Raw genomic sequence first — 72,089 nt, forward strand, 5'->3', positions numbered from 1 at the left:
TGACACTGGCTAAGGTAGCCTGATATCCATGTAAATGCAACACAAATAGATGAGCCAACTAATCATGAAATTGAACACTAGCCGCCTTTTGACAGAACTCATAGCATGACTGATGCTGGAAATAAAACATGGAAAGAGAGCAGGCCTGTAATTCAGTGAGGGTGACTGGTTCTTCTCTGATATGTCTACCTCCTCTATGAGGCCTCTGGGGTGCATGTTCCTCCATGGGTGAGTCACTTTGGGTTTCCATTTCATAATTCGATGAATGTCCCGGAAAAGTTTGGTTTTAGACCATATGTTAGGTTGGGCGGACCCACCTATGGTTTTGTGCATGATTTTCGCACATGTTTTTTGGATGCGATGGTTTTCGGTCCATGGTATTGGACGCAATGGTTTTCGGTCCATGGTATTGGATGCTTTGGCATGTATAGATATGTATTGTAACATTGAAAGGAACATAATGAAAAATCAAGTTGGTAGTCCCGGTTTGGGGATCCAGGGAAAAATTTTTGTGCATATGTGTTTGATGGGTTATGCTCTCGCATTCTTTATTTTATTTGTTTAAGAATTCGTATGCAGGTAATTTCTATACAGGGTTAAAACCTACAGTCGGAAACGAGGCCCCTTCCACATCGGGTGGAGACAACACTCGCTTTGCTGTTGCAAACAAATGTCTAGTGCCCCTCTGATATGTGATGAATACCAGCACACTAGCGGTCTCATGGTGCTCATACTGATGAGAAGGTCCACCTGTCTCATGATTAACCTCTGATAATCCCTATGAAGCTCTAAAGAAGTCACGAGAGATGAAATCATCCCAAGTGATGCCCTGCAATCCAAGCTAATGAAACACCAAAATCTTGATGAGAGCAAAATGGTAAACACTATTAAGTTGCTCCTGAGGGGTTTTGTGCTGCACAAGGGTGGTCATCCTCTCTATGTTCTGGCAAATGAAATATGGAATTTTCATCATCCGTACCCTGGTGAAATGCATGAGCAACCTGATGTGATAAGCATATAAACGAGAGAACTGTACCTCACAGCTGCAATATTTCATGATCAATTTCATTAGTGGGCATATTCATCTTTCAGATATCGGAATGGAAACACTCTCTTGAGCTGCCTCAAGAAACCGTTTTTAATGTATGTCTCATAATGTCGTTGGTCAATCTTCTTCCTCTTGGTCCATGGTTCCCCAATGCTTGGTATGCCGGTTGCTAGCGGGACAGATTCTGGTGTAAGTGTGAAGGTGACACTGGCTAAGGTAGCTTGAAATCCATGTAAATGCAACACAAATAGATGAGCCAACTCATCATGAAATTGAACACTAGCCACCTTTTGACAGAACTCATAGCATGACTGATGCTGGAAATAAAACATGGTAAGAGAGCAGGCCTGTAATTCAGTGAGGGTGACTGGTTCTTCTCTGATATGTCTACCTCCTCTATGAGGCCTCCAGGGTGCATGTTCCTCCATGGGTGAGTCACTTTGGGTTTCCATTTCATAATCAAATGAATGCTCAGATGCCATGACTGTTGTACAAAATACCTTGAAGAAAAAGATGTTGATGTATATAAACTGTGCTGGACTGCTCTTTTGTGATGAGTTTAATTTCTGCCACCAAGGGGAAAATAAATGAAAAAGGGACTGTTAGGAAGGGGAGATAATATTAAGGGATTAGGGACTATCAGGACAGATTTGTTAGGGAACGATGGGAGAGGGTTTAGGATTTATGTGTGGGAATAGATTTTAGGGTTTCACATTTAAAAGTTTGGGAAAGGGAGTTTGGGATAGGGGTTTAGTAATTTTAGGTGAAAGGGAACAATGAAGTCAAGGAACAAATGGAATCATGGAGAAAAGAAATGATGGAAAAAGAAAAAGCTTGGTGGCCAACAATTTTTGAAACCCTAGGCAGCAGCTTATATTTGAGGAATTCAAAATAATAGAGTTTGATCATTTGTTTGGAAGCTCAACACATAAACCATCATAGCATAACTACCAAACTTTAATGCACAAGAGAAATGGAGCTCCACCTACTTGAAACAAAGGAAATTAGCACGATTTTGGCATTTGGAGGCCGGTATGGCATTTTTCGGGCTAGACAGTTGAGTGCACCACACAGCTTGCCCAACGCACCGTGTCGTCCCAGTGCGATGCGCCCATGTTAATTTATACTGGCTGATCGCGCCCAATGCACCGCGCCTCCCCAGTGCGTCGCGCCACCTGCTCTATGCATTGCACCGGCTTTGAACGCAACTTTGGCTTGGAACTTTGCAAGTTTGCCTTCTCAACACTAAACTTCAACCCTCTTTGACCTCTTAGATACAAATGAATGTTTTAAAACCATGAGAACATCTTATAGTAATGGATTTGATTTTTGCTTCTCACAAACCCACTTTGTAATGTTTTGACTTGGCGCTTTTTCCACAATTAATAAAACTCTGCCTTTTTGTTTCCCTTTTGATTTTTTGGCTTGAGTGATGAGTCTTTTGCCAATTTTTGCAGGGATAGTGGCATGTCTTGACAAAGGAAGACCAGGGCTGCGACTGGAGATTTCAACAACTGAAAAAACTTTTTGAAAATTACGTGACAATTTATTACAAAGCGAAATGACGAATTTTCTTCAAAACAAAGTTTTGAAGAAAACTCATAGTCAAGAATATAATGATGAAAATATTGGAAATTAAAACCTATTAAGGACCTCCCTCATTAATCTGCAGACATTATTAGACATTGTTGAAGTCCAAATTGACTAACCCTAGACCTAATGACTGAAATGACCTTTGCTGATCAATAGACTAAAATAGGACTGTAAGTGATTTTAAGACTTGATTTTGACGGACATACCTGAGCCAGCATGGATAACGCATGAGGGGTAATGTATGACCCTTCCGTCAGATTATGGAATTCCCCTAGCGGAATGCAGATGATCGAGCTGAATGAGACACCTAAGAATGAAATGCAATAAGAGAAATGATCTCTGATAGAGGGATGACCAGACCGACTCTAACATTGGCTCCAATGGGGATGGCAGCTCCTTGGAGGTGCCAAGAACGACAAATCTCTGGGAGAGATAGACAGTGCCTTCATCCATTGGGCTATGGAGTCATTATTTTGACAAACAACACAAGATTCTGACTCAATTTATTTGACTGAAACATGACTCAAAACGACTCGACGAAGAAACTAAAATGAATGAAAAACTGTCTCAACAAACTGACTTCAAAACTGAAACCTTTCTTCAGAATTATAGCCTTCACTTTGGGCCCTAGACTGAAGAAAAGATCACAACACACACTTGCAATGAAACTGAAATAAAATTGTATTTACAATGACAATGTAAACAACAGAAATAACTCATAAAAGGTACCTCTTGAGCATCCAACCATTGACCGGCCCTCCGGGACAATCTTCCTCGTTCATCTCCATCAGAAGAAAGGCATTTTGACCTCGATATGTTGCAATATTAAAAGGACCTTTCGAGAGATTTTCAAACTTACCATGCTTGGCCTTTTCCTCATTCTTTGCATCCCATTTTAGCACCACATCATCCAACTGAAATTTGTCCGCCTTTGCTTTTCTGTCATAAATATCTTTAATTCTCTCCTGCAACTTGAACGTGTTTTGAAAAACATCTTCCCGTGTCTAGTGCAAATGGATCATTTCATTTAGTCTTCTCTGCAGTGGATCATCTTCACTACCAGCCTCCTGAAGAAGTTTGACTACCGGAGCTGCAAGAGAGGTAGGAAACACTGTATCGACTCCATAAACTAGCTCAAAGGGGGACATACCAATGGATTTCTTTGACTCACTCGATCAGCCCAAAGTGCATGGACCAATTTCTTATGCCAACTCTTCTTGTTTATTTCCAGCATCTTCTTAATGATATTAACCAAATATTTGTTGGAAGACTCCGCCAATCCATTGCCTTGTGGATGATAGACAGTTGAGTGCCCCAAAGTAATGTGATATTTATTACAAAACTCAACCATCCTTTTTGACTTGAAAGCTGCTGCGTTATCAGTGATTAGTTTATTCAGGCAACCAAAACGAGACAAAATATTATTCTCAAGGAATGAAATTATTACCACATCCGTAGCTTGCCTAGTGGGAATTGCTTTGATCCACTTCGTGAAATAATCTGTCGCCGTGAGGATCCATCTATGCTGACTTGAAGAAGCAGGATGAATTTCACCAATCAAATCCAACCCCCACCGCTAAAAAGGGGCACTCACCTCAATGGGCTTAAGTGGCAAGGGTTGTAATTTCTGCCTTCCTTCAAAAATATGACAGTTATGGTAGCTCTTGACAGTTCTGAACACATCAGCAAACAATGTCGGCCAATAGTATCCAGCTCTCAGAATTTTATTTGCCATTATTTCCAAAAAAGGTGACCACCATAATCTCCTTTATGGAAATCCTCCATGACCTGCTTCGCTTCTTCTTCCACCAAACAATATAACAAAACACCACCAGGATCTTTCTAATCAAGTGTAGAATTCAAAATACAAAACTTAGCAACCTTTAACTTAAGAGTTCTAGCTTTGTTTCTAGCCATACAAGGTGGCGCGGACAAATTCTGAAGCACATATATAATATCTTAATACCATGGAGAAAGAACAAATATTTCAGGTACTTGAATTGACGGACCTTGCTCATTTTCATCGGACATAGCAGCAATCAGATTTATGTCCAAGACGTGTAGATTTGATTCAGCTATTAACTTTGCCAATCCCTGTCCTTTGACAAGCTTTGTGGGCTTTATCTCCACATCATACTCTAGCAAAGCTGCAATCCACTTGCCACGTCTTCCTTCTGGATTTGTTTGTACCAAAATATCTTTGACAGTAGCATTAGGAACATAAGCTAAAATATGGGAATGCAGAATATATACGCGAAAGTCTTTTAATTCTTTTACAAGTGCAAGGGCTTGCTTCTCAATAATTTTGTATTTCAAAGTAGTATCTCTTATATTCCAGCTAAAGAAAGCAATGGGTCTCTCATGCTCATATTTGTTTTGGATTAATACAGCTACCATAGTATGCTCCGAAGAAAATTAAAACAATATAAAATCTTGAGTATAATCCGAGCTGATTAGAACTGGGGCTGAAGAAAGGGCCAATTTTACTAGATTGAAATATTTTATAGCCTCTTCGCTCCAATTCACTTGGTCATTCTTCTTAACCATGTTTGTAATTTCTCTTAGACGTTTAGCAAGGTTAGGTACAAAGCGGCGTAAAAAATTCATCTTACCATTAAAAGACTAAATCTCCTTCTTGTTCTGGGGAAGATCAATTTGCTAAATCGCCTCTACACGTTCTTGATCAATACGAATGCAATCTTTTGATATGATGTGTCCAAGAAGTTTTCCCTCATCCATGGCGAACAAGCTCTTCTTCGGATTCAACGACACACCATATTTTCTGCACTTTTGAAAAATAGTTTTCAAATGATATATGTGTTCTTCCTTTGAATTAGAAAACACCATCAGATCATCAAGGTACACAACCAAGAAGACATCCTTCTCATTTGCGAAAGCCATATCTATTTCCCGCTGAAATGTGGCACCTGCATTCTTCAAACCGAAAGGCATTTTAGGGTAATGAAAAGTCCCCCACGGAGTGGTGAACGTTGTTTTGTCTTGGTCATCTTCATTGACTAATTTGGTTATATCCGAAATAACCATCGAGTAGTGACATACGAGATGCTCCAACTACTCGCTGAAGCATGTGATCCATTTTTGGTAGTGGATAATTATCCTTCAATGAAACTTTGTTAAAATTCCGAAAATCAATACACAAATGAATCTCACGTGTCTTCTTTCGTATAGGCACCAAATTAGATATCCAATCAGAAAATTGGATGGGAACAATGATTCCTGATTTGTACAACCTTTTTACCTCCTTCTCAATTGATGGCAGCAATTTTGGATTAAGCCTTCTTAACTTATATCTGAAAGGTTTCTGATTTGCCTTAATAGGAATTGTGTGCTGAATTATATTGGTATCATATGTCTTCAAGTCAGAATAGTCCCACGCAAACACATTGGCAAAAGATGACATCAAACTGATATATTTGGCTTTTATCTTTTGTGGCAATGTTTTGGATAGCTTTACCATCTTCGGATGTTCGGCTGTTCCAATATTCACCTCTTCGACTCCCTTCTTTGTTGGCTGTAATATTGGTTTGTGGGCTACGTCATCACGATCAAAGAGTTCTTCTAAAGGTATCAAACCTTTAGGAATCACATTATCCTTGAGCTGCAACACTTCGATTTGATTGATCTGCACATCATCTTTAACATCATCATGTTCTAAATCAATTGAGGTATCTTTTAACTTACCTTTGTTTTGCAGAAAATCATCAATCTCCTCATCATCTTGAAAAACTTGCCAATATCTCTGATTGTCCGGGATATTCGAATGACGTTTCACATGGATTTCAAATTTATTACTTGAATTCATAGGAATCTTCAAATTACTTTCTTCCTTAGCAAGTGCATCAGCAATACTATTTTGAATACGAGGCGCACATGTCAAGGTATAATTAGAAAACAGCTTCAAGATGTCTAGAATAGCATTCTGGTATGCTCGCATCCGAGGAGGCTTAGCTTGATATTTGCCTTTAACTTGCTTAATCACCAATTTGGAGTCGCCATATATAGCAATCGTTTTAGAATTCAGTTTTCTTAGGATTTTTAGGCCAGCAATCAAAGCCTCATACTCAGTCTCATTGTTTGAGAAATCAAAAGCGAGTTTGTAAGAACATACCCACACATTACTAGGCACTTTGTTTGGAGCAGAAAAAGGACTGCGTACCCAAATCCCAATTCTAGCACCATCATTTCCCACTGCTCCATCAAAATCCATGGTCCACAGGCCATCTTCCTCTTCTTCTAAGTGCTGAAACTTTGTTTGCTGTATTTTTTCTCGTTGCTATCCATTATCCTTTTCTGATGGCTGAATGGTATTGTCATGTTCTTGACTTTCTTTCTTCAAAACTTCTCTGAAATTCTCTTCTATTTCTGCAATGTCATCTGCTGCAACTAACTGACTATCAATCTTATTCAAACTATCTGAATACAAAAAAAAGACTCTAAATTTGTATGTACATAATTAATCAGATGATTAATTGGTTTTTCCTTGCTTGTAATCATTTATTTCATTTTCTGCTCCTGATAAAGTTTTCTCATTTGGCCAAACACAGGAATCATTACATAGGAGAAATCAAGCTACATAGTTCCTTTAATCTTTTCTCCCCAAGATCTGGAAAGAAGCATTCCAAATCTAGGAGGTATCTCACCACCACCACATCCATCAAAACATTTTTGGACGGAATCTGATCCAAACTGACCACCAAGTCTTTAATGAGCCCAATACATCTCACCCTGCTAGAATCAAATGAATAAGATCATGGTATTTCCTGGTAATGTCCAAACCCAACTTCTCCGTGATAGCCTTCGGCATAAGATTGTGGGAGGCACCAGAATCAAACATAGCATTATGCAACACAAACTCATGCACTCTCAAACTGATATAAAAAGGAGGCACATCATTTTCTGGAGACTCACCATTCAATGCTGGTCCGAAAATGAGCTCAGGTTGGTCATCTTCCACACTCACCATATCAAAAATTGGATCAAAGTTTAAAATTTTGGAAACCTGACCTCTATAACTGCTGGTCCTCATCAGTTCAATCAAGGGAATGGATACCTTTAATTTAGAAATTTCATTTTCTAAACTAAAAGCAAAAGTCTTCTCTACCTCTTTGGCTAGAACCTCTTTCTTCTTAGCTTTATCTTTTGATACAATTGGTTGACTGACCCATTCATTTGCCAATGGATATTTGCTAGGTATAGGATCAACAACTTCTTTTCCTCTATTTGGTACAATAGGTGGCTCATTCTTAGATGTTGGAACTTCCTTTCTCTTCTGGATTGGATTGATGGGGACATTTATGTTTCTTAGTGAATACTGACACTGCTGGGCAGACAAGGCATGCATATAACCTCTCCGATACTCGTCTGACTCCTCTTCAAGAGCTGTGTCATTCGCCAAGATAAAATCGGCATCCTGTTGTACAACTGAACTTTCTGCATACTCATCATCTTCAGTGATAAAGGTGGGCATATCATCAGAAGTAAAGAAGTGATTTTCTTCCCCTATTACATGGTATTCATCATCAGATTAGGGAACAACAAAATTCTGCTAAAGAGGTGCCTTCAGTTGCTGCTTTTGTGATGCCAGTTCTTGTGCTCGCTGCTCACACTGTTTGATCCTGAATTGAGGTTGTTTCTGCCCACAGAAATTAGGATTCCAGATCTGCGGTTTAGGCTTATCAAATTCTAACCTTTCAATCATCTTTTCTACCTTTCGGAGCACCTGATCTGAGGTAGAAGCTTCTTCTTTTATTGAGACTCTCTTCTCAGTTTTCAATCTAGCTCTCTTGTCATTCAAATTTGCCCCAACACTAACGACGATTTTCTGCATTTCTTCTACGGTAGCTGGATCTCTCTCTCTGTTATGAAACCAGCTCAAGAAAAGATAGAAAAGTTAAATCAACGCCTTAGAATTCAGCCTCTTCGAGGGGGCAACCTCCTTTACCTTACATAAATGAAAAATTCTTGGATGATACAAATGAAAAGACCTCCATTCTATATATAGGAGTCTAAGGGGTCATAACATAATCAGAGCCGACATAACAATAATAATTTAAGGGCACAATGATAATAATAGTGGGCTTCTATGGGGCACAATAGTAACAATATAGGCACTACATGGGTACATCAATATAATAAGTGGGTTATACTAATAACAATAAAGGGTTACACTAGTAGTATAGGGACCTAACATGCCCCTCTCCTTCAAAGAGCGTTGTCATTAATGCTTGAGTAGTTCTTGATGCTTCTGTATAAAATTCTTGTCCTCCCATGTGGAATATTCAGCAGGTAAGCTCTTCCACTTGATGAGATACTCTGAAATTGATCGATTTCGTAGCTGTTGGGTTATTGTTTCTGTGACTGCTCCAGGTTCCAATATGATTTTTCCTTCCTCTTCAATTTCTGGCAATATTGTTTGAATTGGGATCTTTTGCAACTTTTGAATAAGTGGCCATACTTCTTCATCCTTCTTCCATTCATCCCTTGCTTTGTTTATCCAATCTATTTGAATAATATAAACATCACAAAACAATGCTTCCACATCCTCATCCTTGAAGAGTCTTCCCGTTTGGTAAGGTCGCCATTTTTTATGTGCATGTAGTATTGCCAACATTTCCTTCTCATAAATAGCTTGCTTGAGATGTAGCAGTAAAAATACCCAATCACCTACATCAAAATTTTTTTCAATACGATGTTGATCTCCCTGTTGTTTCGTTTGATTTTGCACCGAAGTGGCGTTATCCTTTAAAAGTTGGAGAACTTATTGTTGATGCTCGATGTGATCTTTCACTGCTTGAACCTTTTTCTTCTTTATATGTCCTTCTATCTCTAGAGTTTGAGGAGTGGTAATTTCTTCCAATCCTTTACAAGACATGGTCGGATTCATTTCTTGATGCTTGATGTGATCTTTCACTTCTTGAGCATTTTTCTTCTTTATATGTCCTTCTATCTTGATAGTTTGAGGAGTGGTAATTCTTGCCAATGCTTTACAAGATATGGTCTGATTCATTTCTTTCTCTGGGGTGGGGTCATGGTGTATATCTTCTTCTTTTGATGTTTCTTGATTCTTTTCTTCCTCCTCTTCATATTCTATGTAAAATAACTTCTTCTCAGAACACTTATGACCTTTAGTGCATTTGCTATCACAATTGTAACAAAGCCCTTTTTCTCTTTTTCCTTCCAATTGTTGTGGTGTAACCCTTGTAGGTTGTGGAAGGCTAGGAGAAACAACACTTCCATATTTATAGTTGTGAGGGGTATGCTTCCTAGTTTCCATAATTTTTCTTTCCACTATGTCACAAAGCCCTTTTACTCTTTCCAATTGTTGTGGTGTTGCTCTAAAGAAGGTGTTGCTCTTTGTATCCTCATAATGTGCTATCATTTCCTCCGTGAAAATTGACTACGTAACAAGTTGTTTACGAGAACAAAGCCCTTTGTACCATCAAATTGATCTGGTTCTAAATATGAAGATGCAATACATACCTTTTGTAATAGTTGTACACCATGTAGATCAAAATATTGCTCCATCTGAAGTATCCAATTTACCGGATCCTTGCCATCAAACTTCCTCATCTTGCTTTTTCTTGATTTTAGGAGCTTGACCTTGAAAGGACTGTAACTCTGTACTTTAGAATCTTTAAGTTCTGTAATTTTTGACCTGTAGTAGCCCTCTTTGTCCTCTTTCCAATGCCACAATTCTGACCCAAATTGGATTCTCCAAGGAAGAGTTATGTGAAATCTCCCACAGTGACTTGCTTATAGACTAGTTCAGTAGAGCGAACTTGTACGATGTACCACGAGTCGCTATTTTGACCTCTAGATCTGAAACATGCACACAAGAAACTACAGTCCGTTCTCTTTCTGCACCTTCTTACGAAATTTCAATCCGATCCCCAGAGAGAAAGTTACGACGATTTTCCCCAGGTCACCTGTTTTGAATGTAATTCAGGAGTCTGCAAAAAGACCAACTTCCTCAGATCATATCTCCGCAAATGTCACGCAAAAAGATCTGAACTTGGGACCCAAGGTTCAGCTCGATTTCTTCTCAAATGGGTTTTTTTTGCGACTTCTGAAACATCACAGAAAAAATTTTATAGTGAAAATTCCACGATGACCTGTTTGGAGCAGAGAAACCCTAGAATCCAAAGCTCTGATACCAAATGTTATGAAACCAACTCAAGAAAAGATAGAAAAGATAGATCAACGCCTTAGAATTCAGCCTCTTCGAGGGGGCAACCTCCTTTACATTACATAAATGAACAAATCTTGGATGATACAAATGAAAAGACCTCCTTTCTATATATAGGAGTCTAAGGGGTCATAACATAATCAGAGCCGACATAACAATAATAATGTAAGGGCACAATGATAATAATAGTGGGCTTCTATGGGGCACAATAGTAACAATATAGGCACTACATGGGTACATCAATATAATAAGTGGGTTATACTAATAACAATAAAGGGTTACACTAGTAGTATAGGGGCCTAACACTCTCTTAATTGATAAGCCATGTCGAATCAAAACCATCCGGCAACTTTAGCAAAGCTGACTTTCTAGTTGGCCTTAAATCATCAGGAATTGCATTATAAACCCCATTAAATCTAATATAATAGTCTTGCACAGACCCACCAACATTCCGCTTGATCTTGGTATATTCAGAAGTGATCTAAAGAGGATGTTTCTTGACTTCCCAGTGATCCAAGAACTAACTTTGAAGCTCTTCTAATGTGGGAATACTTCTAGCTGTCAAAGCTCTGAACCATTTTCTCACCTCACCCACGAAAGTCTGCACGAATAATCTCATAGTCACGTTTTCTGCATTAATCTCATGAAGATCAAAGAAATTCTTCATCTTGTCCACATGTTGCTGAGCCATGGTACTTTGAGGAGTTCCATTAAATAAAGTAATTTTACTCTGATAATCTGCGGGCATGTCACCCAAAACTTGAGGCAGCGTGAGAGGTGCAAACCGAGTAGCCATTGCTCTTGGTGGATTTGCAATCGGCCTTGGAGATGTTAGGAGAGAAGGTGCAGCTGATGTGTGAGGTGTATGGGGAGGTGTATGTGAAGGTGAAGCAATTTTGGATGTAGAAGGAGTAGATGGAGGTGAATTTACAATAGACTTTTGATCAGAAATAATAGGCTACGGGGGAAGGGTGGGAATGAAGGGAGGTTCGGTAGGAAGTTTGGCGGTGGATGCCATTACGGAAGATCCAAGGGATGCAGATGCAGATTCTAGGAAATTAGTGATATTTGAAGTGTGAATTTCACTTTGGTGGTACTTCAAGATAAAATTCTCAATTGATTTATTGTTTCTTTCAACTTCAAGAGGTGCAACAAAGTCAAGATTTGGAACTGTAGAACCAAGAGCACTTTCCGATTTGGTTTCAAACAATGAAAATTCAAACTTTTCATCAAAATCAAGCTTTTCAAGATACTTAAAAATTGCATGACATGAACGAGATTTAAACACGGGAGTCACAAAACTCTCTTGAAGAACAATTCTTGAAATCAAATTGGGATTTTTGTAAACAAGGGGAAGATTTGGATCTGGATTAGCTCTAGTATATCTCTGTTCAACCTTTCAAATTCTAAAATTATCATCCAAAAGCTTAGAATTCTCAAATATACTGGGGCAATTCATAGGTCAAGTGTCACGATTACAAGCTAGACCGGAGATTGATTGAGGCAGCGTTTATCTACTTGCGCTAATGCAAAGCAAAAGCGTTTCGAAGGCTACCTGGCATATCTTCAGGCTCCGTCTGTAGCTTATAACACAAATGACATAAACAAGCAAACCATTTTTCTTCCCCAGTATGGTCGCCACTATGTTAGAGCCTAGATTTGCCTCAGGCTGAAAAGGCAAGGTTCTAAGTCCACATCAAACCACGCTCAGCCTCGTAGCTAGCCCTACGAGGGCAGGAGAGGGCTCTCTCTCGGTCAATCTCAGCGAAAGATAGTCGATGGGGCTTGAGATGAGTAATTTAACAACCGACCTTAGGCTAGGTGTTAAGTACAAGGATTTGTTTTGAGTTTTTGGGGTTTTTTTGGAAAAAAGGAACAGGTAAACTTTGGGTCTGGGGATGAGGCCAAATTTTTGTAGAGTTTTGATTGGGGCAAGGAAGGTAATCGTTTTGATGCTTTGAATTGAATGAATGGGTGGATCAGACCGATGAGGAGGTAATGAGGGCAAGAGGATCTCAAGAGTCCTCCTCAAACAGATGAAAATATGAAGAATTAAACAAAATATCCAGGTAGAGCATAGCAGTCCATGAATTCTACCTTAATCACTCATTTGTTTAATTGTAGAAGACAAGAGAAGGTAAAATGATACAAAATAACATCAATTAACTTATGAATACATAGAGAAAAACACCATCAAAACATAGAGCCACATGGATCCGAACAAGTGCTACAACTCTGGTCTTTCCTTTGCCAAAATTGCAGAAATGAAATGTACAATAGAGTGCTAAGCAATCCAAAGTATCCAACCCTGCAAATGACTTAGAAATTACATAATATAGACAAGCCAAACCTATTCCCTTGCCTCTAAGGGTCGAGCTCATCATTCTAGGAGTTGTTTGAACCAATTCTAAACAAGGAACTGAAAACTAGGTAGTCAAACAACTTACCGCTATATGCTAGGAAACTGATTCATTCACTCACATTTCACCTTTTGGTGAATGAATATTCTAGAACGAGTAAAAATGTGACAATATTACATAATGGTTATCAAATTACATCATCAAAAGTCAAGAATAACATCAAGAATCAAAACTGGTCAAAACTGGGCGAATTTCTGAGCTGAATAGTGAAAAATGGGCAAAAATCCTCTATGTTGCGCGCCTGATTCTCTATGTGTCGCACCACATTGGAGCTGATTTTGAGGCACTTCCTGAAGTCCAAATTGTGCACAAGTGTGCTTTTTGGAAATCCCTATCTGTCTACTTTCCAAGCCAAGTCGAATTTCTAAATTTGGATGTCATTTGCCCCTCCAAAACTTCAATCTCCCAATACTGCTTCCTGTGTGTCAAAATAAGGGCAGTGAGGTCATTTTTTGAGTGTTTTTGACCTCCTGGGGACTCAAAACTAGCCCAAATTTCTTGGCCATGCACCAAAAACCATGATTTTTATGAAAAATCTAGAAATGGAAACTTTTTACGATTTTGATCTCCCTAGCAAAAGCACATGTCACATGGCACGACGCATAGGGAGAAAAACTTTGTTTTTTAGTGCCAAAATTTGTGAAAATGCCAAAAATGCCCCAAATTTTTTGAAATTTGGGCTGGAGCTTCTTCATTAAGTTTCATGCTAGGCTAAAGAGGCTTTTTCCAATATCTAAAGACGATCAAGCTCCCTTTGCCTCTTTTGTTTCCTTATTGCCTTCTTTAATTTTGCCTTTAAATTCCTAATTGGTGCCTTACAGACCTTGTTCTGTGCCATGTAGTTGAAAGCCATGTGTCTCAGCAATGCATGGTCCTTATCGGCTTTATCCAATAGTCTCTCTAAGTGGATGTTAACTCTCTCGAGATTAGACTCCCGATCATCATTATTCTCTTGCTCTAATGAAGTGAGCTCAATCCTTCTCCTTTGTGCGGCCTAGTGGTTCTTGCAGACATTTTCTAACTCCATGATTGCTTGCTGATCTTCAAGATATTTGTTCCTCTACTCCAAATATTTCATGGTCCACTTAGCTCTCTCCAAGTCAAGGGATAAGGCTTGGATATCTGTTTGTTTCTCCTGAATGATCTCTCTAAGATGTGCACTTTGTGGGCCCGTATCTGTATCATCATCATGAATGACAATGAAGTCAGTCTCTTGTTCACCTCGAGGCCCCTCATCCTACATTGGCCTCTTGCCTTTGTCCTGTACCTGTGGTGCTGATGTCGGAGGTGAGGCCCCTTCCACACCGGGTGGAGATAACACTCGCTTTGCTGTTGCAAACAAATGTCTAGTGCCCCTCTTATATGTGATGAATACCGGTACACTAGTGGTCTCATGGCGCTCATACTGATGAGAAGGTCCACCTATCTCATGCTTAACTAGCTGATAATACCTGTGAAGCTCTGAAGAAGTCACCAGAGATGAAATCATCCCAAGTGATGCCTTGCAATCCAAGCTTATGAACCACAAAAATCTTGATGAGAGAAAAATGGTAAACACTGTTAAGTTGCTGCTGAGGGGTTTTGTGCTGCACAAGGGTGGTCATCCTCTCTATGTTCTGATAGATGAAATATGGAATGTTTATCATCTGTACCCTGGTGAAATGCATGAGCAACCTGATATGATAAGCATATAAATGAGAGAACCGTCCCTCACAGCTGAAATACTTCATGACCAATTTCATTAGTGGGCATATTCATCTTTCAGATATCGGAATGGAAACACTCCCTTGAGCTGCCTCAAGAAACCATTTTTAATGTATGGCTCATAATGCTATTGGTCAATCTTCTTCATCTTGGTCCATGGTTCCCTAATGTTTGGTATGCCGATTGCTAGTGGGACAGATTCTGGTGTAAGTGTGAAGGTGACACCGGCTAATGTAGCGTGATATCCATGTAAATGTAGCACAAATAGATGAGCCAACTCATGATGAAATTGAACACTGGCCACCTTTTGACAAAACTCATAGCATGATTGATGTTGGAAATAAAACATGGCAAGAGGGCAAGCCTGTAATTCAGTGAGGGTGACTGGTTCTTCTCTAAAATGTCTACCTCCTCTATGAGGCCTACGGGGTGCATGTTCCTCCATGGGTGAGTCACTTTGGGTTCCCATTTCATAATCAGATGAATGCTCAAATGCCATGACTGTTGTACAAAATACCTTGAAGAAAAAGATGCTGATGTATATAAATTGTGCTGGACTGCTCTTTTGTGATGAGTTTAATTTCTGCCACCAAGGGGAAAATAAATGAAACAAGGACTGTTAGGAAGGGGAAATAATATTAAGGGATTAGGGACTATCGGGACAGATTTGTTAGGGAAATATGGGAGAGGGTTTAGGATTTATGTGTGAGAATAGAGTTTAGTGTTTCACATTTAAAAGTTTGGGAAAGGGAATTTGGGATAGGAGTTTAGTAATTTTAGGTGAAAGGGAATAATGAAGTCAAGGAACAAATGGAATCAGGGAGAAAAGAAATGATTGAAAAAGAAAAAGCTTGGTGGCCAATCATTTTTGAAACCCTAGGAAGCATCTTATATTTGAGGAATTCAAAATAATAGAGTTTGATCGTTTGTTTGGAAGCTCAAAACATCAACCATCATAGCATAACTACCAAACTTTAATGCACAAGAGAAATAGAGCTCCACCTACATGAAACAAAGGAAATTGGCACTATTTTGGCGTTTGGAGGCCGTTATAGCATTTTTCGGGCCACACAAATGAGTGCGCCGCGCAAATTTACCAATGTGCCACGCTGTCCCAGTGCGCCATGCCCATGTTAATTTATACTGGCTGATTGCGCCAAACGCGTTGCGCCTCCCCAGTGCGTCGCGCCACCTGCTCTATGCACTGCGCCGGCTTTGAACGCAGCTTTGGCTTGGAACTTTACAAGTTTTCCTTCTCAACACTAAACTTCAACCCTCTTTGATCTCTTATATACAAATGAATGTTTTAAAACCATGACAACATCTTATAGTAATGGATTTGATTTTTGCTTCTCACAAACCCACTTTGTAATGTTTTGACTTGGCACTTTTTCCACAATTAATAAAAGTCTTTCTTTTTGTTTCCCTTTTGATTTTTTGGCTTGAGTGATGAGTCTTTTGTCAATTTTTGCAGGGATAGTGGCATGTATTGACAATGGAAGACTAGGGCTAAGCTTGGAGATTTCAACAACTAATTTTTTTTTTTGAAAATTACGTGACAATTTATTACAAAGCGAAATGACGAATTTTCTTCAAAACAGAGTTTTGAAGAAAAGTCATAGTTGAGCATATGATGATGAAAATATTGGAAATGAAAACCTATTAAGGACCTCCCTCATTAGTCTACTGGCATTATTAGACATTGTTGAAGACCAAATTGACTAACCCTAGACCTAATGACTGAAATGACCTTTGCTGATCAATAGACTAAAACAAGACTGTAAGTGATTTTAAAACTTGATTTTGACGGACATACCTGAGCCAGCATGGATAAGGAATGAGGGGTAATGTATGACCCTTCCGTCAGATTATGGCATGCCCCTAGAAGAATGCAGATGATCGAGCTGAATGAGACACCTAAGAATGAAATGCAATAAGAGAAATGATCTCTGACAGAGGGATGACCAGATCGACTCTAACAGAGTCATTTTGTCTCCCTTTTTTTTTTTTTTTTTTTAAAGAAAATCGTTATTGCTGTCACTTTGTAAGAAGATATAATTCATATTTTTACTTAGCATTCTTTTTTTCATTCACACATTAAGAAAGCAGAAAACAAATACATGCATGTGTATTTGCATTTAGACTGCTTGTTGATTGTGATTTAGAACAGTGCATCTAGTGTGTGCTCTTTGCTCTATGTTGAAAGAATTTCATTTCTCTTTCCTTAGTAGCTAGGACTTTCATTGCAAAAAGAAGATTAAATGATTGTTTATCATCTTAGATTGCATTTTAGGAATTGTATATCTACATCACGTGGTGAACTTGAAAGGAAAATTTCTTAAGAAAGATCAACTGTAAAACAAATTCAATGAACATAAAAAAGCTTTGGAACCTAACGCACAACATCTAGAAGTCTAGGCTAGAGACGTATTCCGGCGTTGCAAAGCCTGGTAACTATCGCTTTCATTGTAGGTTGGGTGATTCCTCCTCTTTGAGATGACAAGTCCCAGTATGGATTTGTGCTCCCACGTACCATCGAGTATATATTGGGAGACCACAATAGGCTATATCCTTTATCCCTAGGAAGCCATGTCTGCCACCCTATCGATCACAATGCACTAAACACAACATTCGGGAAGATTGACTGCCGTACCGTAAAAAGTATTCTGCAGTTTTTTTATTGGTTTGGTAATCCCTCTATCTAGATTTCTAGAGTAGTCTCTTCATTCATTTTTAGACTGCTTAAAGGAAAAGGTATGTCTGAGCACTTGTCACTTCAGGCTCATTAAAAATCGAAGGCGACTAGAGTCATCTTTAGCTTTTTCTCGACCCTTGAAAATTGAAAAAGCAAGTTGTGTCAAAGCATATAAAATTTATTTTAATTGGAATAATGTCATTGTTCCCTAGTTGGTCTTAGGTCGAGAAAATGGAGTCCACCAACCAAGGATTTCCCCTTGGGGGAAATCCTAGTCCTTTCTCCTCTTGAGGAGATGTTGGTGCGCCTCATATGGCCACATTGTCCCTTCCAGGACTGACAATTGGCCTGCCGGTATGGCTTTTCCCGACCTCTGTGATTCAAAGCAACGTGATTCCTGAACAATCGAATGAATAACTAGATGATACCAGAGTTCCCCCCCAACCTTCTACTTTGTTTGTCTCTCTCTATCCTTCTTCCTCTTCGCTTGGTGAAGATAGTAAAACTAAAAACCAAGTAACTGAGAAGAAGAAGAAGGGGAAGGAGAAGAAGACAAAGGAGCCAACAGAAAAATGGGGCAACCATGCATTGTCTAGCGAAAATCCACACACTACATTGTCCAAACCTAAATCTCCATGTATCATCTGCAAAAGAGACCACTATCACCGAGATTGTCCTTTCATCCCATGGATCCTAAGGGACTGGTGTCCTCTCTTGCACAATCCTGTCTCGTCAACCTATGATGATCATGTTGAAAGTACACCGTCAACTAGTGAAAGCAAAGTCACTGGACATAAAGGAAAATCTAAATTTCCCTACAGACTGTGTGAAGGCGATCATGCCCTCCATCGTTGTCCCTTCCTAGACGAATCTAAAAGAGTCTTGGATAATCCTCCGGCATCGCCGCAGTGACTCCCTCTTGGATACAAGAAACTCTTGCTGAATCCATTACAAGTTGAAAATTCGATTGACCCACCTTTGGTGTCGGTCAAAGCACCTACCATTGAAGATTAACCCTCTGAGCCCACATCGGACCAAGGTCAACAGGTCGAGATGGCAGTCGACCCCATCTTGAATTCAGAATATTTACCTTTAGATGATATAGTCACCGAAGAGAATGAGAATGACACTGTTCAAATTCTTTTCGTAAACACAGACTCTGATGAACATGGGGGCATTCTTCCCATCACTTTACCTTAGGAAGGAAGTTCGTTAGAGTTGTATCAGACCGTTTATTCGGTCCCACCTCCAAGCAACGTAGTTGTTTCCTTCGATTGGAATCTACTAGGCAGACTCCATTTACCATCTAATGCACCATTTCAAATCATAGTGCAAACTTACAAAATGGTCATGGTTGGTACCATCATAGATGAAGGGGCTTCTATGAGTATCCTTTCCTCAATTGCTTGGAAAGCGCTTGGTTCACCATTGCTTTTTCCTGAGATGTGAAATCTGACATGCTTCGAAAAAGGAACTAGTCGACCATTAGGGATTTTTCCAAGTTTTCCTATAACTTTGAGAAGGAAAACCATTTATCTGAACGTAATGGTATTCCAAGGACCTTTAGATTACAATCTACTCCTTGGGCGTGACTACATTTATAGCATGGGAGCCATTGTCTCCTCACTCTTTCGAGTAATGTGTTTTCCGCATGAAGGCAGAGTGGTCCAACTCGTAGACCAGATTTCATTCCCTGGTTCACACATAGCTAATAGTCAATTGCCATCCCTAACAGGTCTTTTTGCGCAAGGAATGTCTCATCAATGTCCAATCTGTCCACCTGATGAGCAAGAGTGATTCGGTGGTCATGACTGAAACCTAGGGTGCATGCACCCTGGTTTGCTTCAACAGGAAAAATTTAGGTATAGGGTAGGTTTCTGTAGAGAACATATCACTGGTCTAACGGACCCATCCATTTAGGAAAATGGGATTAGATCAAGAAAGGATACCTTTGTTAGAAGGTAGGCCTTTTGTGATAGAACAAATGTTTTGTCTGAAAATTGAAGGGTAACTTGGAAAAAGTAGGTCTTTCTCAATAGAACAAATGTTACAAATGTTTTGTTTGCAAATTGAGGGGTAACCTGGGAAAATCTACTTCTTTATACCTGGGGGCATGCAAATCTTTTTGAGTGAAAGTGAAAAACGAGAACTTATTTTCTTAGTTTGTAGGTTCATAACCCTTTAAACTCATAGGATTGATCGTTCCTAGCTTACACAATAAAAGGAGTCAGAGCATAATTTCGAATGGTGAAAGCTCCCTAAAAAATGAACCTATCAATGAGGCATCCTTATTATACGACTGGCACGAGCAGTTTTACGCGAAGTTCAAGCTCGTTAAAAATTAAACCTAGTAATGAGCATATGTTCCACCAGAGTTTAAGCTCATTAAAAAATGAACCGACCTCCGGTAAATAACCATTGTGAATGATTATCATCATCTTTTGAGCCTTGGTCGTGTTCTTACCATCACCTCCACTCTATTTTAGTTGATCATTTGCCTCCATTTGATTGTTTACCCCTTTTGAGGAACAACTGCGACGAGTGATCCTATTAGCCACCTTCTTTACACTGTCGTGATTGGAAAGTTCCAAACCTTACCTGGAACCAGCTGCTATATGAAAACATCACTCGTTCCTCCACAAATAAGTGTCCTTTAAGCTCTTTTCATCTGACTCGTAAAATATGAAAAGATTGCCGAGAAATTGGCCTCTCCAGCTCGTTAAAGTGATTGGAAGTGCTATCCCTCCTCCAGATTTTAATATTTTTGTACCTGAGGTATTATTACACAAAAATATCGAGCGTTTGTCTTGTTCGGCTCATTAAAACTATCGAAAAGTCATCCCTTTCATATTGTTTTATACTTTTTAAACTTAAGGGATTATATTATGAAAAAGGAATATTGGAGTTTTCTTTTCATCTCTTTTCAGACTCTCTAAAATTAAAAGGACCAAGTTATCCTTGTCGTTAAACTTGTTAAAGCAATAGCGACAAGCATGTCCATTCAGATAAGAGCGAGTTTCATTGTCGCTAGGCTCGTTAAAACATAGCAACGAGTTTGTCCGAAGGGAAAATTATAGAACAGGCATATGTTATCCTCCTCAAGCTTGACAAAAATAAAGAGGTACTGTTAAGAAATTACTGGGGAAAATTGGGAAGAAAACTTGAAGAAACTTTATTGGTAGCAGGTCGCTCTTGAACATGACACTTTCAATCCATCACCATGACTGAGTTGGGTTGGGTTATTCTATTCACCGGTCATACCACCATTGGTCCACCGTACCATCCACTTTTGGGGTTAATGCTACAAATCCATTTCAATGTCACCGATATGTTCAAGAGAAGTCGCTTAGAGAATTCACCTACCCAACTTGTGTCTCATCCACTACAATACCTTCATGCTTCATTCTTTCATGATTGCCACCCTGAACCTTGTATCATCAGATCGTTTTCACCTCTACAAAATCATTTGCTCCGTTCCGTGTCGTAGATGTGGGATCCATTAATGCCCTCCTACAATGGTTCACTTCTTATTGACATCAACTCATTATCCAAAAGGCCGACCTAGGGACAACCCTTCTAGTACTTTGAAGCTTGCATGCCTCAATGGCAAGTTTCTCACTTTCGGCAATAGGTTTACACTAATGGCCTTTGACCAAAAAAATTTGTGTGGTGTTCAACATCAACTCATGTATCCACACCACGTGAATTGTATTGTAATACCTTGACAGTCATCATCATCATCGGTGATTCCTCTCGCATTTGTTAATAGCTTGCATCATTGGCAGGTAATCAGGCAATGTCCTTCCATGTTCGACATCAGAACATCTTTTCACATGGATCGACTTCTACTTCCGGGCGAAGATTGAATGAGTTTTGAAGACCCTAGATCTAGTTTCATCCATCTAGGCTGCGATATAATCAGGAAAATAAAGACATCAAATGTACATCATTGCTGCACAGATAATCATCCAAACTAAGGGATGATGGCTCTACCAGAATCATCAGTCTGCACAGAGACGGTTGTCTGTCCTATGTACATCAAAATGAATTTATCAAGTTGAGCATGGGAATGCCTGCCTCATCTAGATCATGAAAATATTATGAAGATAATGTATTGTATTGTATCTTATTATAGGTCACCTTACAGTGCGAAAATCCTCGGATCTTCATTATAAAGCATTTCACCCGACATCAAAAGATTTACGACCTCATGCTTTAGGGGGAAACTGTTATAGACATATTTGGGCACTACAACCCCAATCACATATGTCCATAAACCAAGGGCTTCTAAGTCCCTAAAAGTGTTGTTTCATATCCTAAAGGAGCAAGGTCAGCTGATTACATCATCTCCCAGAAGTTTTCCATGAAAAACCACTCAGAACTGGTCCAAGCAGTACCATACAGACTGTCTAGTGCAAAGGGTGTGATGCATCTCACCTGCCACATGCAAAAAGTGTGATGCATACTAGAAAGCCCTTCGGTAGGGTGTGATGAGTGAAAGAAGACAAATGGCACAAGCAATTTGCTAGGTGGAGACCCTGAGAATCTTCTAGGAGCTGCTCATTTGACACTTGCCTCCTTGAATTCACCCAAAGATGAGTAGGAGATCATGAAATCTCCAAATAGAACCAAGAACTATTAGAGAGATGACAATAATCAAAATACCAGAAGCTGACTCACCCCCCTGCAAATATCTATAAATGGATCCCTCATCCTAGAGATATAAAGGTTGGAATTGGGTAATTTACAAAGAGGTGATGCTGGTTTCTCTTTGAGGACATTGTTGTGTGATCTTGCTTTCTGTGAGGTGAAGAGGAATTTCAAGCTGGGAGGATGGCGCTGGGTTAGACCAAGTGGTTGTAATCCTCTCTTCTACTACTTTTATTAATAAAGCTATTTGAGTTTTCCTCCATATTCTTGTGTATCCCTGAATATTGTGTTGATATATGCATTTGTATAGTCAATATATATCTGATCCTATATTGTTTACAGTGAAAGATCTCTATGCTTTGATGGTATTATGCTGCTGTGAATCTACAGGTGCTCTTTGAAGTAGGACAAGTAAGGAAGCAGTGGCAAGATTCTGTCAAAGAGGAAAGGAAACAAGCAAGGAACCAAGCAAAAGACTGAGGTTGGTACTCTCTACTTCTTTCTCATCTCTCTCTCGTAAAGGAAAAAAAAGTGACTTTAATCTATTTGTTTCTAAGAAAGCTACCCGTCTTAGTGGGACTAGCAGCTCTAAATAGACACTAGATTTCCCGATAACAAAAACTATACATAAACCTTGATGCAAAACTTGGCACAAAGGGGATGCAAAAAATATGCAAAAATGGATGCAAAAAATAATTTTAAAAATGATGCAAAGAGGATGAAAGAGATGATGAAAAATTTTAAGGAAGTGTAGGAACAAAAGGTGGATGAAATAGACGATGAAAAAGTTGGTGAAACAAAATTTGGTGCCAAACATGATGCAAAACAGGGTGCAAAACGTATTACAATACCTGGTGCTAAAGCTGATGTAAGACTTGGTGCAAACTTTGCATTAGGTTTTGCACCATATTTGATAAATGGACACAAATAACACCAAAAATGGGCTCTAGATGCAAAAAAGGTAGCGAAAAGGGATGCTAATCATAGCGTTTTGTTGTAGTGTTCATCCACGATGACCTTGTTTTAGTGGATAGAACAAATAACTTCAAGGCTTTAAAATTTCATTTTAAGGGAACTCATGATTTGGTAAAAAATATAACAGGATGTTTTGGATCATGGGTAATCAATAATTTAAGATGCATACATGACTGATGTTATTTCATTTTTTAAGAGTTGAGAAAGAAACAAAGATGACTCTATCGCTTTCGATTGGAAACGAGCTCAAAAGGACAAGTGCTCGGGTGAACTTTTAATTTTAATGAGTCGAAAATATCAGATGACTACTTTGGAAGATCTAGGTAAACAGAATTACCAGGCAAGCATGAACTATAGAATACCTCCTACCGAGCCAAGAAGTAGGAGCAGGCAATCTCCCCAAATGTTGTGTTCAGTGTATCATGTTCACAAGGCAGCTGACTCGGCTTCCTAAAGCTAAAAGGATTGCAGCCTAATGGGGTCTCCCCTTATATACAAAATGGTATGGGGAGCACAAATCTGTGCTAGCACTGTCTAATGCCGAAGATAACGACAACTGCTAGGTTTAGAGATGCCAGAACACGTCTCTAGCCTAGACCTTCTAGATGTGATCGTTAATGTCAAGTGCACCTTAGGTAAATTGAATTCATTTTAGAGTTGATCTTGGGTTAAGTTTCATTTTTTAGGTCTTAAAAATGCTACTCGAAAAGCTTAAAATGAAACTAAATGGGACAAGACCCTTTCAGTTCGATGAAATGCCTATGCTAGAGAGGGTAGAAACTACTCAATCAAATGCAAACAATCAAGCAACTGAAAATGAAATGATTTTTCACTACTTCACTTTTTTTAAAAATAAACTAATGAAAAATGCATTCCAATTCCTAATTTTCTAACAAGCACTTATATATTAGTCCTTTCAAAATGAACAAATTTCTTTTGTTTTTCAAATGCTGATGCAATTGTAGTTTTTTAAAGATGTGAATCATAATGATGCAACAAGCTAGAATTTCACACTTTCTCATGAAACAACGAAACAAACTTTCGCATACAATATTTGAATGAAACAAATTTCAAGACTATGAGCTCTTCAAGAAGATGAAAACATGAAAAGAGAAGTTCATTCAGATTGACGAAACATCGACTTTGTCAAACACGATACCAACAATGTAATCTATGCCGGAAAAAGACTTTCAAACTAGTAAACCAAATTTTTTCAAACTTGTGCAAAAGGAGGTGAAAGTCATAACAGGGACAAGAAACAAATGCAAGGAGCAAACACACCCACAATGAGACTTGATGAGTCCACAAGCTACTGAATGGACGACTGGCTAGATGTCCTAGTGTCGCTGGCCACTCAATGATTCGATCAATAAAACAACAAAATGACAAGCCTACAAGCAAGCAAAACCAAGTGAAAAGTAGGTTTCTAATCAGGGAGAAAGACAGTCAAAAGGCCCACAAGGTCAAAAGCACAAGAGCATAACACATTGTCCAAGATTGGAGTCTAGCCCTAATCTTCACTTATAGGAATCGGCATGACTACCTAACTGACAACAAGCGCCAAATGTGGGCCAGCGCAATTGTTCCTTTGCAATTCGCGCTGATTGACGCGACTTTCAACCGATTAGATGCACTGTCTAAGGAAACTAAGGAGAAAAAAAAAAAACAGGGACCAGATCTGCTACTATGGATTCTAGACTTAGGCCAGTAAGAAGGAGAAAAGTAACAAAAGAAAAGGGAAAACACAAAACTAACAAAGTTCTCATGAAATCATGAAATCCAAAACAAACAAAAGGATGGGATCTCCCCAGTGGAGTTGCCAATTTGTTGTGAAGCAAAATTATAAGTGCGGACATGAATGAATTCCTCTAATCCGATAATGGGTCTAGCCACAACTGATACATTCTATGGAAGATTTCCTTAGACTAGAATCAATCAAGAGGGCCTACCTCTTGGTCACTTATCATGCTTGATGATGTACTCGCTTGCTCGCTCCAGCAATCTGTCACTTTCTTTTCAAGCTCCTGAAACAAGTAAACAACAACAACACACAAACATAATAATAGTCAAATTGAAATTCAACCTACTTAATGAGTCAAGAAGCATTAATACATGAATATGTAGTATTACAAAACATGTAGGAAATCAATCGATAGTTTCATATATTAATATCAAATAGAGATTACAACCATTCGTGTTGATGTCGCAGTCTTCCTCTAACAAGACTAGGTTCCCACACACTTCTGCTAACACTTCATGATGGCTTCAAACAAAAATAGTTTAAAGACTCTTCCCTTTAGGCTTCACTCCAAACCAAACACACTTCTCCCTCACACAACTAGATGGCTACAACTAGTAATAACTTGCTTGTCTAATTCTGATTTCACACTAGTCACTAGTTTCTGCTTGGGAAGAAGGGAGGTTTATATAGGAAAGATCGATGGGAGATGGATCCTCTTCTCATGGGAGAAGGACTTGTCCCTTGAGGTATTTCCATCATTATAGGGGAAAGGAGCCCAAACTATCATCCTCGACCCCATTCGGCCAAACCATTTACCAAACTTCTGTTACGGAGCTTCTAGAGATGGAAGCTTCAACTCTAATTTAAAAAGCTTTCCATAACAGGACCAGTGTGACTGGTGTTAGCACCTAAATCTGCCTCAGGTTGAATGAAGGCGAGGTTTAAGGCAACATCAAACCAAGCTCAACCTCGTAGCTAGCCCTACGAGGACAGGAGAGGGCTCTCTCTGGGTCTATCTTGATAAAATGATTAATAGAGTCCAATATGACTTAATGGGAACTGATTTAGGCTAGTAAAATGAATGTGAATGAGGGATATTTAATTTAATGACTAAGTTGCCGGGCTGCATGGGACAAGGATAGCATGAGTAGAGATTTAACCAAAGGCACATGATATTTCATAAGGCGAGATAAGCATGAGGTTTTAGCAATTGAATTGAATTTAAATGGGGTGAAAAGACTATTTAAGAAAGCTGAAAAGGGCATTAATGTATGAATCCTTTCCAGGTAGAAGAAAACACATAAAGACTTAACACTTCCTCGAGGTAGAGCAATGATTGAATTCCACCTTTCTAACTTAAAAGTATTCAGCTAGAAACGATCATGAATGAAATGAAAAACATCACAAGATACATATGAAACAGAGAGAAAAACACATGCCAAAACTCATACCACAAGAATATTATAAATCAGAGCTGTGCCATTTAATTATTTCTCTGTCAATATGTACAGCCAAACGCTGAGTTATTCCTCCACCATTTCCCAGAACTCAGAACTCTCTCTACAAAATGATTTTTTAATACAATAAATAGACTTAGAGCCTGGGAAAGCGAATTGATGAAAATAAGGGGCAGTTTCACCTAAAATCATGAAAATAGGACAAGACTGCTCTAAAAAGGAGTAGCGTTACATTTTGTTTGTTGATGACCAATTAGAATGTGGAAACTGTAATGTAGAGCCTCTGAAATCATGACTGAAAACCAAAATAGGCAATCGAACCTATCTTTCTGCATGGTAGTTGTTCTTTATTCAATTTTGAGTTTGACTGTCACCATATCATGAGCCAGCTGTAGTTACCCCATCACCGCCTCCAACATTTGATAACTGCTCAATTTCTTTGGTATACTGCCCATTAAATTATTCATCGACAGGTCTATATATCTGAGATTATTACATTTCCCAAGGCTCGTGGGGATTCTCCTTTCCGGATGATTGCTAAATAAGAAGGAATAAAAAGCCTAAAACTTCAAGAAGCAACACCTCTAGCGTAGATCCCATAACTAAAGATAAACATAAGCAATCAAATCCTATTTTTTTTTATGTCATGGTGGATATCAACGTTTACATTCAGGCATTCGGTGCTTTGACCATTTCAGCTCCCTTTTCTTTCTGTTTGCCAAAAATACACCTGGTTGAGTAAACACTGTCACGAGGGATTCAAATCCCTATTTCCATATGTTCTCTCCATTTATCCACGTGGCGAACAAATCGAGCGCATCAGATAAATATTGTGCATGATCAGGTGTGAAAATAGTTTATGAATTTGGCAGACTTGTTTCAAATGCCAAATGTATCTCATGTTATCTTCATTGGCGGTTGTTGAGCCTCAAACCTGCACCTTCCTATACACCCTCTTAGCCTTCCTTTTCCACTTATTTCATCCACCCAGCTGTTAAATCATTGCATTGTAGTTTAAAAAGAGCTTTTTACATGGTTTTCTGACTATGCTTATGACTGTTGTTTGGTTTAGTTTTTTTGTTCATGCAGCTGCGGAAACTTGTCAGTTTCTGTAGCCAGCACAGGTTTCCGTAGCCAACACAGGATTTCGCAGCTATTTTGTTAAAAGTTGTGCTACAGGTGTCCTATGAAGAAACGGGCCACATGGGCAAGCTCCAGGTGATAGATACATGGAACGTGTCCCTTCAAATCAGCCAAATCATCCATAGAAGGTCACGGTCAACGAAGGTCAAAGGCAAAGCCAACCAAGGAGTTCAGCGGTGGCATGTATTTGTTTTGAGCATGTGAGCATTTACGTGGCACAGTCCTCAACTCACGAAGACACAGGCACACCTGGAGATCATTCCCGTAACTTGAATTCAACAGTTACCACTCCAGAGATTTAATGACATGACATGATGACAGTTACGCTAGATCTCGGCTGAAGGGATCTACGTGTCTTTGACAACACAGTCAATAGCATAAAATCTAGTTAGTTTGTTCGACACTTTTCATTATAAATAACGCGTCGTTGAACACTGTAAAGGAGTTTTTTTTTGGATATGTAAATTCTGAACTGTTGTGTTATCACCCCACTGTTTATATATGTTGCTGTTTTAATATATGAGAAGACTTTTCTGAGTTTATTCGTGTGACTACTTGCTGACCGGCTGAAGTGGCAGAGGGCCCCTGCGCGCTGAAGCCTTGTAAAGTTTTCATTTGGTTTTCTTATGTTCTTGTATCATTAGCTTGTACATAACACACTGCTTGATGTTTCTTAACTCACTGTTGTTTATATTTTCACCTCTGTTTTCTTATAACTGTCAACTGATCAGTGCTTTTCTGCAGGTTTTCTTAGGCAACCTGGGCAAATTTTCATCTTTTTGATAACTATTGACATATGAGATCATCTTGTCTTTCCTACTAACTTTCATTTTCTGAAGTTTAATTTCAGTACTATCTTTTCAAGATTGTGATTTGCTTATCTATTTTTTTTGTTATTTAGATATCATACTGCTCATCAATTTATGGTTTCTTTCTATAGTGAAGTGACTCTATTAGCAAGAAATCGGAATATTACTAACTGTAGTGTGATTTAGTTATCATATTGCTTAAACTTATTCATGATTGCTTCCCACAAGGTAGATTGAGCTGAAGGGTAAAGGATCAGAAGAGTTGAAGTAGTGTGATTAGTTTCCTTTCTGCAATTTAATTTCTTGCAATTTAGTTATCATATCGCTTAAACTTATTCATGGTTGCTTCCCACAAGGTAGATTGAGCTGAAGGGTAAAGGACCGGAAGAGTTAAAGTAGTGTGACTAGTTTCTTTTATGCAATTTAATTTCTTGCCATTTAGATAGCATATTGCTTGACTTATTCATGATTACTTCCCACAAGGTAGATTGAGCTGAAGGGTAAAGGATCTGAAGAGTTTAAGTAGTGTGAATTAGTTGCTTTGTTTTTGGTTTGAGTTGCTTTAAGTTCAGTTTTTACTTTCTCTTCATTCAGCAGCAAGGATACTGGGCCATTGTCATTAGTTCACTGTTTGATGCATTTACTTTCTCTTAAGAATTGATTTCAGTTTAGTTGTTTTAAAGCTTTCTTCTTGAGCACTTTCAAGTTTGAGAAAATCACTGTAGAAGCCACCATCACCATCCATACTTCATACTTCACTTTCATTTTCGCCATCACACATTAGGGAAAGATAAATCCAGAAACAAACTAAAAAAACTCAAAAACGACAAAAGATTAAGGAAATGGTTATCTAGTACATATAGTACACTTCACTTCGTTAGTTTACGAACCCCGGATTGACATTTTACATATCAATTTAGATCACACTAAATTGACCAAACAACGGTCTAATTTCTGATGATTTCACCATGAATGCCATCAGAACCTCGCCATGTCTCTTTATGTTGTTGAAAATTGCAAAAATAGAAGTAGTTTCGATAACAATTTTTTGGAAATGTCGTCCTGTTTTTTGAATGCCTATATTTGTACATAAAAACTTCCATTCGGAGCTATATGGAGCACCCTAAAATTCTCATCCCAATTCTCAAACCCACAAGTAACAGAATGTCATATTTGTTGTAATTTTGGGCCGGAGCTCCATAAGGTCCATCAATGTAAAGCTTGGGAAATCTGCATACTGGGACTCCATTGTCAGCTACCAGTGTAGTGTCAGCCCTCAGTAGACCACTTTTATTGGCAGTAGGGGGTTCACAAACCCTAGAAAATATCCTCTTAAGTTCTGTTGTCCAATCACCCAAGGTTCGGATGTGGACACTCAAGTAATCGTCTCCTGGAGCTTGAGGATTTTAACGGATTTGCAACCTGATCTGAAAGCTCTCAGAGTTCTTTCTCCACCATATAACCACACTGGAACTGCAAGGTACATCCATGTCGTTTTCTTGTACCATTTGTGGCTGAGGTACAGATATATACCATGGACTATCAACAACACATAGACGATTACGAATAAGTGGTGTGAACACCAGAAAGCATTGAATCCTGTAAGCCTTTTCAATGGTTTTTGAAGATTAAGTTTATTCCTTCCGAACCACGTAGTGGCTAGAACGAATGCAATTGCCACGATGACCACCATAATAACACCTGTAATGCCCTCAACTCCTTTGACAAACCACCAGTAGTTGGGAGGCCTTTTATGTCCAAAAAACTATTGCAAGGGCACATATTGCTCATTTGATGCATGGAGAAGACGGGGAAAATCACATGTTAAATGTGCTCCTGCATGAAGCCCCACTCCTATTGCTATTGCTACTGCAATTACCTTGTGGAAATTGAGATTGTCATCAAATGGAATTGCTAACACCAAGCTTGGTCTTATTGCGGAGCCATGTAATGGTATTTCTACAAACAGGAAGCAAAATCAATGCCATGTTAAATTTGAGTGTCTCTGTAGCTCCCTTAGCCATGCACACGCAGTAACCCATCACATGGTATACTGCTCTATGCCTGTATTGTATGAATTTCCATGTAAATAGACCTGCAAGTATACAAAGCCATAGCAGAAGAACCCAGATGCGTTGCCAGTTGTCTTCAACAAAGAATTTTGTTTTCTACAACCACCTTTCAACTGGATTGTTTATCTTGGTGGGCGCCAGCTTCTAGCTTATCATTTGGCTCAAATTAACGCTGGTGTTCCCACGTTTTGCATTTTCATTTGGAACCTCCAGCAGCAACATCTCCAGATTTTGAATCTCAATGTATCCCAAATGATCAGGGTCTAGTTCTTCCATGATGAGTGTTGCATACTCTTCTGCTTGTTCTTTTAACTTGGAAAGCTTGCTTGCAGATGCACTGAGCATGATAACCTCTTTGACTTCTTCTTCTAAACTAATAAGTTCTGGTCGTTTCTTATAGTACATCTCTGCACATTTGGCAAAGGAGTCTGCATTTTATTCTATAAGTTTCATCATGTCTTTAACTTTGAGATCCATATCTGCCAAGTTGTCCTTAAGCCATCTCGAATGTTTTGGACTTACGTGGCCATCCCACCACCAAGAATGTGAATGATTAATGTTGCTGTCAGATACCTCCTTAATTCTATCTTGGTTGATTTGGAAAGAATTTAATGACACTCCAAACTACTTTCTTTCCTGTAAATACCTGTGACACATATCATAGACACCCATTGCGATACCAATGGGCTGCCAAGCAACCATCACACATGATACAAAAAGCACCCTGTTTGTATCTTGAAAAGAATTGATATCTCGCAATCTATCTTCGTCAGCAACAAAAACACCTGTCAAAGTAATGTCCCCATTCTGAACACACCTCAGCCCAATTTTATTCTTCATTTTCGCTACCCTCAGCCCAGGAGCACCCTTTCTCACAATAAACCCGTTGATTTGATTTGTGGTTGTATTCCTGGCAAAAACTATAAGTATGTCTGCAAAGGTACTGTTTCCGATCCATCGTTTTTGGCCATCTAACTTCCAACCACCTTCCACCTTGGTTGCTGTTGTGTTCAAAGAGCTTGCATCACTGCCATAGTTGGATTCAATCAAAGCCCAACATGCTATAATATCAAGTCGAGCTGAAGCTGGTAGGTATTTTTTTTTCTTTTGATCCTCACTTCCACACATTGAAATTGTAACCATCATAAATGTAGAACAGCTAGCATCTACCCTTGCAAGTTCAGTCATTGCAAGAGCACTCCCAAGAATAGATAGACCAGGGCAGCCATATCCCTTAATGGTGCCTCCAGCCACTTTAATGTTCGCGAGCTTTGGCACAATCTCAAATAGAAATTCTGCTCGTTCCCAGTACTTTACAATTATAGGGGCAATTTCTGTTTCTGCAACTTCCCTTACTTTCATACGAAGTGCCTTGGTCCACGAACATCATCACTTGCAAAACTTCGCGTAATAACCCACGCCACAGGGAGAGCATGGTAGTTTGAATCAAAGACGAGAAGAGTGTACAAAGGATACTTGAGCTTGTTAATTTCAAATGTTGTGTCAGCTGCTATGAGACTATTGTTACCAAAGCGAATCATTTGCTGCAATTGCCATTCTGTTTGAATACCCAGAATGAAGGAACCTGTATCAGAAGAATCCTGATAGAAAAACACATTCTTTGGATGTCTTTCAACTTCAGATTCGAACACTGGATAGATCATCCGGGTCCAATTCATATGTGGACCGCTTCTGAACTGAAGAATGTATGATAGCGCTGTCGAAAAGATGATTTGAATTGAAAAATCACAAAACAGTGATGAATGCAGGGTGAAAGGCTCAACGCGTCGCGCGCACTCCCAGTGCATCGCGCTGGTTTGGTGCACCACGCGCACACAAAAATGCACTGACAAATGATGCCCAGTGCGTCGCGCGCTCTTTGTATGTGCCGCCCGTTGACTGTCAACACAATTACGGCCTAAAAAAAAAATTTGTCCTTTAACCCTTCAATTAGATCTTTTTGGATGCAAATGGCCCTTCAATCAATGAAAATATCTTGATGACTAAGATTTTGGCAAATTCATTTTGTAAAGTTGTAGACTCTTGGCACTTTGACAACTTGGACACAAACTCTGATTTCTCGTTTTCCTCTGACTTTTGGCTTTGAAATGATGACTTTTTCTTGATTCTTTGCAGGGATAGGAGCTGTTGAACCTAGCAAGATGGGCAGGGCTGCCTGAAGAACTATATGTTGGCATTATGATTCAGGTGTTGTCCTTGATGGCAAACCCTTTCAGGTGATAAATCAAGAAGGACGCAGGAAATATGTTCAGCAAGTGCGTCCCCGCAGGTATACCATACAGAACCCGCGTCCAGGGACCCCGGCCAGCCGTTCAGGAGGTGCGTCCGCCCAGTGCACACATTTCAAGGCAGAGAAAAGCACGTGGGGGTTTCTTGCGTGGTATCTAGCCGACGTTTTTGTGTTTCTATGGTGTTGGCTCGTGGTATTGTTCCATGTTTTGGGGAGAAGCTTGCCTATATAAAGCAAAGGAGTTCATTTGGATTAAGCATCATCTTGGTTGAATATCTTTTGGTGAGATCTAGTCCAGATCTATGAGGGCAAATCTTCTAATGGACTGTGATCTCTATGGCGCATGATCAGATCTGTGGATCTGAGTGTTTGGGTTGGTTCTGAAGTCCTCATATCTTTTATATCTGAAGGGACGCAGGTTCAGTGAAGGGCAAGTGCGCTGGGACGCAGTACAGTAAAGGCTCAGGTGCGTCTCTGAGGCAAAGGACGCGGCGCGACTGTGTTATTGGGTGCGTCTCTGAAGCAAAAGATGCGGCGCGATAGTGTTTCGGGGTGCGCCGGTCGCAGCAAAGCATAGAGGAACAGTGCGTCTGCACGCAGAACAGCGGAGGGTAGACTGCGTCCAGTCGCAGGCCTCAGAAAGAAAATATGTGTCCCTGTCTTAAGATGATCTGTTGACTGTATATTTCTGTTCATAAGGTGTTCTGGGTTATTTCTGTAATTACTGATCTGATATCTGTAGTGGACTGTATCTGTTATATACTTGTTGATCATTTGATTCTTCATGAAAAGAAGTAGGGGGTTGTAGCTCCCTTCTAGGAGAAACTGGAAAACGAGAGAGAGTTGTAGCTCTCTGCAGGTTGCAGCCTGCGTGTTGGTAAAGGACTGCACCAGTACAAAATCATTGTAAAAGAATTTCTTGAAAGAAGATAGAGACATATTGCAGCAGGTGGTTTTCTCCCGCATTGGGTTTCCACCTTACATCTTGTGTTCTTTGGTGTGACTGTCTATTTTCTTTATTCAAGCTCATTATTTTATGGTACTGATATGCAAGAATAATTCAAAAGATCAAATAAGGAAGATTTGGTAAATTGCTTAATAATACTGATTCACCCCCCCTCTCAGTATTATTTCCAACAATTGGTATCAGAGCAGGTCCTTCAGAAAAGCTTGATCGCTTGAAGGTAGATCGTTCATCATGAGCAACTACGAGAGAGAAGCATCAATCAGGCCACCAGTTTTTGATGGGACAAACTTCAATTATTGGAAGGTAAGAGTTACTGCATATCTTCAATCTCTTGGTACTGAAGTTTGGGACATTGTAGAAACAGGCTATGCTTTTCCTTCAGCTACTCCTACAGATCCAGCTGAGAAAAAGAAGTATGAAACAAATGCAAAAGCAGTCAGTACTCTATTAGGAAGTATATCCCAAACAGAATTCATGAAGGTAATGCACTTCAAATCAGCAAAAGAAATATGGGACAAAATGATCACAAGCTATGAAGGAGATGAACAGGTAAAACAAGCTAAACTTCAAACTCTCAGGATTCAATATGAGACTCTCAAGATGTATAATGATGAAAGTGTGGCTAATTATTTTCTTCGGGTAGATGAGATTGTTAATTGTATGAAAAATTTGGGTGAAGAAGTAAAGGAGTCCATAGTAGTTCAAAAGATTCTAAGATCATTATCCCCCAAGTTTGAATCCAAAGTATCTGCAATAGAAGAAAAAGAAAATCTCCGTGTTCTTACTATGTCTCAGCTACATGGAATTCTAACTGCTTATGAAATGAGAAAGGGAGGACCATCAGACAGAAGGGAGGCTGCTTTTAAAGCATCAGGCAAAGAAGATTACTATGAAGCAAGCCATGATCCAGAAGAAGAGGAAGAAGAATCAAATTTTGTCAGAAATCTTCAAAAAGGTTCTGGAAGGTTCAGAGGTAAGCTACCTTTCAAATGCTTTGCTTGTGGAAGAGTAGGTCATTATGCTGCAAAATGCTCTTATAAGGATAAAGGAAAGGAACCAGTTAGATGGAACAAGAAACAAAGCGCAAATAAGAAAAGCTACTACACCCATGAAGATAGTGATGGCTTATCAAACAGTGATGAAGATGAACAAGGTAATAAATATAGGTTGTTAATGGCATTTGAAGATGATGATTATGAGGATGCTGTAGATGTGGATAACCTTTATGATGAAATTACTAGACTCAAGAGATGCATAGAAGAAAAGAACATGATTATTGATACTCTACAATTTCAAATTGATGAAAAGGAAAAACATCTTGAAAAATTAGAAGGTGAAATTGTTGGTCTTAGAAAAGAAATTGAGAAAACAAAAACTATTAATCTCAAGTTTGTCAAAGGATCTGAAACTTTGGATGAGATTATCAGTGTGCAGCGGTCTCCACTAAATAAGACAGGTTTGGGCTATAATGGAGAAACTTCTCAAGCATCCACTTCAAAAAGTTATCTTGATGCAGCAAGAAGAAATGAGCAAAAGCACAAGGAAGATCATCAGGTAAAGCAGGGACAAATGTCAAACAGAAACTATCAGGGGCAATCCAGCAAAAGCCACAACCAGCCACAGGTAAAATCTTCTCAATTTGGTTCAAGAATAGATGAAAATAGAAATTACAATCAGTTGGCTGGTAGATCCAATAATCGCAGAAGCTTCTTCAATGGACAATGCTTTTCTTGCCATAACTTTGGTCACAAAGCAGCTCAATGTGTTGCGTATAAAACAATCATGACTAGGGAAGCTCAAAAACAAAGAAGTATGACAGGGATTACAAAAAGGACCTATAACAACTTTTCAGCTCTTGAAAATGAAGTTGAATGTTCTATTTGCAATAATTTTGGACATAAAGACTTTGAATGCAGAAGCAGGTTTCCGGAAAGAAAGGTACAAGAGCAGAAAAAGGAACAAGCCTCAGGCACCAAAACATGGAGAATAAAGGAACCTCAAACAGAAAGATGTGGGATAGCATTTTATGCAGAAGGACAAGAAAATCTATGGTACATTGACAGTGGATGTTCGAAGCATATGACAGGTGATAAAGAAAAACTTGAGTCTTATTCTAATTTAGAAAAGGGAAAGAAAGTCTCTTTTGGAAATGATACTCCTGCAACTATAAAAGGAAAAGGTATTGCTCCTTTAAAAGAAGATGTTAAGGCTGGAAATGTTTTGTTTGTTGATGGATTGAAGCATAATCTACTAAGTGTCAGCCAGATGTGTGATCAAAGAACCGAGGTTATATTCAGATCAAATGGATGCCTTGTTCGTGATCTTGATACAGGTAAAACAGTTCTCAAAGGAAAAAGAACTCCAAATAATCTATACATATTTGATGAAGGACAACAACAATGCTATCTAAGCAAGGATGAAGAGCACTGGTTATGGCATCGAAGGTTGGGACATCTAAGCTTCTCACAAATAAGGAAAGCTTGCAAATATCAGGCAGTTCGCGATCTTCCAGATATCAAAATTCCTGACAACACCATATGCAGATCATGTCAGTTTGGAAAACAAACCAGAACTAACTTTCCAGAGAAAGAAGGATCAGCCAGCATGCCTCTTGAGCTAGTACATACAGATGTATGTGGACCATTCAGAAAAAGAACACCTAGAGGAGAGGAATACTTGATATTATTTATTGACGATTTCTCCAGGTTTGTTTGGTTAGGACTTATGAAGCACAAAGATGAAGCATTCGAAAAATTCAAATCCTTCAAAGCCTTGGTTGAAAATGAATCAGGTCACAAAATTAAGTGCCTCAGATCTGACAGAGGTGGGGAATTTACTTCAAATGAATTTTTCGATTTCTGTGATGAACATGGGATAAGGAGAGAATTTTCTACAGCTAGAACTCCTCAGCAAAATGGAGTTGTTGAAAGAATGAACAGAACAATCCAGCAAATGGCTCGTGCTATGCTTGATGAATCAGGAACCCCTGCAACCTTCTGGGGTGAAGCTGCACATGCGGCGGTTATTATTCTCAACAAGACAAATGTCCGAGTGAACAGCACTCAAACTCCTCATGAGCTCTGGAGTGGTAAAACTCCTTCGGTAAAGCACTTCAAAATCTTTGGGAGCAAATGCTATATCAAGAATACTGAGGAGCAGCTTGGTAAACTTGATCCTAGAGCAGATGAAGGCATTCTTCTTGGTACTCTCCACATAGCAAAGCATACAAATGCTACAATAAAAGACTTGGCAAAATTGTTGACAGCATTGATGTAGTGGTTGATGAGAAGGGATACATTCCTAGGCAAATACATCGTGAAGACATCGAAGAAGATGAAAGCTACCCTCAAAGACAGAATGATGAAGAAGAAGAACCGCAAGAAGAATCTCAAGAAGAACCTCACGAAGAAGCAGAAGAACGAACAAGAATAGAAGAAAAGACTCCATCCAGATATGTTCAAAAGAACCATCCAGAATCTCAGATCATGGGACAGAAAGAAGCAGGTATACAAACTAGAAGAACAGTTGCAGAAGCTTCAAGTTATTTGGCATTACTCTCCTCTACTGAACCACAAAATGTGAAAGAGGCATGCAAAGATGAATGTTGGGTGAAAGCAATGGATGAAGAACTTGAGCAAATCGAAAAGAACAACACTTGGGAGCTGGTTCCTAGACCAAAGGATAAGAATGTTATCGGAACAAAATGGGTCTTCAAAAATAAATTGAATGAAAATGGAGAAGTAATTAGAAACAAAGCCAGACTTGTTTGTAAAGGATATGCACAGCAAGAAGGAATAGACTTTGAAGAAACTTTTGCTCCTGTTGCAAGACTTGAGGCCATCCGAATGTTCCTTGCTCTCTCAAGTTTTCAGAATTTCAAAGTATTTCAAATGGACGTAAAATCAGCCTTTCTGAATGGAGACTTGGAAGAAGAAGTGTACATTGAACAGCCAGATGGGTTCATTCTTGGAAATGATCCAAATCTTGTATGCCGATTGAAAAAGGCTCTCTATGGTCTCAAACAAGCCCCAAGGGCTTGGTACTACCGGTTGGACAAATATCTTCATCAACAAGGTTTTTCAAAAGGTTCAGCAGATAGCAATCTATATATAAAAATTGAAAATGACAAATTGCTAATACTTGTTGTGTATGTAGATGACATTATTTTTGGCAGCAATGAAGAAGCTATGAGTCAAAGCTTTGCCTCAGTCATGCAGAAAGAATTTGAAATGTCCTTGCTAGGAGAACTGACATACTTTCTTGGTTTGCAAATCCAACAAAAGGAAGGAGGAATCCTTTTATCTCAAACCAAGTATCTCAAGCAGATTTTGAAGAAATATGGCATGGAAGATGCAAAACCAGTATGTACACCCATGGTCACAGGATGCAGTCTCAGTGCAAATGATGAATCTGCAGCAGTACATCAACCAACCTACAGATCTATGATTGGAAGTTTACTATATTTAACAGGTACCCGACCAGACATCATGCATGCAGTTGGAATAGTTGGAAGATTTCAGGCAAATCCGAAGGAGACTCATCTTCAAGCAGTGAAGAGAATTTTCAAATATCTTCAAGGGACTCAAAATTATGGCTTATGGTATCCTAGAAATACAGATCTTACTCTTCATGCCTATACAGATGCAGATTGGGCCGGAAGCGTGGATGACAGGAAAAGCACAAGTGGTGGTGCGTTCTTTATGGGCCCCAGACTGGTCTCTTGGTTCAGCAAGAAACAGAGTTCAATTGCCTTGTCTACAGCTGAAGCAGAATATGTTGCTGCTGCATCTTGTTGCACCCAACTCCTTTGGATGATGCAGACTTTGCAGGATTATCAAATCACTTGTACACCTCCAATCTCTATCTTATGTGACAACACAAGTGCAATCAGCATCTCAAAGAATCCGGTTATGCATTCAAAAACCAAGCACATACCAATCAAGTACCATTTTCTCCGGGAACAAGTACTTGAACAGAAGGTCAAGTTGGAGTATGTTCCTTCTAAGGAACAAGTTGCTGATATTTTCACCAAACCATTGCCCAGGGACACTTTTGAATACCTCAGGCAAAAGCTGGGGGTTGTTGATGCATCATCTTACTGTTGATCATCTTCCTATTGGTGGTATAGGCTCAGGGGGAGCACATAATGCATTGTTGGCATTATGGAGAAGGAGATCTTGGAAATAGCTGCAATATGTCTCTATCTCCTTCATGATGGATTTCTGGTTACAGATCTGGAGATGCATGAGCATAGGGGGAGCATACCCTTTGCTCTTGATGTCAAAGGGGGAGAATGAAGCTGAAGATTATGTGGTTGCCATCAAGTCCAAAGGGGGAGATTGTTGGCATTATGATTCAGGTGTTGTCCTTGATGGCAAACCCTTTCAGGTGATAAATCAAGAAGGACGCAGGAAATATGTTCAGCAACTGCGTCCCCGCAGGTATACCATACAGAACCTGCGTCCAGGGACGCCGGCCAGCCGTTCAGGAGGTGCGTCCGCCCAGTGCACACATTTCAAGGCAGAGAAAAGCACGTGGGGGTTTCTTGCGTGGTATCTAGCCGACGTTTTTGTGTTTCTATGGTGTCGGCTCGTGGTATTGTTCCATGTTTTGGGGAGAAGCTTGCCTATATAAAGCAAAGGAGTTCATTTGGATTAAGCATCATCTTGGTTGAATATCTTTTGGTGAGATCTAGTCCAGATCTATGAGGGCAAATCTTCTAATGGACTGTGATCTCTATGGCGCATGATCAAATCTGTGGATCTGAGTGTTTGGGTTGGTTCTGAAGTCCTCATATCTTTTATATCTGAAGGGACGCAGGTTCAGTGAAGGGCAAGTGCGCCGGGACGCAGTACAGTAAAGGCTCAGGTGCGTCTCTGAGGCAAAGGACGCGGCGCGACTGTGTTATTGGGTGCGTCTCTGAAGCAAAAGACGCGGCGCGATAGTGTTTCGGGGTGCGCCGGTCGCAGTAAAGCATAGAGGAACAGTGCGTCTGCACGCAGAACAGCGGAGGGTAGACTGCGTCCAGTCGCAGGCCTCAGAAAGAAAATATGCGTCCCTGTCTTAAGATGATCTGTTGACTGTATATTTCTGTTCATAAGGTGTTCTGGGTTATTTCTGTAATTACTGATCTGATATCTGTAGTGGACTGTATCTGTTATATACTTGTTGATCATTTGATTCTTCATGAAAAGAAGTAGGGGGTTGTAGCTCCCTTCCAGGAGAAACTGGAAAACGAGAGAGAGTTGTAGCTCTCTGCAGGTTGCAGCCTGCGTGCTGGTAAAGGACTGCACCAGTACAAAATCATTGTAAAAGAATTTCTTGAAAGAAGATAGAGACATATTGCAGCAGGTGGTTTTCTCCCGCATTGGGTTTCCACCTTACATCTTGTGTTCTTTGGTGTGACTGTCTATTTTCTTTATTCAAGCTCATTATTTTATGGTACTGATATGCAAGAATAATTCAAAAGATCAAATTAGGAAGATTTGGTAAATTGCTTAATAATACTGATTCACCCCCCCTCTCAGTATTATTTCCAACACTATAAAATCTTATCAATCATGTATCAAATGAACTTACTAATTTCTTCTTCAAAACAGAGTTTTGAAGAAGAAACGTCCTTCAGCATTATTAATAATGTGAATCTTGAAGTGAAACTTACTGAACCTGCCTCTGGCCTGCAAGCGTTATTTCACACCTCTGGAGACAAAACCCTGGACTCTAGAATTAAAATGACTCTTTTTTACCAAAATGAAATTTGATGACTGAAAATGATGAGAAATGAACCTTGATGAATTTGACTCTGACAGAGGACTGACAAGACTGATTCTAACAACTGGAACACATCTCAGTCACACCAATCTGGTTAGGGAATAGTGCTAATATTTTCACATCGGTGCAACAGAGACAAAGGTCATTAGCGTCGGTCTTGTAAATTGGGAAAAACAGAAGTTTCAAGGGAAATGGTGCAAAAGGGAAATGATCTACTCATGAAGAGGGAGATAATGGGAGTTTCTCCATGAATGAAAATCATGCAGGGTTCACTGTAGAGGTCCTTTAGGATCATGGAATGGGGAGTACAGGGATAGTGACAAAATGCTGTGTAACACTCGTAAAGGAATGTAGGAATCTATGTTGTCCAATATTTTAAAAACTGATCGGCTTGAACCAGAAACTGATCAAACAAGCTAGTTCATTAGCCAACTGGGTCAAACCAGTAGAAAGATCACGTTTACGCTCCCTCCTCACCCAAAAATCACATAAATCGGTCCTACCCAACCGATTTAGGATAGAACTGGGCAGTTTATGGTCAAAATGGACGATTCCATCCTAAACCGGTTGGTTAACTGCCATGCCTGTGACAAACCCATACAATGCATTTTAGGAAGGTTCTAGGGTGTTTTGGAGGGAAAATAAGGGTTGTTTACCTCCAAAATCATCCTCTCCAAGCCTTTAAAAAGAGTTTACCCTTATCATTTCTCTCAGACATCTCATTTCGAGTTTTTGTTGGAGTAGTCATCTTGGAGGCTTGCGGTTGGAGTTAGAGATATTTTTGAGATGATTTTGAGATGTTAGTGGAGTTTGCATATTCAAGATGAGGCTAAGGAACCTAGCTTCCATTTCCAAGTAAGGATTTTAGCTTGAAAAAATCTTCACTTCACTGCTATCCATGTATTAAATTTTTTTACTTTTTCTATGCTATCAAATATCTAGTTCTATGCTATCAAAATTTATAGACTACATGTGCATTTGTTTTCCTAAATTTATCTTTAGTTTTTCATTTTTCTTAACTACAATTTTTTTTGAAATGGAAGATTTCTTTGCAAATTTGTATTATTTCATGCCAACATGGCTCCAAAATCCGAGGACATTGCATGGGCTCATTGTGAATTAATTGATGCAAAAATGATATGAAAGTTTTTCCGTAAATGTATTGGAGGTGGGGGTATTCTCATATTGAAAAAACAATTGGCTATTGTAAGAGGCCAAGTAAAGCCATGTGAAGCACCAAATGAAGTGTTAGGTCCTGTTAGGGAATAATACATTTCCAAGTTTCAAAAGTTTGAGGAGAATAAGGCTAGCGAGAAGGCCATTCAAGATGACACTGCAAGGAAGAGGGAATTATTAGAAACCATGAAAAGAAGTGGGTGTGATGATTATGAGATTCGAGACTCCTATTCTATCCCTTCCACCAATGACCCCTTTCACTATGTTCCTCCTTCTCTTGGCCAAAAATCAAAACGAAAAAAGAGAAAAAACATCCAGATTTATTTCTCATCCTCTCCCACCATTGCTTCTTCTAATCCAACTTCCTCCCAGCCAAGTTATCAACCCACTTTGGATCAACATTGAAAAGAATAATGCAAAGAAACTTCATATCAATACATTGTTAGATGGTGATATGATGCAGATATACCATTTCATGTTGCTCGGTCACCTTATTACCAAGCTATGTGGGACTCTGTTATAGCTATAGGAAAGGGTTTGAAAGGTCCTAGTATGCATGACTTAAGGGGAGATCTTTTGAAAAAGGAGAATTCTTCCATTGATGAGTATTTGACTGACTATATAAATTCATAGCTAAAAACAAGTTGTTCCTTCATGTCATATGGATGGACCAATGGAAAAAATTGCACTATCAGTAATTTCCTTGTTTCTTTCCCTCAAGGAGCCATGTTTTTTAGATTAGTTGATGCATCTGATAAGATGAAGGATGCAACCGTTCTATTTGATTTTGGATGACATTATTCAGGAAATGGTGGAGTAGAATGTTGTGCAGGTCATCAAAGATAATGCCTCAAACTATGTTCTTGCTGGAAAGATGCTTCAGTCCAAAGATAGGACCTTATTTTGGACTCCATGTGTTGCACATTGCATAGACCTCATGATTGAGGAGATAGGAAAAGTGGGGTGGGAAAAAAACAATATAGAGCATGAAAAGTGCATTAAAAAGTACATTTACAACCACTCATGGGTATTAAGTGTAATGAGGAAAACACTATGGGAAAAGATCGTGTTAGGCCTACTGTTACGCGATTTGCAACTCACTTCCTCACGTTGCAATGTCTCAATGCTCAATAGAAAGACATGCAAAAAATGTTTTCTTCTGATGATTGGATTGAATCTCAGTGGGCTCGTAGACAATATGACAAAAACACAAAAAAGAAAGTGTTTGACAATTATTTTTGGAAAAGGGTTGTAGATCTTCTGAAAAATACGAAGCCCATGGTTAAGGTTCTAAGAATGGTGGATGGGGAAAATTTTTCCATGGGCTACATTTATGAGGCTATGGATCATGAAAAGGATCAGATACGGGAAACTTACAAGGACAGTTTAACTAAATATGGCCATATATGGGATATCATTGATAAAAGATGGAACAATCAACTCCATCATCCTATAGATGCAACTGGGTATTTTTTTGAACTAAAAGTATCATTATAAATCTCGGCTAGGGCATCTGTAGGATGGGGAGGTCAGAGATGGATTGATTGATTTCTTGGAGCGCATGGTCCCTATCCATGCAGACAAGTTGGAAATACATAGAATTGAACTTACTCTTTTCAAGTTAATTTTTTTACAAAATTACAATTCAAATTATCTATAAATACTTGTAATTTGTAAATAATTAATGAAATAAACAAAGTTACTAATTAATGTCTTTTTCTTTTCAACACATTGATGGGATTCATTTGGCGTCGAATTTACTCAATTCCAAAAGTTTTCAATTAGAGTCCTCAGCCAAACTAGTAGTGCTTCAGGTTGTGAGTGCAATTGGTTTGTGTTTTAGCGGAAACACATGAAGAAGAGAAACTTTTTGGAAAAAAAATTGGTTCAATGATCTTGTCTTCATGCAATACATCCTCCAACTAAGGTAGAACCAAATGATGAACAAAACTCTTGATCTAGATCCCATTGTGTTAGATGATATCGATCCAACATCAAAATGGGTGGAGGAGATTGAAGATCCTATGTTTGATATTGATTTTTATATTGACATTGCATTAGCAGGGGATGAAGCATATTTTGTGGTACCATCAAAACCATGATTAGTAGCCACACTAAGCAAAGGAGAATAACCAATGGAAAGCATTAGTCATGCAACTCGACCAACTCATGCTTCCATTAGGTCCACTTCTATTGTTATTCATGGAAGTTCTATTGAGGTTGCAAATGGGGCTGAGACATCCTCAAACTCTGGACCAGATGATGTCTATGTAGCTCATGATGATAATCACGTGTTTAGTAGTGGTGATGAATCTGATGATTTATCACATGTAGAGTCTAGACTTGTAGTCTTGTAGTAGGCCAATGGCTTCATAGCTTGTAGCATTCTTTTTGGACTTTATAGGCCATTTAGAGCCTCATTTCTTATGAATTTCGTCAATGATATGTATTTCATCTAGTGCCATTTTTATATATTCACCTTTACATGGTATATAAATGAGAAAACTTTGCATATTTTGTATCTATTGGCTAGGAGTCATGGTTTTAAATCTTAAAAATAGTTTCTTTTTAATTAAAAATTAAATATTTAAGGCATTTCTTTTTAAACTAGTTCATTGAGATCTGACCAGTCCCGGTTTGACCGGTTTTGGTTTGAAACCTAGTTTATTAGGTGGACTGGTCTGGTCACCGGTTCAAGTTTTTGAAATTATGATGTTGTTATTATTAATGACTTGTTAAATAATGTCTAGTTAAAGAGATAATGGGAAAAACTTGATAAATAATATCTTAAGCTCCAGGCGGTTAAACAATTCCTCCCTGGAGGGATTAAGGAGAAATCCCTCAGTTGGGAAGCTCAACAGAGTGAGGAGGGGAAGTAAGGTGTAAGAAAGAATAAGTTTTTGAAAGGATGTTGTTAAGAGTCGCAAGGGCTTTCTAGAGTTGTTGGCAACTAGTGGAAACCTGAATGAACATTCTAGACTAGACCAGGGTCTTGAGGTTTAGAATGGTTACTACCTTCAATCACTCTAAATGCTAGGAGGCTTAGGGGGAGACATGGATGTTATTTCTAGTGTCACGGTTTGGGTAGTTAAGAGTTTCTTTCCTATCAAACACCTCTAACAAGGTTGAGTGACACATATAAGTTTATACTATTGATTTACATTGTTTTTTGGACAAAATGGAAATGACTAATTATTTTAAGAAAAATCTATATTTACTAAGCACTTTAAACATATATGATTGAACGAGTTAAAGGTAATACTTTTTCTTGGATTAAATTTGGTTGACATAAATATATTAATAATCTTGGAACCAATATTGAACTGTGTTAACCTCAGTAAGTGCATTGGATCAAATTCTGTTGTGAAGTTAATTTAGTAACGAAGTGTTCTTTCCTTTCATAGGAATAACGATAGTGGCATAGAATATCTAATGGTGTAATGTGAATCATGACAAACTTATTCATACACATAGTACTCATATATAACAAAATTTGAAATGTCGACTTTCCATAACCAACCTTAAATAAAAATAACAAATAAGCCAAGTTTAATAAAATGTTAGTTGCAATGCATAATAAGGTTGATGTGTAAAACCCTAAAAATAGAGGAAAATGAGCGTGGAATTTTTGGGATGGGTTAGCCTTAGCATAGGTAGGAAACAAAAAGGACAACAATCATTTTCCTCTAACATATGGTTGTACCAAGAGTTAGGACAAATTCCAAGGTTAGATTATCGCCTCACTGGTACTTGTTTAGTCATGGAAGAACTAACATTTTACATAAACGAAAACAACCTATTCTCTTTATTTATAATGGAACAGAGTACATAGAATCATCATATATGAAATGGTCAGAGTCAAGAATCGCAAGAATAAGTCACCATAAAACAACAACCCGAGTCCCAAAGGATAACCCAACTATAAAGATATCATAGGTCATTAGTCTTACAAACATGTGAGATAGTAAAAGACTAGTTGAGACAAAATATAAGTAACTACAGAGAAACACAATTCATATTGTGTTTAAAACTTTCTATACCAGGGCTGAATATATATAATAAAGGTTTTACACAATTTCTAAGAAAAGGAAAGTTTCTCTCTTAAGTTAATGAAAATACATAACAAAACATCCACATAAGTAAGCCATCAATCTCATTCTATAAGACAAATCTCTGAAAGAGGTGGAAACCCTTGGCACAAAAATGATGCAGACAAATTGTATGAATAAACAAGAAATCCTTAACCATTGAGACAGACATAATTTATTACAATAAACAAGAAATACTTAACCATCGAAATCTTTTAAATTGCTGCCAAAAAGGGAAGTGACCAAGACCCTGAAACATGCAAAGTTTCCAAGTGAATTAGGAATAACCATGAGTTGAATCATTGGAGAAAAGCGAAAGGAAAATTGTGTCGAGGTTGTAACTGTTCCCAAACAAAAACAATTTTGTAAGCAAATGAACAAGGAGAATCAAAATTACAATAATCAATGATTTCAAACCCTAGAAAAGACTTACCTTGGAAAGTTTTCTCAAGAAGCATGGTGAGCATATGCATGGAAAAACTTGTCCACAGAGAGATAAGTAGGTTAATTAGGGTTTCACCATGGAAAAATGAAACTACAAAGGAACATAAAAGTACACCTAAAATGATGAATGCATGATGTGAAGCTTCAGATTAAGATCCTCAATAATGTAGAAGAAACTAGAAACGAGCAATAGATATGTTTCCACCATATAAAAGTGGAAAAGATATAGGAAATTATTGAAGAATTAAGAAAGGATTTGAGTGAGGACCTTGGAGTAGACCACTGACATTCTTGCGGGGCGGTTGCAGAATGACGATACCGACAACGAACAAGGGTGGGATGGGTTAGCTCCAACCATCCCTTGCAATTCCCACCATTTTATGGAAGTTATAATGTGTGTATGAGGTGGATGAATCCAGTTGTGTAAAGTACTGAAACTCAATAATACCAAATACAATTCACTTGTAGAAAATATAGAAAAATGATAACTACAGTGAGGTGGTGGATTAATGTAGAGTGTAAACCCAATTACCTATGCTTTGAATGGTATGAAAGGATGCAATGATACAATTATGATAATATTTAACATTAAACTAATCGCCTCCATGATAACCAAGTCTTGGAACCCAAAAGACATCAATTTTAAACTATTGTTACATATGTGCTGATATGAAATGTATAAGGGGTTGATGTGAAACCTAAGGTCATATTCGTGACCTGGCCAAATGCATTGAGAAATAATTTGTGACTGTATTGAATAAAAACTTGAAAGTTAGACATTATAACTATATCCAATATGCTTTTCTTTTAAATAAATAAAAAAATTAAATGTAATAATATATTTATCCATAATTGTTTGTTTTACTATTTTCTCGATATTAGGAAAATGACTATTACAACAACCTTTTTGCCTCCTTGAAATGCTTAGAATACACAAATTAAACTTGTAGTTCCAACAAATGTTTGTTGGATTTTACATAAAATTGACCTAAAAATATAACTTGAAAACCAACCAAAATATAAAATATTAAGACAATTTGAAAAATTTAAACCATATATGTTCATACATCACTCACATTGAAATATTTTATTTAACTAGTTATGGGATATAATGTCCACATTAAAATGTTTTTTATTATTGATATATTTCTTAAATAAACATTAGTATTTTTTAATCTTGTATACTGGAATATTTTATTTATAACTTATATTGAAATTATTATTATTATTATTATTATTATTATTATTATTATTACACATTTTCATACTATTCTTATTAGGTAATTGATATTTTTTTTTTAATTACTTCTTTTTTGAGGCATTAACATAATTTATCATAGTTTTAAGACACAAAAACATAATTTTGTATAGATAGTATGTTAATATTAAAATAAATTAGTTAACGTAGATCTATAAATAATATATATATATATATATATATATATATATATATATATATATATATATATATATATATATATTGAAATAAGTTATCATGATTAATATTAATGTATTTTTAAGTGCTTTCTTTCTTTTATCCAAAATTAAGATAAAAATAAATTAGGTAATATGGATACTCCAATAGTTTTTTCATCTTTATATTGAAATACTTTTATAACAATTATACAACTTCTTCAATGTGAAAAGTTAGGAATTTATTTATTTATTTTTCAAATTTTATTTCATTTCTTTATAAAGTCTATATAAAATTGTTAATTTACAAGGAGAGTGAGAGTGAAGCATTTTTAGCACATCTCCTTCATATTTTGTCTTAACATCAATAACTAACAAAACAGGCATAATGAATGTCTTATTATTGATATTTTATAATACTCTTAATTAAAACAAACTAAATATGTATAGTCAATTTTGTCTTTTTATTATAACATACATTACTTTTTATTTAGCAAATATTTTAGAACATCTCACTCAAAACTAACTAAATATGTGTATTCATTTTTGTTTCTTATTTAGAGTATTTATTCTTATTTTAAATGGAGAGAGAGAGAGAGCTACTTCTATATAACGAAGACTTATTGAAATTTATTTTTATATATCTATTGCTCAAAATGAAGGAGTTATGTAATTCTTTCTTGATATATATATATATATATATATATATATATATATATATATATATATATATATATTCAGAAGATTTCAATTTAAGTGGGCAAAATAACAAGGATTCCAACCAACCACCTAGGATAACCTCAATTGACACACATAATGTAATACCCATACAACCATAAAAAAATTACCATTACTATTTAATTTACCATATCATTTAGATATTATTGTCATGATGTTTATTAAGAAATATTTGCATGCTTATTTATGACTTTATTACAATACTGTCAAAACTTCACCAATTGTTGATTTGAGATAATATTATCTTCCGAGTATATTTCCTTGCTAAGATTGATTAATACCACCCCGTGTATGTGTTGGAATTTTGATACAAGTGTTTTCCTTGATGGCAACTCACTATTTGATCCCGTCCAAGAATACCACGGGTCCTAAGTGGTTTTTCTCTGAGGTATTTACAAAAGCCTAAAAGTATATAAGGAGGAGAAGATCATAGGGCCAAGCTGTGCAAGTGAAAAGGGTTTCTAAGGAATACTTCTATTTGAAGTATATTTTATGTTGCAGGGGCTATGTTGGTGATTTGATCTTAAATATTGTTCACCTTGACTTCAATGTTGGATCAGGATCATGAGACCTAAAATGACTTATCATTGAATGAACTAATATTGGTTGGGCTAGATCTAATCACGTACACTTGTTTTATTCTTTGAATGTCATGATCTAGGTTTGTCTAAAGCTTGGAATAGTAGTGAAGTTATGAGTTAATATTTGCAGATCTGTATCATGGTTAGCTTTGGTGAAGTTATGTATACACACCGGTTCGCCTATGTAGAATAAAAGTATGTTATTCAAAGATGATTGATCTGTTTGATTACTATTGTTATTTTACTACTGTCTGTCAATGAAGTCTTCTTAGATCTGAATTTAAAATTGAATGCATAGGGAGTTTGATATCTGATTAATTGATTGTATAAGTCAGAAGGGTGATATCTGCTACTACATGTGTAAGGCTCTGTAAATTGATAGTAGATGGTCAGTATATTGCTAGTTGGTACATATTTGATTTAGAAGTTTTATGTTTCAATAGTTTTGAAGGTATACGTATGTTTGATTAAAGGAAGTAGCGTATACAGGTAGGTTGGGTTCAATAAAGTGCCGTATACATTCTGAGGCATGATTTTTGAGGTTGTAGTTGGTTCTGAATGATGATATAGGTTTTTGGGTTTAGGACATTGTTCTGGTGACAATGATCTGATTATTTAGATTAACTGATTGTTGGTTGATGCAGTTTGAATTTCAAAGTTTCTGATGGGTCTAGTATGAAAATTTGATGAAACAAGGCCTTCATGTGTATTGTTGTGTACCAGGAGCATCCAGTCTGAAAATTTATGAAATGTGGTCCCTAGAGGAAGAGACAAGGTTGTGGCCTTCTGTAGGATTGTGCCTACATACTAGTAAACACATTGGCTAGTACACGAGATAGGGGGTTGTAGTTTCCTTCCTATAGAAAATGGGAAATGGGAGAAGGTTGTAGCCTTCTGCAGGTGGGTTCTTGCGTACGGGTATGAGTCTGCACTAGTACAAGATTGTAAACATATTTTCTTATTATTAAAAGAAGATGGAGATGACAACAGTAGGTGGTTTTCACCCACATTGGGTTTCCACATTAAATCTTGGTGTTCATGTGTGATGGATTATTCTATTTTTATTGCACTATTTCATAAGTTACTGATGAACTGGTTACAAATTGACTAAATCACAAGCTCTCTGGGTATACGTTGGTTTCACTAATGAGAGTAGCATGTATACGCTAGTTCACTTCATAGAGTAGTGTATATAAATTTGTTTGGGAAACGAAAAATTATTAATCTGATAATACTAATTCACCCCCCCTCTTAGTATTATTTCCAACAATTGGTACTAGAGCCAGGTCCTCCAGAAGAAGCTTGATCGCATAAAGGAAGATCTTTCAAGATGAATAATCAAGAAAGCATGGGATCCATTAGACCACCAATATTCAATTGGAAAAACTTAGTATATTGGAAAATAAGAACTAGAGCCTATCTGCAATTGCTTGGAGGTGATGTTTGGGAAATTGTGGAAGGAGGATATCAATTTCTAGCAGCAATTCCTATAGACTCTGCAGTCAAGAAGTTATAGGAAACGAATGCAAAAGTTATCAATACATTATTAGGAAGTCTGTTAGAATCAGAATTTGTCAAAGTCATGTAGCTCAAGAAAACCAAAGAGATATGGGACAAAATCATTCAGAGCTGTTGTGGAGGTAAAACCTCTATGCGGACAGAGACGATCCCTACTAGCCCAGACTGGGTCTAGCAACAATCACACAATGCTATCACGCAAGTTCCTAATTGCAAATAAAAAGTAGATGGTGAGAACCTACTTGGATTCCAACGCTAGTGTTTGTCGAAGAGATGTCGCCCTCGTTCCTTTGCCTTGGCCAGTCATGATCCCCACGATCTCTGTGATTGGACACCTGCACATGCAAAGAACAACACGAAAACAAGCATAAAATCTAGTAGATGTAATTATATATCAGTCAGAAAAGATATAACTCAACATCGAACACAAAACAATGAGAGTGGAACCATAATGATAGTCATCTATTATTAATAAATAACAAAGAAGAATACAACCATAGTTCCGACGTCGAATCCTTCTCAAGCGGGTCCAGCCACCAAGTCTCTTAAGCATTCACCCTTGGAGGTAGATCTCCCAAGACAAAAACTCTCTCTCACACAAGTTTACACAAGAAAGAAACACTTCACAACCTTCCTTAAGCTCTCTAGCAATCCCACACTTGTCACACCAACTACCTATCAAGTTCACACACTAGCAGCAACACTCCAAGCACTATGAATTCCAAACTAGCTGCTCATGGCAATGGTAGAGGCTTAAATAGGAGAAGGAGTCTCCACAAATGGTGGGAGGATGAGCTTATCTCCAAGGAAGGTGGCTCAAATGACGAAACAGACATGCCAGAGAAGGGAGGGCGACATTTACAAGGCCAACAACCAGGTCTGGAGTCATCTGGAAGGCCGGCTGTTAGAACAAACTCGCCCAAACTGGATCAGCGCGGGTCCATAACTGTACTAGAGCGCTGACATCGCAGCTGAATAACAAAGAAGGTCATGTTAGCGCGATCAAATATGAATAATAGATGCGCTGTGTCATGAAATTCGACCAGCGTGGGAAACACGTGTACTTCCGCGCTGGCAACGCATTCCGTCTGTTATGGAGCACCCATCAGCAGTTTTATCTTGACAATAGTTGCGATGATAGCAAAAACTTTGGCAAAGTTGGTCATTTGGCAACATTAGAGAGCATGAGCATGGATGAATTGGACTCATGACACAGTAGAAAGACTGACAGGGAGACAGTGACAAATTACTGTGTAACAAATGCCCCTTAAAGCATGAAGCCTGAGAGAGTGGGAGGGGTGAAATGCTTTACAAAACTCGTTGAACTGGAACACCACTAGGAAGAATCTGCACGTATGTACAACTGATATCTCTGATAATCAATTACATGTAGTCCAGGCATGGGCGCACCCATCCAAAAGACATACGAAGGAGGTCTGTGGTATGGACGCAGCCACCCAGCTAAAGAGACCATGATGATAATAAAGGTATGGTCGCAGCCATCCATGAAGACTCAGGTATGGGCGCAGCCATCCATCAATGAGTCATGTAATGATCCTAATAATCCACAAAATCGCAGCCTGGATTTCAACAGACAAAACCCAGGGTCTTGCGCTCCATCTCGTCCCGAACAAAGTACAAGTCCAAGCATGTGAATATAGGAGTTGAGGTCGAACATGCAAGAACATCGTCTGATTACCAGTCAATGATGAAAACCGTTAACAGATGCGAGAGGGACCACCAATAATGACAATGGTCCTCAAGGTACTATAGGTACAATCCACGGCGTGCGAATCAATGAGCTGGCGTCGAACACCCGCAGAATCATTCGATCGGAGGCCAATGATGAAAACCTCACGTCGAACACGAAGAACCTGCCATTGAGGCATGCAGGCTCTAAGGCACCTAAAGGGAGTCTCTAAGTCACCTTCCTGGATAATGAGCTGAAGTCGACAGGAAGTGACCTTGATCGAAGGTGGGCCATAATGTTTCCCACATCATCGACACGAGACAAAGAAGGATAAGATATTTTGTGTGAGGTATCAGAGGGGGGTTGAGTATTCTTGCAGAGGTCAACTTCTCTTGAACATATTGGCGGCACGACAGTGGACTTGGCAGTATTGATATTCAAATGATCAAGGGTCATGGTGACAAGTCAATGAGCAGATGAAAAGTCAAACAGGATAACCCAAACCCATGGAGGCCAGTGTAAAACAAGATGAGAGACTCCCACCCAGACACGAATGCGGTCAAGTGCCATGTTCAAGAGTGACATACTGTCGACACGACAATGATTATGATTCCATTTTCCCCACCATTCCTGGCGAGTACCCCGATTATTTTTTGATGACAAGCTTGACGGGGATAGCATATGCTTGGAAGGTGTCATTTTGACAGAATCCGATGTCATTGAGTTTTAACGAGTCTGACAAAGGAAGAACTCGGCGTCTTTTCCTGTTTAGAGAGTCTAAAAAGACAGCAGAAAAGTAAACTCCAGGGGCGTCCTTTTTCGTAAAGTTGTGTCTCTCAAGGCTGAAAAAGTATAAAACAATGCTCGAAAGAATCGCTCGACCAGTATGATCGAGGAGTACTTTTCGAAAGTAGTGACTTTGACCCGAAAAAGTAGAAAAGTGGTCAGAAGCACGTCATTTTGGAGCCAATAACGAGTTCAAAACGACAAAAACCCGACAATCTTTTTTAGTTTAAACGGTCGAAAAAAGAGCTTTAAAGGCGACCGCCTCTCATTCCTTTTAACGAGCCGAGAGGGGGACTCGGCCATATTTTCTTATTTCACGTCGAAAAAGAGCTTAAAGACGACGTTCCGGGACCAAGTGTGTATAGAACCGTTGTAATTCCACCGGCATGATAATCTGCACAAGAGACATCGCACCCATAAACCTGTTCGAGATAATACAGACCACACGCATAAAAACGTAGTAGAATTATATTTGCACCAAGCACATGGTAAAAATCATCACAAAAATCCCACATTTATGAAAAATAATACTTAATTATGAAATTTTACCATAAATAGGGGGGTAAATAAAGTTTTTTACCATTGTTACCATTTGGAGCTTTGGAGGACATCTTGGAGCTGTGAGGTTGACGAGCTGAATTCCACTCCGTACGCACATCAACCATCCTGCAGTCTATTCCAGGTAGGTTCACCCTCCTCTACGCTCCATTTTGAAGTATTTTAGCTGCATTTTAATGGTGGGAAGTGCTGGTTTGGGCAGATTTTTTGAAACTCAATTCGCTCTCGGTCAACGCGGATTTCCTTATCGGGTCCGCGCTGATCGAAAAAGATTTACACAGACCACCCCCGGATCAGTGCGAAAGAGTGATGTACTTCCGCGCTGACCCAGGAAAAATATCAAAGGGCGCCATGATCAGCGCGACTGCTTTAAAAACAGTCGCGCTGACGCTGCACAACAAGTTTTTTAACAAATTGTACGTATGAAACGTTATGGACAGGGTCCTAATGAGTTTTTTTGATCATGCAGGGTAAAATGGTGTTCGTTTGGCAGAAGCGAGCTCATGATAATGAGGACATAGCGGCATTTGCCGATGCTGGGTACCGTAATGCAATGCGGGCGTGCGGGTTGCTCAAATTCTTCCTAACTCTGCGCCTGCAAGCACAACCTGACCTTCTTGAATTCTTGATCAGAGCCTGGAATCCCACTGATGGGAAATTTGTGATCCGAGGCCGAGACATTGAGTTTGACTATACATATATCTATTTTTTGACCGGGTTATCATGTCGAGGTGAGATGCCCATTCTGGAGGGGCAGCGACCTGGTGGTGATACTCTGGATATGCTGATGGCCCAGGTGTGCCCACAGGCATGCAAGTCGCGGAGTGGGAAAGTAGCTATTCCTACGGTGGAGGACATCGTCCTTCGAACCATACTCTTCATGGTGACTCGGGCAGCGGGCTCCTTGGCCAATCACGAGGCCTCGAAGGCCCATCTTCGATTGGCTCTCGAATGCTTGAATCCTACCATATTCAACTGGGCAGCGGCAGTAACAACCAGTATGAAGAGACAGCTGACCAACTGCCGACGTGGTGAGTCGAAGCAGTTTGGCTATGGGTCGATTTTAGTCCCGCTCATGCTGGAGCGGGTACCGACATTACAGCTGTAGGACATGGTCGTGGATCCACCTAGAGGCCCCCGAGAGACGAGGGCCACACGATGGGGCCATGTCATGCCACGAGGAGGTGGCGGCCGACCAGTGGCATGGGGAGTATACTTCCGAGAGTGGCTGGATCGGCAGACTATTTTTGTGGAGGACTGGCCATATGCTGGCATAGACTTCCGTGGAGACCCAGACATGCCGCTGCCTGCTGGAGAGCAGTGGGATGATGGTGGTAAGCCACTTGATCTCTTTTTGATTTTTTATTTTTGTAATGTTTTTGATTTTTCATGTACATGTCTTAACGATGAATGTTATGGTATGCAGATGTAGGACCGACAAGACCCCTTGGTTTGGCCCCAAAGGCGCAGAGGGATGCACAGGGCATTGGAGCTCTCGCCCTGGCTCCTCCGAGAGCGTATATGATGGAGACCGTGATACGGAACCTTGAGGGCTTACTGTCAGGGATTTCAGATTACCAGGGGATAGAGGAGGTCCCCATAACATCTCAGATCCATACAGTGGGGGTAGAACCTATGATTCACCGCCTTTTGAGGCGGGTCGCCCGAGCGGCTGCAGATTATAGAGAGCATAACCCACCACAATAGACATCTAGGTCTTTATTTCCTACTGATGGTTTTTGAGAGACATGTGTCTCAGATGTACCGAGAACACAGGCCTTATCTAGACATATACACTTATTTTTTGAGCGCCTTGGTGTTTTTATGTTATTGCTTGTATGATGTTTTGATTATAAATTACGCAAATGTCTATCTAATACATGATTAGCCAATGCATCAGATAATGTGTTTAATCGTCGTGGAATATGCTGATATGTGAAAGTCAAAATTCCTTTCGAACAATTTAACACGTAAGTACAACCTTAAAATGTGACGGTCTCTGACGGAATATCGCCCATTGAGCCAATGGACGACAAGTTGAGAGTCTAGGTTAACAACCAATGTACGAATATTGAGATTAATCGCCTCGGCTAATAATTCAATAACAACACTATATTCAGCGACATTGTTTGTAGTACAACCTGAACACACACCCTGAAGATCTATCAACTCACCGTGAGGATCGTAGATCACCCACGCCGCAGAGGACAAATTGCGAGTGCTGTGGCAGGCACCATCAGTGAAACCAATATAAGGTGCACCCGACATCTGCACAAGAAGCAAAAACACAATAAGGAGCAATCACGCTTTCACACCAAGCCAAAAAACATGAAAACATACACACACACACACTTGCTAAGACACATGCATATATAAATTGAAGCACATGAATCATGCATAGTACTTTTTCAAGTACAACCCATTGCGGGGCTTATCAAGAGGATTACCTTCGTAGTCAACTAGCTCGTATGCCCCTTTTTGCAACACTCTCTTTACAATGTAAGGGCCTAGCCACATGGGCCTGAGTTTGCCTGCCCCCATCTTGTCATTTGCTTGGTCGTATAGCAGTACTAGATCTCTCTCAACAAAGGAACGAGGATGAATGGTATGGTCAAAATGAGTTTTGACTCTCTTCTTTTGAGCTTCGATGGCTAGAGAGGCTAAGCGGCGCGTCTCATCTAACCGTTCTAGATAAAGAAGCCGTTGCTCTACCGGAGTAGTGTTGGGAAGCAACTCGACGGCTATTTTCAACGAAGGAATTTCACATTCTATGAGAAGGGTAGCCTCCAGTCCGTAAACTAGTTGAAATGGAGTGAAACCGGTGGCATCCTTCATAAAGGTTCGGTAGGCCCACAAGGCGGGAAACAACATCAAATGCCAATTAGACTTATCCATGTCAACAGTGCGTTGAAGCATCGTAACCAAAATCTTGTTAACGGCTTCAACCTGGCCGTTAGACTAAGGATAGTACGGGGTTGAACTATCGTGCCGTAAGCCTAGTTGGGTTGTGAACTCGGTCATCATGTGATTACAGAAATGTTTTCCGTGATCTGTGACGATGGCCTAAGGAACTCCGAACCGTGTAATAACATGATTGAACAAAAACTACGCTGCTGTATGACTGTCTTCATCTAATGTGGGCATCACCTCGGCCCATTTTGTAAAGTAATCGACAGCAACGATAATAAACCCATGCCCCCCGACCGAGCGAGGCTTACAGGTTGTATAATCAATGCCCCATTTTGCAAAAGGGCCTACGGTCACTACAGGGTGCAGCGGGGCCGGTGGCGTACGCATCTTCCGCTGGTATATCTGGCATGCATGACATGAACGGATGGCAAGAATGCAATCCTTAAAAATGGAGGGCCAGAAATAACCAGCGCGAAGGATTTTTTGAGTTGTGGCATATCTGGACATGTGACCACCACAGGCGCCAGAGTGGTAGTCGTTGAAGACTCTCTCAGCTTCCGCAAGGGTAAGACATCGGCGGACAACGGAGTCCACACCGAGACACTACAGGGTGTCCCCTATGATACGATAGGGTTGAGACTGATGGGAGATCCGCCGCCGAGCATCTTTGGATACAGCGGGGTGGAAAGAGGACGTTTGTAAATAAACGATAATATCCCCATACCAGGGATCGAGGGTGCTGATCAGAAAAAGAGTTTCGTCCGGGATATGATCCTCTGAAACAGAGGGTACAGAAGGAGACGACAAAGAGCAAAGTAATTCAGCAAAGACCAGGGACTTCTTAGACTTGGCAGCAGTAAATTCCAAGTCAAACTCTTGAAGGATTACGATCCATTTTGAGTATTTGCCCCCTAGAATCTGACGTGACAAAATGTACGTCATCGGGTTGCAGTCAGAAATCACGGTCGTGGTGTGCAACAAGATATAATGTCGGAAGCGTTGGACGGCACAAATAGCGGCCAATGCCAACTTCTCGACGTAAGCGTAGCGAGTTTCCGTATCCAAGAGGTTGCGGCTGAGTTAATATATGACGTGCTCATTGCAATCATCATCGTCTTGTACGAGAACCATGCTGATAGTGGTATCAGCGACGGCTAGATATAGAGTATAATCACGGTGGTAGTTCGGAGGTCACAATAATGGAGCAGAGACAAGGAGATCCTTGAGTCGTGCGAAAGACTCCTGAGCGATAGCATCCCAATGGAAGGGTGTATCTCGCTTCAATAACCGTGTGAAACCCTTAGCCACCTCGGCATATTTCGGAATGAATCGTCTTAAGAAATTTGCTTTACCCTGCAAACTCTGCAACTGCTACAAAGAAGCAGGGGGAGGAAGGTTCAAAATAGCCTCGACTTTGAGGGGGTCCAGACGGATGCCCTCTCAGGAGACGATAAACCCGAGCAGTCGGCCTGATTGAATGCATAAGACACATTTATGAGGATTGAGCCTGATACGGTAGTGTCGACAACGGAGAAAAATTTTGCGAAGATGGGAGGGATGGTCTTGACGCTTAGCTGAATGAGCTGGAGGATCATCTAGATACGACTGTACAATGTGACGAATGTCATGAAAGGCATAGGACATTGCACGTTGGAAGGTAGCGCCGGCATTCTTTAAACCGAAAGGGAGCTTCTTATAGGCAAAAGTGCCCCAAGGACAAATAAAAGCGATCTTATATTGATCAGCGGGCGCGATATTGATCTGGTTATATCCAGAAAAAACCATCCATAAACGAGTAGATTTCGCTTCCTACACACTCATCAATAAGCTGATCGATGAAAGGTGTGGGCAAGTTATCCTTAGGACAGCCACGGTTAATGTTACGATAATCAACACAAACTAGAATAGTACCTTGCTTTTTGTTGACAGGGACTATATTAGAAACCCAATCCATGAGTGGAATGGGGTAAATGAAACCAGCCTTGAGAATCTTTTTGACTTATGCTTTAATGGCTGCGGCCTTTCAGGGGTGCACAGGGTGTAGGCGTTGATGAATATGCTTAGCACCTGGATACGTAGGTATCTCATGCACCACTATGTTAGGGTCGATGCCGGGCATCTCTTCATAGGACCAAGTGAAAACATCATGAAATTCGCGAAATAAATCGGTGTAAAGTTGAACTTCCTCTGGAGTGCAAGTGACTCCAATATGAATGTGCTCGACAATCCCTAGTTTCACAGAGATGTCGATGGGTTGGGTCTGCGTAATGTTTCCCATATTGCCCTCAGAAGACACTTGGTAAATCTGAATAGGTGCTTGAAGGGGTTGGAATGGGATACACGAAGCAAACCGTTCGAGACATGCGATCATTTCCTGATGGGTAGGGAGGAATGAGGAACGGTGTTGATGATCTGACCAAGGGAGCTCCTCAAGAGACATGGTCTCTATGATGGCTTCATCGGAAGGAAATATTTCCTTTAATGGATCCGAAGTAGCATCATCTCCAAGCCAAGGGAAATGAACATATGAGTCGAGAACACCGCTCTGGAGAGCAGGTTCGGGAGGGGGAACCGATGCAGCAACGATTTCGACGTAGTTGAGCTCGACAGGACTCAACAGCATCATATCGCCCCGGGACTCTATCTGATTAGTGGGAGGAAGGACCCACGGATCAAAACGCACGGAAATCATGTTAATAGGGGCAAGATTCGGAGGTGGGAGTGGAAAGACACCCATTAGGGCAGGATCCTTAAAGAGCCCAGCTCCCACACTCTCGAATGATTTGGAGGTATGCTCCACGAAAGGCACATTACCTTCAGAAGAAGAGGCGAAGAAGGAGAGCTGGTCCACTGTGACAATCTTCCCCTGATGAGGGAAACGAATGACACGGAAAAGGGAAGAGGCCACGGCTTGCATGGCGTATGTCCAGCTACGTCCAAGGAGGAGGTTGTAGGTAAGATTAGCGTCGACAAATTCGACCTCCACTTGTACCGTCTTCCCTTCCAAGGAGATGGGCAAGCGTCGGAGGATACCCTAAGGACGGGACTCTCTTCCATCAAAGGCTTCTAACGCCGTAGGAGACTGGCTCAATGTAGGAGAACCAATAGCTTTCCAGCAAGCAACAGGCATGATGCAAGTTGAGGCACCTTCATCAATGATTGTACAATGAATCGTTTTACCATTGATGATGACCTGTATAAGGAAAGCGACTTGGTGGGGGAGTCTCGGCGTATAGCCCTCGAGATCAAAAGAAATCAAATCCGAGTCAGCCGGGTCTATGCCACCGATGGCCGATAGCAAGGACTTCCTCTAGGAGGGGTAGCTCTGGAGGACTTCTAGAGCGGACATAGCAGACGGAGCCTGAGCTAAGTCCTCAACGATGTTGTAGTGCTGGGCAGCACAAGCATTAGGGTTGTAAGAAGACTTCCGGAGTACACCTTTTGGAGGGGGTCGGATAGTCATCTCAGTGCTAGGTCTTTCGATGTGGAGAGGACCAGAACTGGACAGAGGAGCACTGGAGGGGACCTCCAGCTCTTTCCCGGCGTGAGATGGATATTCTTTTGCTCGAGTAGTGACATGGATGGGAATTGTCCCAGCCATAAATACTTGAGAGCCAAATGAAGAAGAGGGTTGCGATGGATCTGCCACCATTTGAGTTTGCCAAGAAGGGAAAGGTTCTTTAAGCACAGCAGGTGTCCCAGGAGCACCTTTCAACAATCGACTAACTTCGGACCACCTGGGGCAGTCTTTAGTGTAGTGATCCTCATCACAGATAAGACGAGGATACTTAGGTTTACGTTTGGCTCCTTCCTCGTGTGGAGGTTTAGGGGAGTACTGTTTGGGCTATTCGGACTTATTCTTGGCTTTCCCTTTCTTTTTCCCTTTCGAGGATTTATCCGCCGTGGTGGACTGAAGGGTGTTAACCTCGGAGGTACTTCCAGAATTAGATTGACCCTGAGAAGTGTTTCCTTTAGAAGCATTCTGTTTTTGCTTCCCAGGGTTCGCGAATGACTTCTTTGAAGACGCGTTTACAGAGCCAATAACTCCGTCAACAGATGGTTTTGGCGGAGCTTTGGATGTTCCGGGTCTCGGGGCGTCTGGAAAATAATCATATAAAGTACCTGACTGAGAGTATACTAAGTCAAGGTATTGAGCACGCGCGATAGCTTGCTCTTCAGTTACACAAGCTCCCATGGCAATGTCTCGTGCGATCACAGGGACAAAGGAAGTCGTGAACCAATCGGTCAGGAGCTGATCAGGAATCCAAAATTTGATCAAGCGACGACGCCGTCTCCGTTCATGTATATGATTGGATATATGCGTGGTCGTGTCCTGTTTGAGAGACGTAAGGAGATGTGTCCCTGTCTCATACCGAATGGGTAACTGAAAATGAGTTAGGAATGCCATAGCCAGCGAGTTGAAATCTTGAAATGTTCCGCGATTCAACTCAATATACCACTTAGCGGCTGAGCCGGTGAGAGTCCTTTGGAAGAGGCGGAGCTGGATGGACTCATCAAGACACGAGTTGGATGAGCACCAAAGGTGATAGGTCATGACATGGGCTTGAGGATCTTCACCAGCTTTGCCATTGAATTTTGGGAAATCACTGGGTATTTTAGTTGGAACTGGTGGCCAATATGGATTATGAAGAATGGGATCGTTCATCAACTTGGACACATCTGGAAGTTCCAACGTCGCTAAGAAAGGCCACTGAGGATTAAAGGACATTTGTGGCTATGGAAGAGAGGTAGTACCAGTGTTCCAACTAGGTGGTGGTTGCCCCCATGGGCTTTGTCCGAATGGGCCTGGCCCATAAGGGTTCTGCCCATAGGGATTTTTCCCATAGGGGTTCTGTCCATATGGATTCTGTCCATAAGGATTCTGTCCATAAGCAGACAGTTGACCCTGGGTCTGCCCCCCAGCACCCCATGGATTAGCAACTTGACCTGCAGGTGCAACGTACTGTTGCTGATAATTTTGGTAAGGAGTGACCTGCATTTGTTGATAATTTTGATAAGGGGTAAATTGAGTTTGCCCCTGGGGTTGCTGGTAGCCATATGTTTGTTGAGCTCCATACTGAGCCTTATAAGAAGGTTGCTCTTGGTAAGAAGGTTGAGGTTGTGGCCCACCTTGCATTTCATAACCAATTTGAGTCTGGGGCCCAGAAGGATGTCCTTGAACAGTTTGGGCTTGGACCATCTGGCCGGAAGGTTGGCCTGGTTGGGTTTGGGGCGGACCTGTTTTCCCAGAAGGATGTGCTTGCTGGGTACCAGGTTGTCCTTGAGCAACCAAGGGTTTTCCTTGCGGAACAGATGGTTGAGCGGGCTGGACGGCTGGTTGACCTTGAGGTTGGACAGCCTGTCCAGAAGGATGACTAAGCTGGGCAGTGGGTTGGCCTTGCTGTGCAGAAAGCTGGCCCACTTGCCCAGAAGGATGACTAGGCTGGGCAGTGGGTTGGCCCTACTGTATGTAAGGCTGGCCCCCTTGCCTAGAAGGATACCCCTGTTGGACTGCCGGTTGACCTTGTGGAATATAAGTTTGTCCAGCTTGTCTAGAGGAATAACCCTGCTGGATACCAGGTTGGCCTTAATGGCTGTAAGGTTGTCCTGGTTGTCCAGACGGGTAACCTTACTGGGTACCAGGTTGCCATGGATAGCCAGAAGGTTGAGTCAGATAAGTAAAAGATGGACCGCCAGTGGCCGAAGGTTGTCCCTGATAGGGTTGTCCTTGTAGGCCCCCAGGTTGTCCTGGGTAAGACTGGCCATAATATTGCTGCCCTTGGGGGGTTTGCACATAAGATGGCTGGCCTTGGTTAGGCGGTCCCTGAAGCTGTGCAGGCATTGCTTGGCCCCATGGAAAGTGGTGGCGTTCCAAGCAACGGATTATGGTACCGAAACCTAAACAATAGGTTGAGTAGGCAAGGGTCAAGAAAGCTGAAGGTATTGACGAGTAGAATCGTAATAGTAGAGTGGAACTTGCGCATTCGGATCCTGAACAGCTTGTCCATAGGCATCATATGGCCCCCCTCCTGGGATGGGACTAGATGAGGGTGGAGCACTTTGTGCAGGGTGGACAACTTTAAGTGAGTGTGCCGGCTGGCCGTTACTCACTTGACCATGAGGAGGACCAGCACCAATGTTCAAAGCTGAAGACGTTGTAACGGCACTAACAACCGGAGTTGAATGTGCTACACAAACAGTTGGATTTGTCGAAACTGAAGTGACAGGTGTAGTGTGGACTTGTGAAACAAAAGATCCCGTGGTGGGAGTGATATGGGGGTCCCACATAGTCGAAGCATGGGTCCTGGCACTTACCCTATACCTCAACGACTGGTAGCATGGGGGGAGCGGAGAAGTAGCTGGGATGGGAGTGTCGATATTCGACAAAACAGGTGTCTCGCTCACTCTAGGAGATGTCTCATCCATGTGAGAGGTAGACATTGGAGACGAAACACCGGGGGGGGGGGGGGGGGGGGGTGAAAGGAATATCGTTCTCTTCAGGCTCCCAGATGGGGTTCCAATGAATTTTGTAACCTTCATCGTCCAGAGCGCGAGAGTTGATCGGTTGGATACTCGGTATAACAGGAAGAGTATCACTTACAACCGGTACCTCAGGAGCAGCGGAAGATGGAGACCCTTGATCACTTGGAACGGGAGTCGACGGTTCAACCAGGATGACAAACTTCAAACAAAACCTAAGGGAATCTAACGATAAAGGACCCTACTCAAACTAACGCACACAAGATCTAACCAGGTAATGTTTATCGCGGCCGAATGAATTTTAAAACGCAAGGACACAACTTGACCTTTTCATGTTTTAAGAGTCGAGAAAAGGACAAAAAGGTGACTCTAGTCACCTTCGAATGTTTTGTGAGCCCGAAGTGACAAACTGCTCAAGTGAGCCTTTTCTTTAAGGAGTTTGAAAAGGATCAAAAGTGACTACTCTGGAGAGACTAGGCAAAGGGTTTACCAAACAAATCCGTAAAACTGCATATACACCTTGGCAATCATATGAAATCCAAGGGCTTCCCGTACAGCAGTCAATCTTCCCGAATTCTGTGTTCGGCGCATTACGGCTTGTAAGGCGGCCAACACGGCTTCCTGTGGATAAAGGATGATAAACTAGTGGGGTCTCCCCTATATACGCGACGGTACGTGGGAGCTCAAGTCCGTGCTAGACCACTATCGAGTCACAAAAGGAGGAATCACCCAACCGTAGTGTGAAACAACAGTGACTAGGTTTAACGACGTCGGAGCACGTCTCTAGCCTAGACCTCTAAACAGTGAGTGTTATGTTCCAATGCGTTTTTAAGTTCATTCAGTTCATTTTATGGTTGATCTTGAATTAGGTTTCGGTTTTCAGGCCCTACCGTATGAAAACTCTCAAAACTGCCTAAATGCAAACTATATGCCAAAATATGTCATTCCATTCGATGAATGCTAATTACGAGAGAGTTAGAAGGCTTTCATACAAACGAAATGATTACAAAACAACAAACAACTTCTCTAATGCAGCTAATGGAAATTCACAATCTTTTCGTTAAGATCACTAATCATTAATCAAAAGGAAAAGCTTCTAGTTCTCATTAACCAATACAAAGCAAAAGAGATTTTTTTTGTTGATGGAAAAGTGCATTAAACAAACTTTTGAGAAATAATAACAAACAAATTTGAAAAGAACCGGTTGACCCCAACAACTGTGATCCGTGTCCCGACAGTGAGAAGTAATCGAAACAATGCGAAGACTAGTTCAATAACAATCACCTAAACAACCAAGCAAAAGCAAGCAAAGAGGAAGGTTTCACAAAACCAAAAGCAAGCAGTAAATGAACCTTTGTGAGCGAGTAACCAAGCAAAGTCGATCCAACGAAATTGGAATGATAAAACTAGGTCACAAGACACAAAAAGCAAGATCCGCTCCACAAGACTTCTCAAGAAAGTGCTTCAATATTGAGAAAATGGAAATCAAGTCATAAACCAAGTGAAAACAGTAGGGGATAGCAAAACCAACAGGCTCACGAGGCAGAATTAAAGAAATTCAATTCTACATGTATCAGCGCGGGTGATACACAGCAACAATGCGCTGATCAGAAACCACGCGTAGAAAGAAAGCGCTGTGAGCGTGGAAGTACACGGCTTAACCGCACTGGTTCGATTTTCAGAACCGTCGCGACTGTTCAGTGTATAAACGCGATGATCAAGAAGTCAAAGAAACAGCTATGCGATGGCAGCGCGACTGTTTTATTATAAACCACGCTGAAGCTAAAAAACAGGCACAATCAAGCCAAAAACTCCCAAACCAAGGCAATCACTCTTTAAACAATCAAGGCACCTCCCAGACTGAACCAGGAAATCCAAAAACAGAGAACTAATCCCCAAACTTTGAAAAGAGAGCAAAAATCAAACTCAAGGAAAAAAATGAACACAAAAAGACAAAAGCCGGCCCCAAGCTGTTCAGTTCGTGAAGTGGCTTTGATCTACTTCGCTAATGTAGAGCAATAGCGTTTCGAAGGCTATCTGGCCGTGCTTCAGGCTCCATCTAATGTTTACAAATCAAACAACAAGGTAAAAAAAACTCCCCAGTGGAGTCACAAAATTGTTGTGGAGGTAAATCCTCTCTGCGGACAGAGACGATCCCTACTAGCCCAGACCGGGTCTAGCAACAATCACACAATGCTATCATGCAAGTTCCTAATTGCAAATAAAAAGTAGATGGTGAGAACCTACTTGGATTCCAACGCTAATGTTCGTCGAAGAGATGTCGCCCTCGTTCCTTTGCCTTGGCCGGTCACGATCCCCACGATCTCCGTGATTGGACACTTGCACATGCAAAGAACAACACGAAAACAAGCATAAAATCTAGTAGATGCAATTATATATCAGTCAGAAAAGATATAACTCAACATCAAACATAAAACAATGAGAGTGGAACCATAATGATAGTCATCTATTATTAATAAATAACAAAGAAGAATACAACCATAGTTCTGACGTCGAATCCTTCTCAAGAGGGTCCAGCCAGCAAGTCTCTTAAGCATTCACCCTTGGAGGTAGATCTCCCAAGACAAAAACTCTCTCTCACACAAGTTTACACAAGAAAGAAACACTTCACAACCTTCCTTAAGCTCTCTAGCAATCCCACACTTGTCACACCAACTACCTATCAAGTTCACACACTAGCAGCAACACTCCAAGCACTATCAATTCCAAACTAGCTACTCATGGCAATGGTAGAGGCTTAAATAGGAGAAGGAGTCTCCACGAATGGTGGGAGGATGAGCTTATCTCCAAGGAAGGTGGCTCAAATGACGAAACAGACATGCCAGAGAAGGGAGGGTGACATTTACAAGGCCAACAACCAGGTCTGGAGTCATCTGGAAGGCCGGCTGTTAGAACAAACTCGCCCAAAATGGATCAGCGCGGTTCCATAACTGTACTGGAGCGCTGACATCGCAGCTGAATAACAAATAAGGTCATGTCAGCGCGATCAAATATGAATAACAGATGCGTTGTCTCATGAAATTCGACCAGCGTGGGAAACACGTGTACTTCCGTGCTGGCAACGCATTCCGTCTGTTATGGAGCACCCATCAGCGCGTTTATCTTGACAACAGTCGCGATGATAGCAAAAACTTTGGCAAAGTGGGTCATTTGGCAACATTAGAGAGCATGAGCATGGATGAATTGGACTCATGACACAGTAGAAAGACTGACAGGGAGACAGTGACAAATTACTGTGTAACAAGAGCTACAAAGGAGACTCTCCGGTAAAACTTGTTAAGCTTAAAACTCTCATAATTCAGCACGAAACTCTTGAGATGCATAGTGATGAGAGTGTTTCTAGTTACTTTTTACGTATACATGAGATTGTTAATTGTATGAAGAATCTGGGTGAGGAGATAAAGGAAGCTACTTTAGTTGAGAAAATTTTGAGATCTTTGTCTTCTAAATTTTAGTCAAAAATGTCTGGCATAGAAGAAAAACAAAATCTTCAAACTATTACTGTGACTCAACTCCATGGAATCCTAACTGCCTTTGAAATGAGAAAAGGAGCTCCATCAAATATGAGAGAAGCCGGTTTTAAAGCGTCAACAAAAGGAAAAAAAAAGGAAGAGCACAATGAGTCAAAACACATTTAAGAAGAAGAAGATGAGGTAAATTTTGTCAAGAAGCTTCAACGGGGTTCTATAAGATTCAAAGGTAAGCTATCTTTCAAATGCTTTGCTTGTGGTAGAGTCGACCATTATGCTGCCTAATGTCCTCATAAAGATAAATATGTAAAAGGAAAGGAATATGAAAAAGGAAATAGAAACCAAGTTATGAATAGAAGGAATTACCATACGCATGAAGATAGTCATGGCTTATCCAATAGTGATGAAGATGAAACTGACCAAGATTATAGACTACTCATGGCTTATGACAATGATGATTTCTTAGGTGCCTTAGAAGAGGAATACTTTCTTGAAGAAATTACTGAACTCAAAATCCGCTTAGAAGAAAATAATATGATCATTGATACGTTGACACACCAACTCACTAAAAGAGAAAAACACAATGAAAATCTAGAATGTGAAATTGTGGGTCTAAGAAAACAACTTGAGAAGACAAAATCTCTTAATCTTAGATTTTCTAAAGGATCTAAAACATTCAATGAAATCGTCAAAGTTAAACATTCTCCTCTGATAAAGACAAGTCTTGGATATACTGAAGAATCTTCTCAATCACAGAAGTCATCAGCCTCCACCAAAAGCTATCTTGATGCAACAAACACCAGTGAACAGTATGTCAATCATGAGCAAAGTCCTACGATTACTCATCAGGAAAATCATACCCAATTTACTCCAAGGATGAATATAAGTAGAAGGTTCAACCAACAGGTAAACAATGCCAAAATATCCCATGATCACAGAAAACTTGTTTAATGGGAAATGTTTTTCATGTCATAACTTTGGGCATAAGGTTGCCAATGTGTTGCCTACAAAACCATCATGACTAGAGAAGCATGAAATGAAAAGAGTGTGACAGGAATCAAGAAAACTTCCGATAATAACTTTTCACCTCTTGAAAATGAAGTAGAATGTTCGATTTGTAACAATTTGGTCATGAAGAATTTGAATGCAGGAGAAAATTTCGGCCATCACTTCAAAAGGAGAAAACATCATTAAATCCCAAGGTATGGAGAAGGAAGGAATCTTAATCAGAAATATGTGGCGTAGATCTATATGCATAAGGACAATAAAATCAATGGCACATCGACAACGGATGCTCCAAAAACATGATAGGTGATAAAGAGAAACTTCATTCATATAATGCTTTAGAAAAAGAAAAGAATGTTTCATTTGGAAATGACACTCCAGCTGTCATTAAAGGTAAAGATTTTGTCTTCTTGAAAGAAAAGGCTAAATATGGAAATGCCATGTATGTATATGCTTTAAATCATAACTTGTGGAGTGTCATTGAAACGTGTGATCAAGGAAATTAAGTTGTGTTTCGATCAAATGGATGTGTGGTTCGTGAGCTTGATACATGAAAGACAGTGATCAAAGGAACAAGAACTCCAAACAACTTATACATACTCAAAGGAGGACAACAACAATTCTATCTAAGCAAAACAGATGAAAATTGGCTATGGCATAGAAGAGTGGGACATCTAAAATTTTCTCAAATAAGAAAAGCATGTAGGCTCAAGGCAGTTTGTGATCTTCTAGATATAAACATCATAGAAAATACAATATGAAAACCATGTCAAGTCAGTAAGAAAACTGGAGTTCACTTCAGTGAAAAAGAAGGATCAGCAAGTAAGCCTCTTGAACTCATCCATATTGATTTATGTGGACCAACAAGGAAAAATTCACCTCGTGGAGAAGAATAGTTTATTTTATTTATTGATAATTTTTCCACGATGTGTTGGATAGGTCTACTAAAGCATAAAGATGAGGTATTTGAAAAGTTTAAAGCCTCCAAACCTTTAGTTGAAAATGAATCAGATCGAAAAATAAAATGTCTCAAATTTGATCGATGGGAGAATTCATATCAGATGGATCTTTTCACTTTTGTGAACAACATGGAATAAAATGGAAATTGTCGATCGTAAAAACTCTTCAACAAAATGGCATGGTGGAAAGAATGAACATAACAATTCAACAAATGGCTCGAGCAATGCTTGATGAATCTAGAACTCCTACAACCTTCTGGGGTGAAGCTGCATTTACTGTCGTGACTATTCTCAACAAATAAAATGTTCAGATAAATAACAATCAAATTCCATATGAACTTTGGTATGGTAAGCCTCCTACTGTAAAACACTTTAGAGTGTTTGGAATCAAATTCCTCATCAAAAGGACTAATAAAAAACTTGGTACGTTCGAACCTAGAGTGGATGAAGGAATTCTTTTTGGTTATTCATCTAGAAGTAAAGGATACTAATGTGATAATAAAAGACTTTGGAAAATTTTTGAAAGCATTGATATTGTAATTGATGAAGCATGTAGAAATCCGGAACAAATGAAATTAACAAAGGAATATGAAAATGATGAATTTTGAGAATGCTATCCTGCATCAAATCAAAATGATATAGAAGAAGAAACCAATGAAACACCAGAAGAAGATACATTAGATAGGGAAAAGACTCCATCTAGGTATGTTGAGAAGAACCATCCAAAATCTCAAATTCTGGGACAAAAGGGGGCTAGTGTACAGACAAGAAGAACTCTTACAGGGACATCAAGGTATCTAGCATTACTATCCTCCACCGAACCTCAGAATGTAAATTAAGCGTGCAAAGATGAATGTTGGGTCAAATCCATGGATAAAGAACTTGACCAAATTGAAACAAATGATACTTGGGAGTTAATTCTTGGACGTCATGATAAAAATGTTATAAGAACAAAATGGATATTTAAGAACAAGTTGAATGAAAGTGGAAAAGTTATTAAAAATAAGGCCAGACTTGTTTGTAAATGGTATGCTCAATAAGAAGGTATATATTTTGAAGAAACTTTTGCACATGTTTCCAAACTTGAAGCCATAAGGATGTTTCTTGCCCTTACTAGTTTTCGAAAATTCAAAGTATATAAAATGGATGTAAAATCAACCTTCCTTAATGGAGATTTAGAAGAAGAAGTTTACATTGAACATCGAGAAGAATTCATTCTTGGAAATGAAGCAAAACTCATTTGCAAGCTTAAAAAGGCTCTCTATGGTCTGAAACAGGCTCCAAGGGCTTGGTATTACCACTTTGACAAATATCTACAACAACAAGGTTTCACCAAAGGTTTTGTAGATAACAATTTATACACAAAGGTTGAAAATGATAAAATGCTAATTTTTTTTTTTTTTTTTATGTTGATGATATCATCTTTGGTAGCAATGAAGAATCCATGAGTCAGAAATTTGCTTCAGTAATGCAACAAGAATTTGAAATGTCCTTACTTAGTGAAGTTACTTATTTTCTTGGTCTACAAGTATAGTAAACTAAAGATGGTACGTTTATTTCACAAACCAAATATCTCAAATAGATCTTGAAGAAGTACGGAATGGAAGATTCTAAACGAGTATGTACTCCAATGGTAACAGGATGCAGTCTGAGTTCTAATGATGGATCACCAGTAGTAAACGAGCCAACCTATAGATCTATGATTGGAAGTTTTCTTTATCTAAGAGGTACCGGATGTGATATCATGGATGCAGTAGGAATTGTTGGAAGGTTCCAAGGAAATCCAAAGGAATCACATCTCCAGGCAGTCAAAATAATTTTCAAATATCTTCAAGGAACTCAGGACTTTGGATTATGGTATCATAAAGGCACAGACCTTACTCTTCATGCATATACAGATGGTGATTGGGAAGGAAATGTTGATGATCGAAAGATCACTAGTGGAGGTGCATTCTATATGGGTTCTCGGTTAGTGTCATGGTTTAGCAAGAAACAAAGTTCGATTGCCTTATCTACAACTGAAGCGGAATATGCGACTGCTCCATCTTGCTGCACACAACTACTGTGGATGATGAAAACATTGTAACACATTCACATCACATGTACTCCAACCATCTCCATTCTATGTGATAACACAAGTGCCATTAGTATTTCAAAAAATATTGCGATGCACTCCAAGACGAGGAACATACCCATTAAGTACCATTTTCTACGAGAAAAAGTGCTTGACCAAAAGGTTAAATTAGAGTATGTTCCCTCCAAAGAAGAGGTTGATGATATATTCGCTAAACCACTTCTGAGAGAAACATTTGAAAATCTTAGACAAAAGCTCGGAGTAGTTGTTGCATCATCTTGCAGTTAAATCCAATTTTTAGAGGAAGTTTATTATACGTGGGTTTGATGAAGTATAGTCGCGTATACATGCGGGTTTCTATGGCTGAAGGAGTGTATATGTTTTTCAGACTGAAAAATAGTGGTTCAGACTCTGATATGGGTGCTCTGTCTTATATTGATTATTATAGTCTGACAATATGCTTTGTTCATTGACTTTTATCTCACTCACAAAGATGCCTTGATGAACGACTTGTTGACAATGCGTATGTAGCACAGGTTCAGGGGGAGCATTAGCCTTCTCTCACATTTAGAATTGTTGGCATCATGGTTGATGAGTTCAACCATGGCTTCAGATACTACATAAGTCATGTAAAGATCTAGGGTGTGATATGACTTCTTCTGTCATGGTCTATATTTCAATGAGTCCTATTGGAGATATGATGTAATTTGTATACCCACTTTGCATGGGATGTATGATGTAATAATTGTTGTATTTCTGTCATGTATGAACAATTGGTATATCCCAACTTGGTTGGGTAGATGAGTCAAATATGGTGTATCCCCACTTGGTTGAGCGTTTGATGTTTGTATGAGTCATTGGTCATAGGGAGGTCATACTCAGTTAGTTGAGTTATAGAGTCATGTTATGCTTTTGAATCATATCTCTATAGACTTGGCATGTACTCAGGGGGAGAATGAAAAACACAATGTATATCAAAGGGGGAGAATAATTTGGTCTGCCCTTTTCCCTTGATGTCAAAGGGGGAGAGTACTTTGGTGTTGTTTGTTATCTCTAACAATTTCTACATCTTTCAGTAATCAACACCAGCATGGTTGCCATCATGTCCCAAGGGGTAGATTGTTGGCATTATAATACAAGTGTTGTCCTTGATGGAAACTTAGTCACAAGTCAGTTCAGTTTTGATGGAAGGAAACTCACAATGTAACAAATCCATCAGATGTAACAGGGCATTGGTACAAAAGAATAGGAAGATGGAACTAAAGTCTACTAATCAAAATGAAGAAGTTGAAGGAAAACGATGGTGAAAAGAAGTTTAAGATGTATACGTAGGTCCACTTAGTCAAAACAACGTATATAAACAGGTCCAAAGAACAGAAAGTGCATATACATATACACACACTCCTGCAAGAGGAAAAGCACGTACAGGTTGGAAAATCAAGGAATTTTCAGAGTAGAGAGTACCAGGGGTCAATACTATGGTATTAGCCCACAATATTGAGTGAAGTATCGACTATTTGATCCCATCCAAGAATACCATGGGTCCTAAGTGGTTTTGGCCTAAGGTATTGAGAAAGGCCTAAAACTATATAAGGAGGAGAAGATCATAAGGCGAAGGTGTACAAGTGAAAAGGGTTTCTAAGGAATACCTCTATCTCAGGTATATTTTATGTTGT

At 39.6% G+C, this 72,089-nt stretch overlaps 2 pseudogenes; both read right to left on the minus strand.

Moving 5' to 3' along the window:
• Nucleotides 1–29,550: 29,550 nt before the first annotated feature.
• Nucleotides 29,551–30,918, minus strand: LOC149142560 (respiratory burst oxidase homolog protein B pseudogene; annotated as a pseudogene).
• Nucleotides 30,919–30,948: 30 nt separating this feature from the next.
• On the minus strand, nucleotides 30,949–31,879 carry LOC149142561 (acyl-coenzyme A oxidase 4, peroxisomal pseudogene; annotated as a pseudogene).
• Between the last annotated feature and the right edge of the window lie 40,210 nt (nucleotides 31,880–72,089).

The sequence above is a fragment of the Pinus tabuliformis genome, chromosome X (assembly GCF_031772625.1).
Source record: "Pinus tabuliformis cultivar Carrire ecotype Pingquan chromosome X, CPIR1, whole genome shotgun sequence".
In the NCBI taxonomy this organism is placed as follows: Eukaryota; Viridiplantae; Streptophyta; class Pinopsida; order Pinales; family Pinaceae; genus Pinus; species Pinus tabuliformis.